Source organism: Barbus barbus (genome assembly GCF_936440315.1).
Source record: "Barbus barbus genome assembly, chromosome: 14".
Classification (NCBI taxonomy): Eukaryota; Metazoa; Chordata; class Actinopteri; order Cypriniformes; family Cyprinidae; genus Barbus; species Barbus barbus.
The window spans coordinates 9,000,781-9,072,869 of record NC_136742.1 but is presented as its reverse complement, the minus strand read 5'-3'; the positions used below and the strand labels follow the sequence as shown (position 1 = coordinate 9,072,869).

General features: G+C 37.6%; 2 protein-coding genes and 1 pseudogene across 3 annotated transcripts; 1 reads left to right on the top strand and 2 right to left on the bottom strand.

Moving 5' to 3' along the window:
* Positions 1-29,868: 29,868 nt before the first annotated feature.
* Positions 29,869-31,887, bottom strand: LOC306879812 (alpha-1-antitrypsin homolog). The gene is made up of 5 exons (XM_079433011.1): positions 31,767-31,887; positions 30,961-31,641; positions 30,589-30,859; positions 30,284-30,431; positions 29,869-30,175 (listed from the first exon to the last, which is right to left on the bottom strand). Exons 2-5 carry the CDS (start codon positions 31,631-31,633, stop codon positions 29,987-29,989), a joined length of 1,281 nt encoding a protein of 426 aa, XP_079289137.1. The 5' UTR covers positions 31,634-31,641; positions 31,767-31,887; the 3' UTR covers positions 29,869-29,986.
* Positions 31,888-47,101: 15,214 nt separating this feature from the next.
* On the bottom strand, positions 47,102-55,670 carry LOC306879949 (annotated as a pseudogene). Its single transcript has 10 exons — positions 55,632-55,670; positions 55,147-55,157; positions 54,798-54,887; positions 54,618-54,701; positions 53,052-53,144; positions 52,722-52,942; positions 50,503-50,696; positions 50,058-50,140; positions 48,010-49,016; positions 47,102-47,120 (listed from the first exon to the last, which is right to left on the bottom strand). The product of its transcript is annotated as an uncharacterized misc_RNA (transcript).
* Positions 55,671-57,031: 1,361 nt separating this feature from the next.
* On the top strand, positions 57,032-60,573 carry LOC306879761 (glutaredoxin-related protein 5, mitochondrial). Its single transcript, XM_079432941.1, has 2 exons — positions 57,032-58,274; positions 60,091-60,573. Exons 1-2 carry the CDS (start codon positions 57,977-57,979, stop codon positions 60,261-60,263), a joined length of 471 nt encoding a protein of 156 aa, XP_079289067.1. The 5' UTR covers positions 57,032-57,976; the 3' UTR covers positions 60,264-60,573.
* Positions 60,574-72,089: the final 11,516 nt, after the last annotated feature.

The window sequence follows — 72,089 nt, the reverse complement described above, 5'->3', positions numbered from 1 at the left end:
TTCACACCAGATGAAAAATCTTTCAGATGTTCAAATATGCAAGGACAAGTGTTTATACACTTCTTAGAGATTCAGAGAGGTTAAAATCAACATTAGGATGAGGATCCATGCCTTTCTCATGCAATGCTTACTTCATTGACAGCATTTTGGATGGGCAAGTGTAAATATAAATAGAGTTTGAGATTCATTTTGTGTATCTATTGCTGTATATTCTCCTTATGCACATATATTTAATGTCCTTCCAAACCTGTATTACTTTTCTGTGAAAGAACTACATTTTATGAATATATGGTTGATAAATGCAATATAATACAATATACATGATGGCATTACACTGTGATTCCAAAAAGTGCTGCAATCCAGTTTGGCGAAAAACAACTTGTTTAAGTGATCGTAAAACAAACAAGCAAACAAACAAAATTACTCTTTTGTGTGCCATCCAGCACTTCACACTCTCCAATCCAGTAGATGGTGGAAAATGGCAAAAAAATGAAGAAGAATTTCCATTTCATTAAGTCATGCTACAATTAGTCTTACTTGCTTATGCCGTTTCTTCTCAAATAAATAGGAACATCTGTATGCAATTATTAGTGAATGAGACCCACTGATAAGGGGAAGCAAAACTCAATTGCATCCAGTGATGACATCTCTATCATGTTCAATGATCCTCACAATCAAAATAATTTAAAAAGACATTAACTTTATTTAACCTTTATAACTTTATAGGCAAGTACTGACTGCAAACTATAGATTTGTGTGTGTGTGTGTGTGGGGGGGGGGGGGGGGGGGGGGGTGTACCCTTGTATCTGGCCAAAAAACATCAATTGACCTGAACTGAGAACCAATTCCAAAAAGATGGATCAAGAAAATGAATCATGGAAAAACATTTTTCAGTTTTTTTCAAGAAAGAAAAAATGCCCTCACAGGTTTTAAACAGATTTGACATTCTCCTCTGTGGAGACCACTGAAGAGAAACAAAGCATCTGATTTAGTTGTCACAACTGTCACAACATGTGTGGTTGTAAACACAAGGGAATTACTTTAGATAAAATTCACAGCTGTACACTTTCTCTCACGTGTGTTATATAACACATGTCTGCACAAAACTCCAAAACCAGGTTATCACCTCTCACAGATAACTACAGGAAAGAAGTGTAATCACACATTTGGATACATTCCATTGGTCATTTCAAGTCACAAGTCTTTCTGTTGTACATTGGGTATATATTTATTTCCGGATCAGTAATGAATAAATGAGCTCTAAAGTTGTTGAAAGTTTACTCCCTCAGGCCAACCAAGATGTAGATGAGTTTGTTTCTTCTTCAGAACTGATTTGGAGAAATTTAGCATTACATCACTTGCTCACTAATGGATCCTCTGCAGTGAATGGGTGCCATCAGAATGAGAGTCCAAACAGCTGATGAAAACATCACAATAATCCACAAGTAGTCAACACCACTCCAGTCCATCAATGAAAGTATGGTGAAGTGAAAAGATGTGTGTTTATAAAAAACAAATCCATAATTAAGTTTTTTCTTTTTTAAAATTCAAACCTTCATTTACCAACATATTTCTATAGTACTACTGTATTTTCATGCAAATATAAGCAGGTTCAGCTATTCAGTTAGATGAATACCTGCATGTTAGACAATGAAAACAAGTTAAGAATTTAAATAGTGTTGGGAGTTTATAATATATAGTTGAAGTCAAAACTTTACATACACCTTTCGGAATCTGCAAAATGTTAATTATTTTACCAAAATAAGAGGGATAGTACAAAATGCATGTTATTGTTTATTTACATATAGTCCACAAGAGAAAATAGTAGTTGAATTTATAAAAATGACCCCGTTCAAAAGTTTACATACACTTGATTCTTAATACTGTGTTGTAACGATCCAAAGCTGTTTTTTTGTTGTTGTTGTTGTTTAGTGATAGTTATTCATGAGTCTCTTGTTTGTCCTGAACAGTTAAACTGCCTGCTGTTCTTCAGAAAAATCCTTCAGGTCCCACAAATTCTTTGGTTTTCCAGCATTTTTGTGTATTTGAACCCTTTCCAACAATGACTGTATGATTTTGAGATCCATTTTTCCACACTGAGGACAACCGAGGGACTCATATGCAGCTATTACAGAAGGTTCAAATGCTCACTGATGCTCCAGAAGGAAAAACCATGCATTAAGAGCCGGGGCGTGAAAACTTTTTGAATTTGAAAATCAAGGTAAATGTAACTTTATTTGTCTTCTGGAAAACATGTAAGCATCTTCTGTAGATTCTGAAGGGCAGTACTAAATGAAAAAAAATATATATATATTTAGGCAAAACAAGAAAAATGTACTCATCTTCATTCTGTTCAAATGTTTTCTGTTCAGAGTGCCAATTTTCCCCCCTCGTGCACGACCCCGCTCGTGCCTGATCGGCTGCCAACCTATCTTCTGCGAGCCGTTTCCCCGCCAGTGCTTCTAGTCTCGCTGGGGCGGGGCTCCAGTCTAAACACATCGCCAAGGGCAACGGTAGCCGTAGAACTAACGCGACCGTTGTGTCATTTTCTAGATGCGTGGAGGGCTGTTCCGGGTGTTTCACCGTGGCTACTGGGAATAATTAAACACGAATATTCTCTTCAGTTCAGATGCAGACCACCCCACTTCAATGGTGTGGTTCCATCGCTGACATTGCCCCAAAACGCCCCCATTCTGAGACAGGAAGTTCTCAGTCTGCTGGAAAAAGGAGCGATAGAGCATGTCCCTCTGAGCGAGCAGGAGAGCGGATTTTACAGTCGCTATTTCGTGGTGCCAAAGAAGGATGGAGGTCTCTGTCCGATTCTGGACCTGAGACCCATCAACCGAGCACTTCACAAGCGCGCATTCAGGATGACTACGCTGGAGCAGATCCTGGCTCAGATCCGCCCCGGGGACTGGTTCGCTTCAGTGGATTTGAAGGACGCGTACTTACATATTCAAGTAGCAATGCGCCACAGGCGCTTCCTGAGATTTTCTTTCGAAAGCATGGTGTACCAGTATTCAGTGCTTCCGTTCGGGCTGGCTTTAGCTCCTCGCACTTTTTCCTAGTGTGTGGGCGTAGGGCTTTCTCCCCTCAGAATGAGCAGAATGCGCATTTGGAATTATCTGGACAATTGGCTGATTTTAGCTCACTCAAAGGATGTGCTAATCAGTCACGTGGAAATGCTGCTTCGCCATCTGGATACGCTGGGACTGCGTGTGAACGTGCAGAAGAGCGTGTTTATCCCGAGTCAGACTATAACATATCTGGGCGTGTGTTTCGACTCGGTGGCGATGCGACCTCACCTTTCTCATGAGCGCATGAAGACCATTTTATCGTGTCTGCGCCGTTTCAGACTTGGCAGGTCTGTTTCACTGAGGGAATTTCAGAGGCTTCTGGGGCTGATGGCGGCGGCTTCTTCAGTGTGCCATCTGGGCCTTATGCATATGCAGCCGCTGCAGTTTTGTCTGAAAACTCGAGTCCCGCCGAGGGCGTGGTCTTCAGGTCACACGCGCATTCCAGTCACTCACAGTTGCGTCAGCGCTCTGAGACCATGGCGCAACCCGGATATGTTCAGCCCAGGAGTGCCTTTGGGACTGGTGACACAACGCACCGTGGTCTCGACGGATGCGTCGACCTCAGGCTGGGTAGCAGTGTGCCCGGGCATGCCAGCCTCAGGTCTGTGGTCGGAGTTACATAGAGAGTGGCACATAAACCGTTTGGAATTGAAGGCGGTGACCTTAGCCCTGGAAGCTTTTCGGTCGAGATTGAAGCAGCAACATGTGCTAATTCGAACCGACAACATGTCTGTAATGTCGTACATAAATCACCAGGGCAGTGTGCATCGACACCGGATCGGTGAGAATGATTTTGGATCGATTCGGGAGGGTGGACGTGGATCTGTTTGCCACAAGTGAGAACACGCACTGTCAGACGTTTTTCTCGCTATCTAAATCCCCATTGGCAGGGGATGCTCTGACATCGCGTTGGCCAAAAGCCAGACTTTACGCGTTCCCTCCGATAAAGATTCTGCCTATGGTGTTATGCAAAATCAGGAAGGAGAGAGCGTCATTGATCCTCGTGGCCCCGAACTGGCCAGACCAGCCCTGGTTTGCGGACCTGAGAGAGTTAATGGTGGCTCCCCCATGGCAAATCCCCCTCAGGAGGGACCTGCTGTCTCAAGCAAACGGCACGATATGGCATCCCAGCCCGGAGCTGTGGAACCTTCACGCGTGGCCTCTTCAGGGACCTTAAATGAGCGAGAAACTCATCATAAACATACCACCCTGCAGCCCCAAGACTGGTTGCCCACTGAAGCTAAGCAGGGTTGAGCCTGGTCAGTACCTGGATGGGAGACCTCCTGGGAAAACTAGGTTGCTGTTGGAAGAGGTGTTAGTGAGGCCAGCAGGGGGTGCTCACCCTGCAGTCTGTGTGGGTCCTAACGCCCCAGTGTAGTGAGGGGGACACTATGTGGGTCCTAACGCCCCAGTGCAGTGAGGGGGACACTATACTGTAAAAAGCAGATGAGACGTTAAACCGAGGTCCTGACTCTCTGTGGTCATTAAAAATCCCAAGATGTCCTTCGAAAAAGAGTAGGGGTGTAACCCCGGCATCCTGGCCAAATCCATGGCCTCTGACCATCATGGCCTCCTAATCATCCCCCTACACTAATTGGCTTCATCACTCTGTCTCCTCTCCACCAGTAAGCTGGTGTTTGGTGGGTGTTCTGGCGCAATATGGCTGCCGTCGCATCATCCAGGTGGATGCTGCACATTGGTGGTGGTTGAGGAGATTCCCCCCCCTTCTATGTAAAGTGCTTTGAGTACCTAGAAAAGCGCTATATAAATGTAACTAATTAATTAATTAAAAAAAATTAAACAACTAAGTGGAGATGTACGTGCAATGCAAGTATAAGAGATTTATTCATACATCATAACGGGAATGATTTTTAATCACTGATTGAGTCTGTGATGATGTTCTTTGATAATGTAAATGTTCTTTGCTAATTTTCTGTAGCTGCTTTTTGAATAACTGAGGAAATGTAAGCCTTAAGGCCCCGATATACTTCAAACGAAATCGAAGAACAAACGGATATGACGTCATTTCAAACAAAATCAGGCCAAAACAAAGTTCGTTTTGAGTTCGTTTCGGCAGTTCGATACAGCTCACCAAAGCGAACTTTCTGGGGGAGTTCGTTTTGGCTCCTAAACACCTTTAAGCTACTATTGGTCCGTGGCGATTACGCAATCGGTGGGTGTGTTCTGGAGCTCCACCTTCTTTGATGCAGGATTTTTTTTTTCCCGGTTCGTTTCTCATTCAAAAAAGGTCAGGCATGAGAACAACATCTCCAAGTCACTAGCAACATAAATATACTGTGTGGAATAGCTGAGCTGCCACAAATATATACACACATGTACAATCACTCACGGGGAGAATTTAAAGATTCAGAGAAAGCATTTAATTCCTAGAAAGACATCGCAATGAGGCTTGGTGTCGACGACCCGGAGTTATGCAAAAAGCCACGTAGAGAAACATCAGATGCAAGTTTTCCAAAGCCATGAAAAGAATGAAACGAAAGAGTAAAGATATAAGGTAGCAAGTACCAAATACATGTGTTTCAAATAAATGTTACACCCTGCTGCTGCTGTTGTTCTTTCAATAAGCGAATTAAAAAGGCATACAGTAAATGCCATAACATACAATAGTAAACCTTTGTTTTTATCAAATTATGACAACACATAAAATAAACGTGTAATTTATCCAGTTTAGGGCAGATATGCAAACGTCGCGACTCGCTACACATGTTTACATTAATCTACACCCCATCTCCAGCAGCGTGTGTGTGTGTGTGTTACAACTAACATCTACAGATATTAAAAATTACTTTAAAAAGTAGAAGTACACAAAAAAGCTACTCAATTACAGTAACGCGAGTAAATGTAATTCATTACTTTCCACCTCTATAGGTTACCTGCACAAAATGCCCCAAATGCGAAGGTGTCTGTGAGGCTCTGAATGAACTACTTTTGTGGACTCGTTCGTCATGCCACAACGTGCAGAAACATGGCAACTAAACTCAAAAAATTGCACAGCGTTTTATTATACTAGTGTTCTCATTATAATGGTATGTAGCTATATGACAGTACTTTTATTTATTTATTTTTTTCGAATAAAGTTTGTTTATATTCATATAATTTATATTATATATAAATATATTTAAAATATAAACATATTTTTCTTAAATATACACATGCATGGGTGTGTATTTATATATACATAATAAATGTACACACTACACACACATGCATGTATATATTTAAGAAAAATATGTTACGTTTATATTTTAAATATATTTATATATAATGTAAATTATATGAATACAAATATATACATGTAAATATTTTCAAAATATACACTGGATGTGTGTGTATTTATATATGCATAATAAATATACACAGAACACACAGACATATGTAAACAAAAACTTTTATTTTGGATGCGATTAATCATTTGACAGCACTAATATATATATATATATATTAAATCAACTTATGGTATTGCATTCATTCATTCATGAATATTATCATCATTTCATCAACACAAAAAAAAAAAAAATGTTGGCCTGTCATGTGTATTTAATGGTCTCGAGTTTAACTTGATTTGAACCTTTAACATTCATTTAATTTGTAATGACACGTGAGCATTTTCATGACAATTTTTGTTAATAACTCCATAAAAGTTACACTCACCTGCACTCAGCAATGATCACCTTTAGATTTGCTGTACCTCTGTGGTTACAAAGGCCTGATGAAAGGCAGAAATGATCATTCAGACTGTAAAATGGGTGTATAATGTGACAGCAACCTCCTCTATGGTCACCCTACACAACTGCATTATAAATCAGTGCTGCACCCACTTTGCAATCAGTCATTACACTCACACATGCAACCACATGAGGGAGGACAGGGGGAGGTTGATTGAAAGCTTGTGGGACAACGTAGGCTTATGGTGCTGTCTTTTGTGTCTCTGGTCACACACACCTCGGCTGTCCTCTGAGGCTCGCATGGAGAGACTTCTCTGCGCAGCCAGATTCAAACTGACGGGAATTGATTTTTGCTCTGATTGAAATGCCGTCTTCATGATGTGCTTGACTCAGCTTATTACTCAAAGCAGACACCAGTTATAGATCCACACAAAGCTGTCTTCATCTTGGCCACGTAAGCATTCAACCTCTTCCCCTTAGCAGCCCTCATAGCAGAATAAGAAAATTGTGTGTATTTTTCAATTATATTAAAATATATGTATAAATTATAATATATTATATTATTAACCTATTCTATCAATGTATGAAACTGACACAGGAATGCATTTTAAATACATTTTAAAATGCGACTCCAACGGGCTTGGACACCTGCAAAGGATATAAGTATCACTTATTATTTCTCTTCTTTCCTACTACTTGTTTCACTTCTGTTTCAGTTTTTTTTTAATGACAATTTACTAAGTTGTGGTTTTTTAGCATGTGTGTTTGGCAGTGTTATTTTTAAGGATTACTGATAAACTAATGTCATTTGATTTGCATTTGTTATTTATTTTAATTTTAGTTAAATTATGTCTGAATTTATTATGTCTGTTTTATTAAGTTTTAGTTTTATTTAATTTGAGTTATTTTAATACTTCAACAAACTAAATGGAAATGAAATTATATTGAATTTATAAATGTGTATGTATATATGTATGTATGTGTGTGTGGTTGCCCATTAGGGTTGCCAACCTTCCCGTATTAGCCGTGACGTCCCGTATGTTGGGCCTAATTGATTTGTCTGATACGTGACTTCCCTTGTCCCGTTTTTTGACTGCTACGCTGATCTAACCACTGACTGATACAACAGCAGCAGTGCTGATCACGACACTTGAGAATGATCACCGACATGACACCTGTCATCATCCGGTCACAGCCCTACTCACGCAGTATACATTAAGTAAATTAGAAAGCGTGCACATAACTGTTTGAGGAAGGCTGCCGGCTGGGCACTCACAAAAAACGCCAATTCCGTCCGTGTTTTGACTTCAGTAAATCAATTTTGGTGAATACAAACAACGTAATTATTTTTCATGAGTCCAACATCCCGTCGTGCAAGAGAGGTGGTCAGTAAGGGAAGTCGTCTTTCACTATTGTAATGTTGTTAAATAGAGAAAAACATTTTATGTTTAAGTAGCATAATTCTTAACCTTGGACCTTATTCTTGAAACACAAAATGACCAATAAAAAGCAGCCCATATGAAATCTATAAGCTGTCTTTAATTGAAAAATATGCCTTTTCATGCATACTATGTGTGTGTGTGTGTGTGTGTATTTTCATGAAAAAATGTAGGGGATGGGACCTGATTTTGTCCATCGAGCATTGATTGGACCATTAGTTTGTTGTTGTTTGTTAAATGCAGCAATAGTGTGGGTTAAAAAGACATTATGATGTGCATGGATAAATCATAAACATTGCAGTATTCAGTTTAAACAAAAGAAAATATTGTATCGTGACTTTAATATTCTTACACTGCATTCTAAATTAATTTGGAGGTAAGAATACTCAAGTTGAAATTTCTCAGTTCTAACCTTAAAATGCCCCAGTCATATTTTCCAGACCGCTTGAAATTCTCACACCCCACACCATTTGAAGATAACCAATGGAATGTCGTTTTAGACACTGCTACCATTGAAATTACATCAAGTGACACTTCTCACTAAATTCAAGCTTAATCAAGTTGTCTGTCCGACCGACTGTGCTGTTACAGTGGTTATTTTCAAGTAGGAGGTGAGAGAATTTCTTCTGAGCTCTTCTGGAAAGCACAATCAAATTTTACAAAAACATACTTTGTCAAGTGTTTTTGAAAAGCTCTGTATTATGAGACAGTGTCTGGGGTATGTAGGATGCAACACTGAAATAAATATTAATTATTGGATGACAAATAAAAAGAAATAAATAGTAATATCAAAACCAAAGAAAACTGCCAGAGAGATGTATTGCTATGGAGCTCTGACAGAGTTGATCAAATATTAAAAAATGATCAAATATCATTTGGTTTGGCTGTTATTTAACATGATTGACATGCATTGCTAAAATGATGATTGACTCGTATCTAAAATTACTAGCATAACACTAGGTCAACTGCACAGAAAATTTCACCAGGTCATAAATGAACAGGAAAAATAACTGAAAATATATTGTAATTTCACATGCCGGCTGCTCTCTAACCTTTGCTCTAAGCTGTCACAGCAGTGAAGACTCCCAAACCCCTCACTAAAGACTGTCATGAGCCATCTTGCTAATCAGCCAAAACTTGACCCCTTGCAAAAGACAGTTTGGTCCTTATTAGTCCAGTTTGATTAGTGCTGCTTTGGTGCCGGTCTACTTGGTGGTCTATCATAGCCGTGTTGTTTATCAGCAAAATTAGCTGAAGATGAGGGAAGTCAAAGGCCTGAATGTCACATATTAATTTTGAAATTTACTATTTTTGCCGTGCGCCACACACTGTGCTCAGCAGAAAAATGTGTTGAAAATGCATTGCCTTATGAACACAAGCGCGCTCACACACACAGGTGTACACTCAAGCATTCACATTGGTGTAAAAACGGGTGCTCACAGACACACATTGTTCTGATCTGCTGTTGCTTCAAAACTTATTTTGTAATATTAGTTATGCGTGTTGCTCAATAACATTTAACATTTAGAATTTATTGTGATTCATACAGATGTTGGTTGTTGCTGCAGTTTCTCTGATGTTGTGTCTTCTGTTGTGTCTTCTGTTGTTTTCTCTTTTTGTCAGCAGGTATCGAAGCAAATTGTCTTTTTTTTTTGTTTTGTTTTTTCCTCTCTCTCTCTATCCCCCATTCTCTTTTTTTTCCTCTCTCTCTCTCCCCCTTCTCTGTTGACTTTATTCACAATTTTTTTTTATTTTTTTTTATTTATTTTTTTTTCTAATTCCTTTTTTTTTATTTTTTTATTTTTTTTTTTTTTTTATTATTATTCTTTTTATTATTATCATTATAATTATAATTATTATTTTTTTATTATTATTATTATTATTATTTTTTTTTTTTTCTCTCTCTTGTTTTCTCTGTCCCCTGGTCTTGTCGGTCATAGTATGGTTAAATAAAAGGGTATATAAAATTTAATTAATTAATTAATAAAAAAAAAATAATATAAAAAGAAATAAAAAAAAAAAAAGGCTGTGAATGATGATAGCATAACTACACATACGTACTGTCATGTGTTATCTGTGTTACTGACAGGCCAAAAAAAAAAAAAAAAAAAAAAAAAAAAAAAAAGAAAATGCATTGTCAACTAGTTTATGAACAGTCTTTTGCAGTAAAGACTTTTATGAAGCGACATAAAATAATGAAATGTACTGCTCGCTCATTGTTTGAGAAAAAGATCTCTGCAAGTTTCACACAACTTCCCATTCAGAAGATCACTGCCCATTTGGTAAATATGACCGAATCCATATTATTTAAAGCTTAATTTTGACATTTCATGTAGATTAATTAAAAGTAGTCGTAAAAATATCAGTAAAAAGCTAATTTGAATCATTTCAAGGGCACTGTAATAGCATTTCAGGCATTTAACTGACTTTGAGAGGATAGAATCAGAAGTGCAAGAATTCTAACTCATTTCTAGGTTTAGGACTCATTCCTGCAGCCATTTATTTAAAGGTACACTATACTGAACTCTGGCCTCTATATTGTCATCTGTGGTTGAACCATGAAGATGCAAGTTAAGCTTGTAGGGGTAAAGCAAGAAAGCTGAACACTGACTTTTTCTTTCTTCATTTAGCCACTCAATAATTTGCTTTTGTTCATTTCTACAAAAATGGAAACAAATGTAAAAAGTTGACAAATGTGCAATTTTTACCTTAGCTTCTGTTTATGAATGTATGATTATGATCTACTGTTTGATATTGGACTACATTCATTATCCTCTTCCAAAAGCGCACTGCTGCTTGTTTCTGATTTGTGAACTAGATTATAGAATAAACCACCAGATTCAGATCCTACGCTCTGGTTGCTTGTGACATGAGCCCTATAATCCTCAGCAGACAAGCTGGGCTGTGTGTTTTATCCAGGGCTCATCACCACGTGATGGCATGAGACCATGGGATGTGTCCTGCTGACCTCAGCCTTGCAGAGTTGATTGAGACTGCCATCCTGTTATCAGAGTTTCAGTTCCAGTGCCTTCATGTAGAGACAGTAGTGACAGGAATCAGGGCATCTCATCTGATCCATTCTGTGAGAGTTACTAAACCTGACCGGAACAACTAAATCAGTCCTTTCTCCCGTTCTACTATATATATTATCCCTCTGGTGCTCCTCATTTGGAAGTCACACTTGTGATCTTCACGGTCAAAAGTGACACCTAAAATAGCTGTACATACAATTGTCAATTTGTATATTGATATTGCTTATTTAATTGATCTATTTTTTATTCTTTTATTATCTGTGTTTTTGTTCTGTCACTGTAATTATGTTGCACTGTGGAAGCTTCTGTCATGAAAACAAATTCCTTGTATGTGTAAACATACCTGGTAATAAAGCTCATCCTGAATCTGATTCTGAAAATTTTACTTTTTTCCTCCCAGTAAACCTCCACTGTAACATATTTTGTTCTATAATATATATATATATATATATATATATATATATATATATATATATATTTTTTTTTTTTTTTTTTTTTTTTTTTTATTTTGTATTTTGAGATGACTTCATGGTACTAATTAAAATGTATGCAATAATTATGATGAATTTCTTCCCATTGAAAATAATAATAAAAAAAAAAAAAAAAATATATATATATATATATATATATATATATATATATATATATAAAACTGTTCAATTAATGCAATATTTCATGTTAAATAGTCAATAGTCAAAGTCAATGCCTTTCAAATAAAATTTTTGAAGCCAGATTTGTGCTATGATTTTTTCATACTTTTCAACCTCCTTATAGGTGTCAAAATCACTGTTTTCTCCTTGTCGCACACCCAGACTTTTAACGAAGGAATACAAAAGGAGTTCTTTTAATTAATCACTGACTGAGAAGGGCACAACCAAACGTAAATCCAAAATAATAGCAGACAAAGGAACATGGGAGAACACAGGCTTTAAATACTAAACGTAATCACGGGGAAACAGAAACAGGTGAGGAGCTAATTAACTAATCAGGGCAACTAAGGAAAACTAGGTCAACGTAAGACATGGCAAAACACAACTAAAACAGAACAACATGTAACAAAATGAAGAAAAATCAAGACAAATATTACTTGATTAGTTAACATTCTACGTTATTCCCAAACATGCTGTACCTTCAAGGGTGTTTTTAAAATACTAAAAATGTTAAGTTAAATAAGAGTATTTTGCATGCATGAAATGCTAAGTATTAATTCAAAGCTAATCAGTGAAGCTATCTTCCATTTTTTGACAAAAAACTACAGAAATGTATTTTCCACCACAGTCATTTCCCCACACGGCCCTCTGTGGTGGAAATGGCATTTATGTTTACAAAGTACAATTGATATTTCCACCACCATGCCATTTCCATCACCACCATCACCATTTTTTAATATATATATTTAAAAAGTTCTCATCACACATTAAAAATATATCCACAATTTATGAGCTCACGCTCTACTTAATATAAAAATTAAAGTTATTTCAGTGTTTCAGACAGGTGTACAGTTCAGCATTTGGTCCTTAGGGCAGTTCATTTATCTCATTGACAAATGTATATTATTGTACATTGTGGAAAAACTGGTAAAACCAGTTACAAAAATGATCTTAGACAATTCTTGAGTGGCATAAGTTATTCTATTTTAAATAACAGCTGTATATTGAGATGTGGTGGAAATGACATTTGTTCATTGCAGGTCAGATTTTTTTTTAAATATTAACAATTTCTCTTGCAATCTAAGTTTGTCCTCTTACAGACCCTAAAACTAGGCAAATTATATAAACTTATGAGACTGTTACGTGACTTTTTAACAAGTGTTTTTTTTTTTTCAACTTCACAAGGTTAAAGGTGCCCCTAGTTGAAGAAACGTCCTTATAAGGCCAATTCACACTGCACAGACAAATGCTTATCAAACACCAACAAACTAGTCTGTTGAGTTTGCTGGATCAGTGTGTTACTCCTATTGGCGTTGGAGTTTGTTTTCACCCGACTGAACATGCTGTGTGAAAGGGTTTTCCAACAAACTACAACAAACTCTGACGTGGACACGAACTGTTTCCATGACGATGCGCATATTTCACTTAAAGCGTGCTTCACCTATGACCTCTTTCGTTTTATTTGCCGTCTTTTCAGGTGAAGAATGACACACAAAGACATTAATAACAGTACAATTTTGATTGTGGTTACAGGATCATCAGTTTCGTCCCTATTCAGACTTACACCATATACTCCAGATGCGAGCAGCATGGTGCGACACAACAAGATACAAGAGAGGTTCTATTGATTATAATCAGCGACGCTGTCTACACTGGATGTGGCGCGATGCGACAACTGTCGCGTCCGGTGTAGACACGGTGTTACTTGACTCTCTGTGACTCGAAGTTTGTTGGTGTTTGTTGGGGCAGTGTGAACATGACAGTTACTTTGAATAAAATTCTAAATCCAACAGCCAACTGGAGCCAACTTGTTTGTTGGTGTTTGTTGGCATTTGTCTATGCGGTGTGAATTGGCCTATACAGAATATAATTTCTATTAGTGATAAGGGGTGTTGCCCCTTAAATCAAAATTTAAGGGGCAAAATTTTATCAAAATTTAATCAATTTAAGGGGCAGTCGTGGCCTAATGAATAGAGTCGGACTTGTAACCCGAAGGTCGCGGGTTTGAGTCTCAGGTCCGGCGGGGATTGTAGGTGGGGGGAATGAATAACCAGCGCTTTCTTCCACCTTCAGTACCACGACTGAGATAAGTACCTTGAGCAAGGCACCGAAACTGGGTGCCGCAGCAATGTGGCTTCCCACTGCTCTGTGTGTGTGTTCATTCATTACTGTGTGTGTGCACTTGGATGGGTTAAATGCAGAGCACAAATTCCGAGTTGGCCACACTTCACTTTCACACTTAATTCACCACTGAATGTGATCTGAAGAGCACTGTCTGTTTTCTTCCATTTGTGCGAGTGTTATGAGTCAGAGCACATTCACTCAAGATGTGTCAATCATGAGATAATATACAGGAAATATGAAGGCACGTGATACAATATACATATGATTGTGATGATACATTTTCTGTATTTGTTTTAAGCAGCTCATTATATTTTTAAAACAACAAAGGATGTGTATCACAAATGAAGCTGGTGTTGTGTTCAATCCATTACAAAACAGTGCATGTCTGCCTATTATAGAATAAAATCCACTTTAGATCTCAGTCGGAAGTTAATACAAGCACTCGAACATATACAAGAAGATACATATTTGAGGAAAAATGCATTGCTAGTCGGCACCACCTAGCACGCAGGCATGAATTAGCAGAAAACGATAAATTCGGTGTGAAGGCACCGTTCGTCGCGATTTGTCTTGCTTTTTTGCATTGCTCTCAGTGTGAAACAGCCTTACAAGGTGAGTATAATAGAGCCAAGCTATGAGGAGATGTGCAGGTAAACCTCAATCCCCTGAGTGAGGTACTCTAGCGACTGATGTTAGAAGATGTGATCTTGTTAGCGGGCCCTCCTCCCTTGATGGTTGACGCTGGTTTGAATCCCAGAGCCGTGCAAGTGGAACTTGTTACATTTGCAAGGAAAGCAAAACTGTCAGTGTTTTTTACTGAAATACATAGAAAGTCATAGCACCATGGAGTCAAAGTCATCAGCAGTCATTCTAAAGCAAGTTAGCACTCTTTCTTCACAGTCAGAGTAGCTGTGTATTCCTATATTCTCAGAAACCTCTATAAACTCCTTTATATATAGGCCATGGCATCAATTTCATTTCTGAATTCAAGTTATGTCCTCCAGGGCATCTTTCATGTGCCATATTCACTCAGATTTCTCTGAACCAATTTCACATAGATGTACAGAAAAGCACAATATACAGCTTTTTCATTCTGTTCTGAACCCTACCCCCCACCCTCTATTATTGTTTTTCTCCAGGAACATGGTTGGGAAGCACTGAGTTTTGCTAGTAAATCTTTTCTTACAGGAATGTGGCTTTTCGGGAATTAACATGAAGACTTTTTTTTGTTGTTGTTGTTAACAACTGTTTATTAAGGTTTATTTTGTGGAACAGTAGTACAAAACAAAAACCAGCAGTACAAATTTAAAACCCACCGCAACCCATTCCACCCTTAGGTAGACTCAAAAAATAAATAAATAAATAAAATTAAATAATAACAATAGATTAGATTGGATTAGATTAGATTCAACTTTATTGTCATTATGCAGAGTACAAGTACAGAGCTAATGAAATGCAGTTAGCATCTAACCAGAAGTGCAAGAATATAGTGTTTTATATACATATAAGTGCAGAGTAAGTGAAGATATGATTTACAGAATGTACAGTGTAATTGCTATATACAGTATTGAGCAGAGTATATACAGAATATAAATAGGAATGCAATGTAGGGATTGTATGTACATTATGAACAGAGCAATGTGGGATTATATATACACATTATGAACAGCAGAGACGTGAGAACAGTGGTAATAAATAAATAAATACAGCTGGATGAGTGTGTGCAAGTATTGATAGAACAATGTATTCTATGCAAAATAACAGTAGTGCAATATTTTATAGAAATAGTTTACTGTGCTTTGTACAGTAACAACTTTAGACAGTTTATAGTGTAATAACTTTAACAATGTGCAGTCTGTGCAAAATATGAGTAGTGCAAATGCATGTGTGTAAAGTACTGTGACCAGTGCAGGAATAAGCAGGTGCAGGAGTTAGATTTGTGGTGTAGCGTTCAGAAGTGCCACAGCCTCGGGGAAGAAGCTCTTCCTGAGCCTACTAGTGCGAGAGTGTAGGCACCTGTAACGCCTGCCGGATGGAAGGAGGGTGAAAAGTCCATGGTTAGGGTGAGAGGCATCCTTGATGATGTGTCTTGCCCTGCCCAGACAGCGCTTATGATAAATGTTCTCAATGGAAGTTAACTGGGTGCCGGTGATCCGTTGAGCAGTTTTCGCCACCCGCTGGAGTGCTTTGCGGTCAGATGCGGAGCAATTGCTGTACCATACTGAGATGCAGTTCGTGAGTATGCTCTCAATGGTACAGCGGTAGAATTCCACAAGGATCCTGGGATTCAGGTGAAATTTCTTAAGGATCCTTAAGAAGTAAAGGCGCTGCTGTGCCTTTTTGACCAGGTGTTATGGGACCAGGTGAGGTCATCAGAGATGTGGATGCCAAGGAACTTGAAACTCGACACACGCTCCACTACAGCTCCGTTGATGTAGATGGGTGTGTGTGCATGACTCCTAGTCCGCCTGAAGTCCACAATGATCTCCTTTGTCTTCTGGGTGTTTAGTTCTAGATTGTTGGTGGCACACCACACAGCCAGGTGCTGCACCTCATCCCTGTAGGCTGATTCATCGTCATCCTTGATCAGACCTACCACCGTGGTGTCATCTGCAAATTTGATTATGGTGTTGGAGCCATAAACAGGAACACAGTCATGGCTGAAGAGGGAGTACAGGAGAGGGCTCAGTACGCAGCCCTGTGGCACGCCGGTGTTCAGGGTGATGATGGAGGAGGAGAGGTTATCTAACTTAACGGACTGAGGTCTGTTAGTCAGAAAATCTAGAATCCAATTGCAGATGGGTGTGCTGATTCCAAGCTGGCTGAGCTTGGAGATCAGCTTGGAGGGGATTACAGTATTAAATGCAGAACTGAAATCTATGAACAGCATTCTCACATGTGTGTTTTGACTGTCCAGGTGGGTGAGGGCAGAGTGAAGTGCTGTTGAGATGGCGTCCTCTGTTGACCTATTGTGGCGATAGGCAAATTGGAATGGGTCTTGTGTAGCAGGGAGACAGGATTTTAAGTGGGATGTAACCAGTTTCTCAAAACACTTGGCAATGATGGGGGTGAGTGCAAAAGGACGGAAGTCGTTGGGGACCGAGGCAGTGGAGTGTTTCGTTACTGGTACGATGGTGGAGGTTTTGAAGATAGTGGGGACAGTTGTTTGGGCCAGGGACAGATTGAAAATGTCCGTGAATACCTCAGCTAGCTGCTCCGCACAGGCTTTAAGCACACGACCAGGTATTCTGTCAGGGCCAGCTGCCTTCCGTGCATTCACCTTACGCAGAGTGGAGTAAACATCTGATGTGGAGAGTGTGAGAGGCAGTTCACTGGGTTGATGCTCAGCTTTGAGTGAGATCTCCTTATTATTTTGATCAAAACGAGCATAAAAGTGATTGAGCTCGTCTGGGAGGGAGGCAGAGCTGGAGGGGGGCACAGAATTAGGTGGTTTGTAATCTGTGATAGATTGTATGCCTTGCCACATACGCCGGGGGTCTGAAGAATTGAAGTGATCTTCAATCTTCTGTTTGTGTGTGAGTTTGGCCTGGCAGATACCCTTCCTCAGGTTGGCTCTGGCTGAGCTGTAAGCCTCCTGGTCTCCAGACCTGAAGGCTGCATCTCTTGCTTTGAGCAGGAGGCGAACCTCTCTCTGTTCATCCAGGGCTTCTGATTGGGGAAAATTTTTATTTTTTTGTGTGTGGTCACTCTGCTCATACAACTGTTGATGTGCTCCCTGACAGAGTTGGTGTAAATGTCAATGTTAATCTGAGAGTTTGTGGTGGCCAGGGCAGCAAACTCACTCCAGTCTGTGTGCTGGAATTGATGTTGAAGAGTGGAGTCAGCACCTTCCAGCCAGATTTTAACAGTCCTTATTGTAGGTTTCACACATTTGATGACCGGGGTATACTTGGGGAGCAGGAACAAAGAGAGGTGATCAGACTGATCCAGGTGGGGGAGGGGTGTGACTTTGTAGGTATCACTCACATTAGTATAAACGTGGTCCAATGTTTTATGTCCCCTTGTAGTGCAGGAGACATTTTGATGAAATTTAGGGAGAACAGATCTAAAAGTGCAGTGATTGAAGTCCCCAGCAACGATAAAGGCTCCATCCGGGTGCAGGGTTTGTAATTTGCTAATAGCAGCACAAAGTTCTTTCATAGCCACGTTAGCATTAGCATCCGGAGGTACATAAACTGCAGCAGCAACAATGCAAGTAAACTCACGTGGTAGATAGAATGGCCTGCGCTTGATAATCAGGAACTCCAGCTCAGCAGAGCAGTAGGTATCAACAATGACAGAGTCTTTACACCATGAAAACTCTGCAGTTTTTCTTATGTTTTTTATGTTTTATTTGTTATTTTGTTGTTTCACGTGTTAGATGTTGTCAGTATAACTGTCTACGATAGATACACGCTTTTAAACATTGGTTCCTTCGTCGCGCAACGCAAACCGGACTTTGAGTTCCTGAACGCCGGCGCCTTGTTTACAGACACCGCATCAGAGCCCTTTGTCTGGGCTGCACGATCGCGACCGAAGAAACGCCGCCGGAAAAGGGGGAAGAGAGCCGGCGTCCTTGTCAGACTCAGACGCCGTCCCCTCCGACCTCCTCTCCCAACTATTTTGCTGGCTAACGTTCAGTCACTGGACAACAAACTCTGTGAACTGCGGGCACGCATCTCATACCAACGGGAAACAAGGGACTGCTGCATTATTTGCCTCACAGAAACCTGGATGTCGGCAGTGGTTCCAGACTCAGCCATCGAGCTCACGGGGTTCTCCGTGCACCGCTCGGACAGAACGAAAGAGCTCACAGGGAAAAGCAGAGGCGGGGGCGTCTGTTTCTTTATCAACAACTCGTGGTGTGATGAAAGGAACCTACACTCTATTAAATCCTCCTGCTCCCCTGATCTGGAATTTCATATGCTTCTGTGTCGACCATTCTGGCTACCGAGGGAATTTACAGCGATCATAATCACAGCTGTTTACATTCCCCCTCAAGCCAACACAGACCAGGCACTTAAGGAACTGTATGGGAATATAAGCGAGCAGGAAACCGCGTACCCAGATGCAGCGTTTATTGTTACGGGGGACTTCAACAAAGCCAACTTCAGAACAATAGCTCCAAAATACTTTCAACACATCGCCATCAACACGCGTGGTGATCGTGTACTGGACCACTGCTACTCTCCATTCCGGGACGCCTACAAATCGCTCCCCCGCCCACCTTTCGGCAAATCGGACCACACTTCCGTTCTGCTCCTGCCTGCTTATAGGCAGAAACTGAAACGAGAAGCACCCGCCCTCAGGACAATTCAATGCTGGTCGGACCAATCAGACGCTATACTACAGGACTGTTTTGATCACGTGGACTGGGACATGTTCCGGGCAGCGTCTGATGACGACATAGAGGCGTACTCAGATACTGTAACGTGTTTCATCAGGAAGTGTGTAGAGGATGTAGTACCGACAAAAACAATCCGCATCTACCCCAACCAAAAACCGTGGATTAACAGCGATGTTCGAGCAGCCTTGTCAGCGCGGACATCTGCCTTTAAATCCGGAAACTCTGACGATCGCAAACAAGCCAGTTACGATCTCAGGAAATCAATCAAAGCTGCCAAACGACAATATAAAAACAAAGTTGAAGAACAATTCAAAACCAACAACGCAAGAAGCATGTGGCAGGGTATCAACAACATCACAGATTTCAGAGGGAATAAACCAGCTACTGTGAACATTGCCGCCTCTGTACCGGACGAACTTAATAACTTTTATGCTCGTTTCGAGGCTCACAACACCGCCCACACAGAGCGCGCTCCCGCGGCTGTAGCAGAAGAGGCGAGCGCACTTTCCTTTTCTGTCGCAGATGTAACCCGATCCTTCCGACGGGTGAACATCCACAAGGCTGTGGGTCCCGATGGCATCCCAGGCCGTGTGCTCCGAGCATGCGCATTCCAACTGGCCGGGGTTTTCACAGACATTTTTAACCTTTCCCTCTCTCTGTCTGTGGTTCCCGCATGCTTCAAAAAATCCACCATTGTGCCCATACCAAAGAAAAATAAAATCACATGCTTGAATGACTGGAGGCCCATTGCTCTGACACCCATCTTCAGCAAGTGCTTTGAGAAACTCATCAAAGACTACATCTGCTCTGTGCTGCCTGACTCACTGGATCCCCTACAATTTGCATATCGCAGAAACCGTTCCACAGACGATGCTATTGCCTTCACCCTGCACACTGCTCTCTCCCACCTGGAAAATAAGAACACCTATGTGAGAATGCTGTTTGTGGACTACAGCTCAGCATTCAATACCATAGTGCCTGCCACACTGGTTGAGAAGCTCCAGACTCTGGGACTAAACGGATCTCTGTGCAGCTGGATCCTGGACTTCCTGACAGGCAGATGTCAGGTGGTCAGAATGGGCAACAACACTTCATCCCCGCTGACCCTCAACACTGGTGCTCCTCAGGGCTGCGTCCTCAGCCCACTCCTGTACTCCCTGTACACACACGACTGTACAGCAACACACAGCTCCAACGTCATCGTCAAATTTGCTGACGACACAACGGTGATAGGCCTGATCACTGACAACGATGAGACGGCCTACAGAGAGGAGGTGAGAACCCTGACTAAATGGTGTCAAGAGAACCACCTCTCACTCAACATCGACAAGACCAAGGAGCTGGTGGTGGATTTCAGGAGACAGAGCAGAGAACACACACCCATCACCATCGACATGACACCTGTGGAGCGAGTAAACAGCTTCAAATTCCTCGGTGTTCACATCACTGAGGATCTCACATGGTCCGCTCACACAGATGCAGTGCTGAAGAAGACACACCAACGCCTCTTCTTCCTGAGACGGCTGAGGAAGTTTGGAATGAACCCCAGCATCCTCAGATCATTCTACACCTGCACTGTGGAGAGCATCCTGACAGGCTGCATCACCGCCTGGTTTGGAAACAGCACTGCTGGCAACCGCAAAGCTCTGCAAAGGGTCGTGCGAACTGCCCGTCACATTGTTGGAGGTGAGCTTCCCTCCCTCCAGGACATCTACACCAGGCGGTGTATAAAGAAAGCCCGGAGGATCATCAGTGACTCCAGCCACCCGTCCCACAGACTGCTCTCTCTGCTGCCCTCAGGAAGACGTCTCCGCAGCATCCGATCCCGCACTAGCCGACTGAGGGATAGCTTTTTTCCTCAGGCTATCAGGCTAATGAACAGTCAAAACTAATATACCTACAGCATAATCCCACTTTACAGTATACGCACTGCACTTTAATCCCATACAGTTCAAACTGGACTACCAGTACACTACTGCACAAATACAACAATCTTTTTGCCAGCACCGGATACCATCCAATGCACATCCATGACATTTGCACATCCGGTTTATATATAATCTGCTGCATCTTCGCATATTACTGTGTGTGTATATAACGTAGAATGTGTACTACATACTGTGTATAATGTGTATCGGTAACTGTATGTCTGTCTAATAGTACACTGTGTGTACTGAGTATATGTATGTGTATATTACACATTGTCATCTGTATAAGTCTGTACGTATGTATGGTAATGTCTATATGTAAATTGTTTTTGCAGTGTCTGGAGCACGCTCTCAAGAATTTCACTCACGAAGGCACACGTGCTGTGGTGATGTGACAATAAAAGTGATTTGATTTGATTTTGATTTGATTTATTTACATAAATGCATACTCCACCACCCTTGTTTTTACCAGAGGTTGCTGCTACTCTGTCAGCCCTGAAGAGAGAGCGTCCAACCATATGCACCACGCTGTTTGGGACATCGTTGCAGAGCCATGTTTCAGTGAAGAACATAACATTACAGTCCATAAGCCGTTTCTGTGTGAGGGTCCAGATCTTTAGTTCGTCCATCTTGTTCATCAGAGACCGTACATTGGCAAGGATGATGCTGGGAAGAGCTGGTCGATGTGGGTTTAGCCTTAGCACGCAACCCTCCACACTTTCCCCATCTTTGTTTACGGTCTCGACGCCGAGCACTTCCGGACGGTACGAGTGATCCGCTTGTCCGCGGTGATCTCAGTAGCTCCGGCGGGAGTTCGCTGAAGTCGAAAGGATGATCTAAAACTATGTTGGAACACTGTTTGTTGATGTCCAAAAGTGACTGTTTAGTATAGCTGTAGTTCGCATAACTGAATCGCGCGAACACGAGTGAAATAACCAGGTAAATTAACACTATTTTCCTAAATCTGGTAAGACGCTGAGCCTCGCGATGTGTTCGCGCCGCCGCCATCACTAGATACTAACCACATTCAATTAATATTAATAGATAACCACATTCAAATTAATTAAAAAACACGAATTCATCCTGAAAACACATGATTGTCTTTATGGGTGAGTAATTTAATCAATCACTCAACTGGTTAATTCCAAAATGCTGATTCATTTAGGAATGAAACAAGTAATTGTCTCTATTAATGAGTCATTAAATCGATCATTCAACCAGTTTAAAAACAAAATTCTGATTCATTATTGAATGAAACACGACTGTCTTTATGGGTGAGTAATTGAATCATTCACTCACTCAGCTGATTCATTCAGAAATGAAACATAACTTTCTATATAAATGAGTCACTGAATTAATAACTGATTCATACAAAAATGCTAATTCATTCTGGAAAGAAACATTTGAATGTCTCTTTGGGTGAGTAATTTAATCAGTCACTCAGCTGATTCATTCCAAAATGCTGATTCATTCAGGAATGAAACAAGTAACTTTATATATTAATGAGTCATTGAATTGATCGTTCAACCAGTTTGTTAAAAAATACTGATTAATTCTGGAATGAAACACACAACTGTCTTCATGGAAAGTAAAGAGTAATTTAATCATTCACTCAACTGAGTCATTTCAAAATGCTGATTCATTCACAAATGTCCGTTAATGTGCGTTAGCATCATTATGCCAGTCGGAGGCGGCAAGTGACTCCCTATGAGTGAGTCATTGAATCATTAATTCAAAAACGTTACTAAATTCCAGAACAAAGTAACTGTCTATTTGAATGAGTCATTGAATCGATCATTCAAGTAATTATAATTAAAAAAAATGTGTTCCAAATAGTATGAATGTAACCCTGGCGTACTAGAATCGTAATGTTGTCATATAACTTAACTGCCATACACAAATCCTCCTCCATGGCCTCATGGGATAGAAAAGTGTCCATTGACAAAAAGTCAATATCACACATATTCGTAAATTAATTTTTCTTAAAAATGTCTGAAAAGCTTCTGTTTCCTTTGCTGTAACTGAGAATTTGTTGAATTGTTCTCAGTTAATCAATTCATATGTTTCTATTGATGCCTCTTCACAGAGGGGCCTACAAACAGGGGCGTAGATTACGCGGGGGACCCACTTTTAATATCACGTAAATTCGGATGTAGAATAAGGCGAGATGAACATCACGGAGCGCTAAACGCTCATTAGATGCAGTGTGTGTTCATTCATACTCGAAGACGGAGGGCGCTCTCGTGCAGAAACTTGCACCATGAAATTCCTAATATATGAAATGGATGAAAACAGCTGTTTTCACAGAAAAAAAACGACGAGTTTGGATTTGCGATTGCGACGATATATGATTTATTTGTGTTTTTCAAGTCATCTCCAGGTAATAAATAAAGTATATGAACAATGCAGTGCTAATTGACATAGCATTCATTACAGTATACAAACTATTCTGCCTCATGGGACAAAAAAAGTGTTTGTAGTATATAAACAAATCACTATTATTGGTTATTGTCCAGCAGTGTATCGGATTTCTAAGCCAATTAAAAGCTAGAAATAAGAAATAAAAATTAAAGTTGCCTATACACTACCAGTCAAAAGTTTTTGAACATTAAGATTTTTTATGTTTTTTAAAGAAGTCTCTTCTGCTCAGAAAGCCTGAATTTATTTGATCCAAAGTATGCCTATAGCAAAATATTTTCAATATTTAAAAGAACTGTTTTCTATTTGAATATATTTTAAAATGTAATTTGTGATTTCAAAGCTGAATTTTTAGCATCATTACTCCAGTCACACGATTCTTCAGAAATCATTCTAATATTCTGATTTGCTGCTAAAAAAAAACATTTATTATTATGATTATGTTGAAGACAGCTGAGTAGAATTTGTTTTCCAGGTTTCTTTGATGAATAGAAAGTTCAGAAGAAAAGCATTTATCTGAAATAGAAATATTTTGTAACATTATAAATGTGTGTATCATCACTTTTGATCAATTTAAACCATCCTTGCTAAATAAAACTGTTAATTTCTATAATTTATTTTCCAAAATAAATAAAATAAAATAATAATAATACTGGCTCTAAGCTTTTGAATGATATAGTGTATAATGTTACAAAAGCTTTTTATTTCAGATAAATGCTGATCTTTGGATCTTTCTATTCATCAAAGAATCCTGAAAAAAATTACTCAACTGTTTTAAATAATAATAATAATTAAAAAAAGGTTTCTTGAGCAGCACATCAGCATATTAGAATGATTTCTGAAGGATCATGTGACACTGAAGCCTGGAGTAATGATGCTGAAAATTCAGATTTGATCACAGAAATCAATTACATTTTCTAATATATTCAAATAGAAAGCAGTTGTTTTACATAGTAAAACTGTATTTTGGATTAAATAAATGCAGGTTTGGTGAACAGAAGAGACTTATTTAAAAAAAAAAAAAATCTTACTGTTCAAAACCTTTTGACTGGTAGGTTAAATATATATTACAGAAAGTTATATTGTAATGTTATATATATATATATATATATATATATATATATATATATATATGTATGTGTATATATATATATAACATTTCTGTCCCCCTCACTTCTGAAATGATGGCTACGCCCCTGCTTACAAACTCTTCCCAGCAGTAAGCTCAAGATGTAATTGTCCCTGTAAGTAAAATTTTTCTTCATTACAGTCTATTTGAATCCACTAAAATGAGCTTGTTGCTGTCTGTTCCTTAAGTTGCATTTGTAGAGCCCACAGTAAATCTGACTTGCTTCATTCCAGCTGATTTCATCACATCGGCTTGGACTGCGGGTTATACAACAAAAATAGATGTTTGGGCTTGAACGTTTTTTAGCAGAATAACAGCTTTTTGTCCACTATTATTATCAGTCTATGCAATGCAGGCCATGTTTACAGAAAGCAACAGTTTTGTTGGTTTAATAGGATATCTGTTCAAATGAATGCTGTCACACTTTGGAAATATTGTTGTACCTACTTCATGGTAAAGTACTTGCTTACAAAAATACATTTCATTATAAACACGGAAGACAATAACTTATCATCTGTATACAACCTCTCTTGCAAGGTCAGAGCAGTAGCTGCAGCATGAATTACCTAAAAAATACAGATTTGCTTTTATAAATAAAGCCTGGACCCTTCAGGCCAACAAGCTGTGTAGTGTTAGAAACAGTAAATTGGGCATCAACAAACAATTTAATGCGCATAAATGTGGGCTCCGAGAGTAAAATGATAATGAATCCCCTTGAGGGGATTAATAAAGTATATTTGCATGTACTGTATAATAAAAAAAATAAAAAATAAAAAAAAAGATGAATTTTAAGCAATTTTAAAATCTCCATAAAACTTTAATGTGTTGATGATTTGTCATGGCACACATTTTAAAATTACCATTAATCCACACATACAAAAACAAAAAAACAGTTTTGGATGTAATGAAACATGAGCACATGACTAATGAAGATGCTCATCATTCAGTAACCGCATGTCAAAAATAATTAAACTAAACTAAAATAAATGCTTTTCTCTTTTCTGCTTATCAGAGTCAGGCTGATCTGATGTCATTAATGTGTACCTCTGTCATGCATGTTAACTGAATCACATCCTGAATGAGATGCAGAAGCACAAATGTTGCTTCAGGCTCTGTTCTGGATCAGTCCTGTATCCAGGATTTGTTATATCTGGTGTTCATTTAAGCTGAAATTGAATTAATGCTGTAATTTCTCAAGCTGCAATAGAGTCATTCTACACAAAAAACTAAAAAGAAGAGAGAATAATTTGTGCCCATAATATTTGATGAAGTGCACATCTATTGGTAAGTGTTTGATAATTCAACATTAATTATTTGTATTATTATTATTATTATTAAAAACATTTTATGTGAGGGGACATAATAATAATAATAATAACGACTATATATATATATATATATATATATATATATATAAGAAAGCATTCATGTTTATTTTAAAAGTCATATTGGTGGCAGCCATTTTAGTAGTGAAATGTTCTTGGTCAAGTTCAGAATATTATTCAGCATATATATTTTTTTAATTATTAATATGGCTTAAAATAGTGGAATGCAATTTATTAGCATTTAAAAACATTCGTCATCTCTTTCAAATCTTACTTAAATATCACCTTTACAAAATGAGAAAGGCATGGACTGAATATAGCAGCGACCAGTAAGCATTCAGGACATATTTTATTGGTTAGAAGTGTTTGATGTACTTGACATAAATACAAGCATTTTGGGCTTAGTTTGTATGGTGTGTTGCTGGTGTCCTGCTGTGGCCATTTGACGTCTATCATCACCTCTATCACCCGTCTGTGACTCTGCCTGCTGGTAGTTCATGCCGTGCCCGCAGAATCCATTTAGTTTCAATTAACTCTGCTACCATCCACCCCAGGGACATGGCCTGTGCCTGTTCGTAGAGCTGCCAGCGCCGAGCGTTCACCTGTTTTGTCCTTAAACTCATGTCCCATTTTGTAGATTTAGTGGCGAGGGTCTGTCTCAGAATGAATGCCACAGTTTTTGTGGCCTTACTGAGCATGAAAGTCATTAGTAGTGTTAAATGGTCAGTGAATTGGGAGGCTTGGCTGCTTTGCTTGGCACTCAATAGCCAACTGAAAGAAAATTAACATCTGCTGTGCTGGGAGACCAGCGTGTTCTCTCGTTTTCTCTCTCTCGCTCTCACAGCTTTCACTTAATATTCAGACAGAGAATCAACAGTGCCACCTTGTGAATGGACAAAAATCTGATTGATGCTGAACACTTCTGTTTAATTTAGCAGCTTTTAATGGGAGGGACGCATATAACGGAGCATGCTAATGGCTAAAGGTCTTGGCTAGAGTTGTAGATGCAGTTAAACAAATATCAGTAGTGTGTGTTGGTGTTTATAGTCATGCAGGTGGAGGTGTTTGTTGTCAGTACACTTGTGCACATTGGAACACTAAATAAAGCAATGTTCATAGTCCAGCAAGTTGTGCTCAAAATAAAGCAGTACATTTTCCTATGAACATTATATATGTCTTAATATATCAGATAAAATATTCAACTTATACATTTTTATGAGCGAATGTTGTCATTTTTGCCATGCCAACTTTGAAAATGAAAAAAAAAAGAAACTGGCAATTTATTAAGAAATATTCCAGGTGTTTCTTCATCCTCAAGTTTTTCCCTCAAGTTGTTCCAAACCTATAAGAATGTAGGTAAGTGAACAGTAGATGGTCCTTATTGACTAATATAATATTATGTTTTCCTTACATTTTCAGTTCTTCAATGACAATCACACAGGAAGAGAAAACAGCACAAATGTGTGCAAGCTTTAGCAATGGATTTGATGAATTGTGATATTTTGTGATATTATTTAGTTTTGACTAACTTAAAAAACATTCATTTTTGAAGAAAAAAAAAAACAAGAAATAAGTATGATATTATTACAATTTCTAATGATGGTTAAAATATCAAAATTAATGTTGTTAACACCCTTTAGATTTTAGTCTCTCAACATTTGCTATTTCCAACTCTGTTTGGTTCCATCCTGTTAATTGTTTTGCCATTTTGTAAATAATCAAGTTATAATGAATATAATTTATTGGTCTGAGCTTAACATAAAGACTTTAATAGAAATACTTCATATGTTCTTTTGGACTATTACATCTTCATTTTGTCTAAAAATGTCACAGTCAAAAGCTTATGTTTTAAATAATAATAATCACTGCATATAATGCAGTGTTAAATGATCTTTGAGAACACAAACTATTATTTGTTGTACATTAGAGTTAGTTGAAAAGTTTTAATTAAATGATTTCCAATTTTTTCAGTTTTTCATGAGTTAGATACATATTCATGTTTCTCTGATTAGGCCTGTTTAATTGTCATTGTGAGCATGCATGAATAAAACAAATCCAGACTTATCCACACTACTGCTCATGATTCTGCCCTCGGAAGAAGTCACAAGCACATGATGACATCTGGCTTGAGCAGAAACATGTGATGAACTGCCATATGGTCAAGAGTCTTTGCCAGAGTTATCTTGGAATGAGTATTACCCTGATGTGATCTATTTACTGACTGCACACCTCCCACAATAAGGCTTTCATTTCATTTTCATTCATTTGCACTCTTAGAAGAAATAGACATACCTCAGCCTGTTGTGTTGAATTTATAGAGGGCATGGTATTGATTGAACACACTATCCTGGAGCAGGAGCTCTATCATAAGGTTAAAGGTTAAAGAGGTGAGGGGAATGAACCAGATGTTATATCATCCTTCCCTCTGTTGTGCAACCCAAAAAATAGCTGTATAGTTTTATTTTTTACTTTAATTTAGTAATGAAAAATGTATTCAATTAAAAGCAAACGTAAACTGCTGCAGCCTTCTAGTGTTTTTTTTTTTTTTTTTTTTTTTCTGGGTTTTTATATTTTTGTTTTAAATTTTTGTATTATTATCTTTATTTATGGACTTTTAATGTTTTTTTTTTTGTTTTGTTTTTTTTATTGTGTCGTTTATCTCAATGCATTTGATCAACAAAAATTTTTTAAAAAAGTTTACAACCGAGAGCCAACATATATGTACTGTGGAGTCCAAAATCTGAGACTACTTTGAAAATCTGGGTGTAAAAGTGTAAAAGTTTTAGGATTGTGTAAAAATGTGAATAAATGAAAGTCAAGTAATTTAGAACCATTCTTGCAGTAGTGGTCTTATAGTTTTGGACCCCAATCACGGCATACTGCATACTGTGCATTCTGTGTAGACCAATATCTTCCAACTGTGTTCCAGTGACTAGAGGAAGCCTAACAGGAAAAGATCAATGCTGCTAAACCAAAATGCGACCCTGGACCACAAAACCAGTCATAAGGGCAATATATATATATATATATATATATATATATATATATATATATATATATATATATATATATATATATAGTTTTTTTTATTGAGATTTATACATCTGAAAGCTGAATAAATAAGCTTTCCAGTGATGTATGGTTTGTTATGATAGGATTGGCCGAGATACAACTATTTGAATATCTGGAATCTGAGGGTGCAAAAAACCTAAATATTGAGAAAATCGCCTTTAAAAGTTGTCAAATGAAGTTCTTACCAATGCATATTACAAATCAAAAAATAAGTTTTGATATATTTACAGTAGGGAATTTACAAAATATCTTAATGGAACATGATCTTTTTTGGCATAAAAGAAAAATCAATAATTTTGACCCATGCAATGTATTTTTGGCTATTGCTACAAATATACCCCAGCAACTTAAGGTTTTGTGGTCCAGGGTCACAAATATCTGTTATTCATTTGCAGGGCTACTGAGAAATAGCACTGAGGCAACAACAGAAAGTGTTATAGAAGTTACTACGACCATTGAGACACTCAAACCTCTGTTACAAGACTTGAAGTCTACTGTAAATTAATTTACAGTAAAATCCCTGCTAAATTAGGTACATTTCTTAAAAAAAAAAAAAAAGTAATAAGCTGTTACATTTAATACGCTGAAATTTGACGTTTTTCGAGACCACATTATGTTGAAATCAGTATAAAAAAATCATATATTGTGCAGTTGTTTTTAATGACGAATCAAATCAATTTATTTTAGTATACAATGAGATCTACATAAAGATGAGCAGCCTTATGCAGACTAGCATCAAGTTCTGTTTGGAGTTTGACCTCACTCTGTAGGATTGGTGATCTTGCCCATGAAGAGTATGCTCTTGGTGGTGTCCTCCACAATCAGTACCAAGAAAGGTCGGTTGAGCATCACAGAGTCTGGCAGGGACATGGGCATGATTTCTATCGTGGTTACAGCCGCTGCCTCTGTGCCCTTCTCATCCACGCTGATGACTGCCTGATGGACAACCTGGAGATTGAGTCCAAAATGTTAACATCACTTAGCAGAGTTTTCAAAATCTTTACGTCTAGCAACCATTGGTGGTGCTACAAGAGATAAAAACTAGTCCACACGTACCTGTGACACTTTGACTTTGACCTCTTCTGTCATTCCGGAGAAATCTGCTGTGTCACTAAATGCATCAGTCATTCCCATGTCATTCAGAATGTCTTTCAGTTTGGATGTTGCAGAGATTGAGAATTTGGGCATAAACAGGTCCACAGAGCTGAAGGGCAGAAAAGTAAAATTTGGTGTATCAGATACAATGGTATATGGGTCATTTTTAAGGTTCCCGAAATTCTGTGCAACTAAACAACTATCAACCTTCAGATCAGAACTCAACTATTACATGGATTTAAATCTGAAGGTGTCACCGGTACTACCTTCTGAAGAGTTTATCATTCCAGTTCTTAAGATGATGCCTGCAGATGGATTCTTCAACCTCCTTCATCTTCCCATCATCAGGAAGAACGATCATCATGGATGTATTGCCTTTGTATGGCACCATCAAGACTGTAGTTTGGTTGACAGGATCTTGATAGATGTCATAGCGTCCGGTTCTTTTCATCATGTCAACTTGCACAGTGGTGTCCTTGTCCACTTTGAAGTCAGCTTTGTGGGTCAGTTGTGCATCAAATGGCTTATCCCACTTCCCTATCAGGACAAAATGCAAGAACTTCAAGTCAACGTCAACCAAGACTTCTCTAATTTTCATTACATGAATATCATTAAACGAAAGAAAGTTTATTTAGTACCTCTGAAGTACATATAGTTAATCAGCATCATCACCATATCGGGGGACAGGTCCTTCACCATGTTGGTAATCTTGTCATGGGTTTTCTTGGCGATGAACTTGTTAATCTCTTCAGCAGCAATTTCAGGCTTGGAGAAGTCAACGCTGAAGGCTTCGCTGTTGTAGTAGTGCTGAACATCCTTCAGGAACTGGTCAACCACTTTGAACCCTTCTCTGATGGCCACACCAGCGCCTGCCTCCAGCTGCATGGCGTCCTGACTGTGGCCAAGCATGTGGATCAAGTGCTCATAACCCTCATTTACCTGCTGAGCCTGCAGCCCGCTGTAACCCAGACTGCTGTATATCTGTGAAAGAGTGCTACCCTTGGCACCTACAGCCAGCATGCTCAAAGCCATTGAGATACCGACCGGGGAGAAGAAAATGTTCTTGCCCTGGGCATCGGGATGGAATGCAAGTTTCTTGTAGAGAGAGAAGGCGAAGTCAGCGTTGTGTGGAGCAAGCAGGTGGCAGGCATCTTTCCCATCATGGCTGGGATGGGGTTCGTCCTTCCCGTGGTGGAAATGTTGGTGGTGCTCAGCTGTGTGTCCGGCATGGTCGTGGCCTTCGTGGGGTGCAGCCCAGGCCGTTGCTACCAGAAAGGCAGCAATCGCACAGTAATGCATCTTTCCCCACATTTTTTCACCTGTGTTTTATGACAAGAGGGTACAGAATCTTGACACAAATCTTAGCTTCTACATTTCACACAATAGCTATTTCTAGGTCTAATTCAGTTACAATCACGGCACTGAAACAATTATTGTCACTTACCATCAAAGTCCTCTTGACAGGAGACTGTTTGGATGGAGTGGAGTCAATTTATAGTCCTTCAGACATCAGCTGAGTAAAATCTTTAAACATTAACCAGTTTCCACCCCCCCGTTCTGTGAGCACAATCGCTCATGATTAGCTGTTGCTCTACATTCAGTGATGCAACCTAGTTTTGGACTTCAGTGCCATGGGTTTTCAATACTTAAATTGTGTCAACGCTGGTTGATGGTATTTAGATACAAAAATCCTGTCAATCCCCAATATATTGATATGTCTACTTCTCAAACTGTTGATCAAAAATGTCTTAACATCTTAAGAGAAGTGTATTCCTTTCTTTCTTTCTTTCTTTCTTTCTTTCTTTCTTTCTTTCTTTCTTTCTTTCTTTCATGATCAAATAAATACCAACACACAAAATTAGCAGTCACATTTTTCGCATTCACATGCTAACAATAACCATTCTGCTGACTCAGTAAAGATTTATTTATTCATTTTTATTTATGTAGATGTCAAGGCATTGTGCAAGATGTCTATTTTTGTAGTATGAATAATTTTTATTTTCAAAACTACAAAACCTGTAAGTTTATAATATACAATCAAAATAAATAGATTATCAAAAATAACATAAAATTAAAATATTGGATTTCCTCTTCTTTTATATTGGGTTTCATCCACTATCTGTGAGAGACACAATCACTCAACCAGTGATATACTGTACTGTCAGAGAAGGGTGATTAAAATTAATACCCTCACATGAGACAACACCAGATCATTCTCCTTCAAGGGATGTGTACAACTGGCTGATCTGGTGAATGTATAGTGAACATCATGCCTCTCAAGCAGGTCTCTAAAGTATGTTTTCTTTTTTTCTTTTTTTTTTTAAAGCAAACTCTGGGAGTTGGATCTCTGCAAACCTGTCAAAGGGAGAACAGAAATCAATGTTTTAGACAGTGCGCAATGTCACTTTCTCCCCATTTTATTGGCATGTTTACAACAGTTGAATTCAGAATGAAGCTTCTTGAGCTTGTTGTTTACAGAGCTGCAATTGGCCACAAACAGAATGTCGATCTGGCTTAAGACAGCTCCTTCTGTACTGGATTAGATTGAAATAAACAGTGGGTTCCAAAAGTCTAAGACCATTGGTTTTAGAAAGTCTTTCTTTCTTTCTTTCTTTCTTTCTTTCTTTCTTTCTTTCTTTCTTTCTTTCTTTCTTTCTTTCTTTCTTTCTTTCCAACTTTCCAAATTATATTATCATATCCCACTGAGTGAGAATGTATGGATTTCGTAATATTTTATATAGGCTAAGAGGCAATGCTTTATCTTTTCAGTCTTGTTTTTCTTGTTTTCACAACGTTTGTCACATGAAAAACACTGTCACTCAACATTTCTCTGTTGAACAATTGCCAAACATTATTCTATAATGCAGATTTTTCTGTCCCCCAAGTCGGATGGCAGTGTAAATGTCAATGACTTGATTATGACAAAACAAACATAAGGCTTCCATACACTCATGCTGCATGGACTTCCAACCCAACTCCTCAAGTTTGTTTAAAAGCTGATGATCATGGATATTATCCAACATGATTTGAGTATTATCAAAACAGCATCTTGTGCTTCAATCGAAGCAAATAAATCTGACCTTTTACATAATTAGTGTGATCAGTTTCCTTATTTTACAAATGGCCTATGAATAGCGCTTATTTATATCATAACATTTCTTTGTGAATTTTGTCAAATCAAACGCTCTGTTTATTTTATTCTTCTTTACATAGGGTTTATTGCAGTCGGCAAACTATGGGTTGTGGAATGCATATTGATGTGGTCTGATTGAATACGTCGTGAATGCACTACATAACGTACAATATATAATAAAGTATAGATGATTCAACTAATTGACTTCTATATTTGATATCTATATGTTACTCTACCCACAATCACATTTATTTATTCATTTTTTGTAAATTGTGTAGCGTCAGACCATTTATACGAACTTCTCTTTGATACTATTTTAATTCTGTCCTTTTTGGTATACTCTACAATTTACAAGACAATGTTAGTCTCATCATGCTCACATTACATATGTTTTCCTGGATTGTATAAGTTCTCAATATGCATGTCCAATGTTCTCAGTAATGTGTATGTGGAGTAATTATATTATTTGGTTGTATGTTTATTGATTTAAGCATGTGCAAAAAATTTTTTCAAAGTTTGTGCACAAAAACTTAGGTTTTCAGGACGCGCAGACGGGGAAAGCGAGCCGGCGCGCTTGTGAAGCTTTGTCAGCGCGGATTTCGAATGCCGTTACCTAACATCCATCTGGCGAATCTCCGCTCTCTACCCAACAAAACAGACAAACTCCTTCTGCTCTCCTGGACAAACAAGGATTTTTCTAACTCTGCTGCTCTGTGTTTCATGGAAACCTGGCTGAATGGCGACATACTGGACAGCATGCTACATCTGGCTAACTTCCAGCTGATCAGAGCAGATCGGGACGTGGAATCAACAGGGAAGTCGCGAGGCGGCGGGACTTGCTTTTACATCAATGAGAGGTGGTGTACAGATGTAACTGTGTTAAAGATGTGCTGTACAGATCTAGAAACGCTCTTCATTAAATGCAAGCCGTTCTATTCGCCGCGGGCAGTGTTGGGGAAAGTTAATTTTAAAAGTAATGCATTACAATATTGCGTTACTCCCGAAAAAAGTAACTAATTACGTTACTTAGCTTCTTTTTATGGAAGGTAATGCATTGCGTTACTTTTGCGTTACTTTTTAAATATGAGCAGGGCTTAATTGTTTTTAATACAATAAGTTCTAATTATAGCAAATGTAAAAGCCCTTTCACACCAAAAAGTGTAATGAATAAACCTCAGGCTGAAGGAAAAGTAAATGTACGTCTGTAAAGTAGAACGCAGGAGAAGAGGGTTCAACACTCTTCAGCAATAAAAAAAAACAATGAAGCACAATTGTTAGTTTATCTAAAGTCATTTTTGGCTTATTAATATGGTTGAACTGAATCATCAAAGGTCAGCAGCGAAGACATTGGTTAATAAAATGGGATTAGATACATTTGTGTTGTTTAACATATTTAAGTATTGCAGGTTTGTGTCATATTCTGAGTTTGCATTTCACTGTTTTAATTCATTTTGATGAATACTAAATCTGTTTTTTGCGAGTAGGATGAATTAATGCACATTCACATTTAGTCTAGAACTACAGTAACAGCATGTTCACACAGTGCACTGTCAGTCAATAAATGGGAAAAAAGTAACTGACGTTACTTTTTTGAAAAAGTAACTAAGATATTTTCTTGTAAATTAGTAATGCGTTACTTTACTAGTTACTTGAAAAAAGTAATATTATTATGTAACTCGCGTTACTTGTAATGCGTTACCCCCAACACTGGCCACGGGAGTTCTGCTCCTTCATTCTCGCAAGTGTCTACATTCCACCGCAAGCGCGAGTGAGCACAGCTTTACAGAAACTCGCTGATTAGATCTCAGACACTGAACAAAAACACCTGGACTCTGTTTTAATCATTCTCGGGGACTTTAATAAAGCAAATCTCTCCCGTGAACTGCCAAAATACAGACAGAACATCACATGTCCCACCAGAGACAGTAATATATTGGATCACTGTTACACAACAATAAAGGACGCGTATCACTCTGTCCCACGAGCAGCTTTAGGACTCTCTAATCACTGTTTGGTTCATCTTATTCCAGCCTACAGGCAGAAACTTAAATCTGCAAAATCTGCATTAAGAACTGTTAAAAGATGGACTAATGAAACAGATCGCGATTTACAAGCCTGTTTCTCTCTCACTGATTGGACTGTTTTTGAAGCCGCTGCCATCGATCTGGACGAGCTCACAGAGACTGTAAAATCTTATATCAGTTTCTGTGATATGTGCATTCCATCCAGGACTGTTAAAAATAAATTTAATTTTACAGGTAATTGTCTGTATTTTTTTTACAGAATATTCCCATTTTGTCATTATACGATGAAATACCATTGTTTTACAGATATTTTCTGTATTTTAAAGTTCCACCAATAAATTTACAGATAATTGCTTGTATTTCGGTATTACATAAATTTTCATTTTTTTCACAGAGTAATGTGTAATTTTATTTTACATAAAATGCTATTTAATATAATTATTCCTGCAAAAATAGGGGAATTTTAACCACAAATCATTCAGTCAAATAATTTGTATTACCACTGAAGATTGTTAATCATGTGAGGGTTAAAGTGAGGTTTTTAAGGTCAAATAATAGTGATTGTACATACAGTACATGTACTGTAAATTATGCATTACTACTCTTTTAACCTTGTCTTGCAAATAAATGCTAATTTTAATCATTATTTGGTATTGTTTTCCATGATGGTAGGTTTAGTGTAGTTAGTGTGTGTGTGTGTGTGTGTGTGTGTGTGTGTGTGTGTGTGTGCGAGCGCGCGTTCGCTCGCAAGATAACGCAAATTCAAATTTGCCGCCTATTTAGCGCCGCCCACGATGATTTATCGATTTAGGTACTTTTTAGGCACTGACCGAATCAGGAACCAGAATCAAAGTCAAGGTATCGTTATTGATAGTGAAAATTTTACATTAATTTTTGGGTTAACTGGGACCATGAAAACATGTAATTTGGGCCTAGAGTTAAAAATAATGTATCCTTTGTTATTTTTTCATATAAAAACAAACATTGTACCACTAAAACACTTCAACATCAGAACAATTGTATTCATTCAATAAAAATGAATGAGTCATGTTCAACCTCTGCTTTCTCACACAGAACATCCTCCTGGACAGCAACTAGTCTTTCTCATGAACCTCGCACTACAGTAGTTCAATTCTTAACTCTCAGGCAAGTCCTTCAGGGTGTCACAACATCTTTTTTCTGGTGTGCCTCAGAGCTCAGTGCTTCTCTCCATGTACATATCATGACAATGGCTCTGTCATTCAGAAACATGGCTTTTCATATTACTGCTATCGTAATGACACACATCTCTCCCTTTCATTCCAGCTGGATATTCCGATGGATGCTGCTCGCATCTCTGCCTCCTGGACAGAAATGTCTTGCTGGATGTTGAACGACCATCAACTCAACCTGATCAAGACAGAATTTTTCAAGTTTTGCGCAAGTTTTCAGTCAACCCTACCTTAATGTTACAGTTGACACACAAACTTCACTGACCACATTGCACTGGCCCGATCCTGCAGATTTGCCCTGTACAACGTTAGGAAGATCAGACCCTTCCTTACGGGGCATGCTACAGAACTTCTTGTCCAAGCTCTTGTTCTCTCCAGACTGGACTATTGTACTGCTCTATTGGCAGATCTTCCAGCATGTGCTATCAAGCCTTTGCAACTAATCCAGCATGTGGCACTGAGAATGGTCTTTAACAAGCTGAAGAGAGTGCACGTCACTCACCTCATCACTTTGCACTGGTTGCTAGTAGCCGCTTACATCACATCCCAAAGAGGTATAAATTCACTTTCACAGACCTTTACTTAGGCAGTTTATTACAACAGCAACAAACGGTCAAACTCTTCCCATTTTCAAGAAATGGCTAAAAATGCTTCTTTTTTTCATGAACACTTGACCCATTAAAGGGATAGATCACCCAAAAATGAAAATGACCCCACGAAACCATCGTATGTGTATATGACTTTCTTCTTTCAGACAAACACAATCAGAGTTATATCAATAAACATCTGGGCTCTTCCAGGCTTTATAATGGCAGTGAATGGCTGCCATGACTTTGAAGCTCAAAAAAGTGCATCCATTCATCATAAACATACTCAACATGGCTCCAGTGGGTTTTTTAAAGGCCTTCTGAAGCGAAGCATATTTTACACTTTATAAAGTAAAATAACTAACTTTCAGGTCAAACAGATTTGACTTATGCATAATTTGCTCGATGTAGCTTTGTATGTCATCACGTAGTGTTTTGCCGAGAGCAATTTTTCTTTTACTTTATAAAGTGTAAAATATGGTTTGCCTTTTATTAATCCCTGGAGCCATATGGAGCATGTTTATGAAGGATGGATGCACTTTCTGCCATTACAAAGCCTGGAAGAGCCAGGATGTTTATTGATATAACTCGGATTGTGTTCATCTTAAAGAAGATAGTCATATACTACACACCGAGGATGGCTTGAGGGTGAGTAAATCATAGGGCAATTTTCTTTTTTTGGTGAACTATCCCTTTAATACTAACTCTTTCCGTTTATATATATAAAAAAAAAACCCTGCTATGTCTACTGTGTTAGACTAACTGGTACTTTGTATGTTGCTTTGCATAAAGTGTCATTGTACATGTATAAAGGTATACAGCAATTGCCTTTTAATGTAGGTATTTTTGTATGTTCTAAATTACTTTATGTACTAAATGTATTTCCTGTATTTATTTTTTTATTCATTTAACTTGACATACAATGCTTCTGTACAATGACTAAAACTGTGAATGTGCAGGTTCCTTTTGATAGGTACAACATACATTGTTAATTTTACAGAAATTGGCTGACAATGTTGCTATTTTTTACATTTTTTACATATTTCTTGGTAACTATGTTCACTTCTCTAATGTCCAAACATTTTAAATTGTAATATTTCTGGAAAATGAACGATTAAAATGTATATCTACAGACATCTGTCTTTGTATTACGAATTTACTACATTTTTATACAACATTTCTTGGTTATTGTAGTTAATAATATCTGTATTTTAACAAAATTATTCTAGGTAGACCTAAAATGTCTTCTAAATACCTTTTAATTTACAGAGATTGGTTGAAGTTGTGAGATTGTTTCTGTAAAAAGGATTAATCCTGTAAATATACAATGATAATATTTTTAAATACGTATTTACTGTATTTTTATCAATTATTTCTTAGTTATTGTACATGGAAAAACTGTACTTTTCCTGTAGAACGACAGAGCAGTTTTATAAAATAACTTGTTAAAACCTTAAATTTATGGTGATTTAACCTGAAAGTTGGTTGTTTTTCTATGTAATTTGACATACATTATCTGTTTTTCCATAGTTTAAAAACAACTATCAACAGTAATATACTGTCATTTAATTAATGTTTACTGTAAAATCTATTATGTATTTTTATAGTTTTTGCATGTATTTTTTTGTGAAGTGGATATTTTCTGTCATTTAATGGAATCCATCTGGAAACTCTGCTGCCAGACTCTTTGTCGGTTTTTTAACAGGATTTTTTTTACAGTGTACAACAACGACAAACCATGGTTCACTACAAAACTCAGACAGTTCTGTCAGGCCAAAGCAGATGCTTACAGAAAGGGGGATAAAGTCTTGTACAAGACCAAATACACACTGGAAAAGGAGATCAGAGTGGCAAAGAGGAATTATTCTGACAAGCTAAGGAACAAATTCTCTTCCAGTCATTCTGCTTCAGTGTGGAAAGGTATGAAAGATATCACCAGTTACAAGACACAATCCCCCAGCACTCTGGGGAATCAACAACTAGCAGATTACTTGAATGAGTTTTATTGCAGGTTTGAAAAATCAGCCCATACCTGCTCTGAACACCTCTCCACACAACCATTAACACCTGCAGCAACCCCCCTCTCCCCCACACCTACAATTCAGATCAGCGAAGACGAGGTGAGCCAGGTCTTCAGAAAGAACAAAAGAAGGGAAACACCAGGCCTAGACGGTGTGTCACCAGCCTGCCTAAAAACCTGTGCTGACCAGCTGGCCCCGATCTTCACACAGATCTTCAACAGATCACTGGAGCTGTGCGAAGTCCCCTCATGCTTCAAACGCTCCACCATCATCCCTGTCCCAAAGAAACCCAAAATTACTGGAGTTAATGACTACAGACCTGTGGCACTAACGTCTGTGGCCATGAAATCATTTGGCTTATCTGAAGGACATCACTGGACCCTTACTGGACCCCCTGCAGTTTGCCTACAGAATAATCAGGTCTGTGGATGATGCAGTCAATTTGGGACAGCACTTCATCCTCACTTCACGTTCTCTCCCCACTGCTCTTCTCCCTGTACACTAACGACTGCACATCTAAAGATGCCTCTGTCAAGCTCCTGAAGTTTGCAGACGACACCACAGCGATCGGCCTCATTCAGGATGGTGACGAGTCTGCTTACAGACAGGAGGTTAAGGAGCTGGCTGTATGGTGCAGTCTTAACAACCTGGAGCTAAACACGCTCAAAACTGTGGAGATGATTGTGGACTTCAGGAGAAAACCCCTGCACTCCCCCCACTCTGCCTACAGAATAATCAGGTCTGTGGATGATGCAGTCAATTTGGGACAGCACTTCATCCTCACTTCACGTTCTCTCCCCACTGCTCTTCTCCCTGTACACTAACGACTGCACATCTAAAGATGCCTCTGTCAAGCTCCTGAAGTTTGCAGACGACACCACAGCGATCGGCCTCATTCAGGATGGTGACGAGTCTGCTTACAGACAGGAGGTTAAGGAGCTGGCTGTATGGTGCAGTCTTAACAACCTGGAGCTAAACACGCTCAAAACTGTGGAGATGATTGTGGGCTTCAGGAGAAAACCCCTGCACTCCCCCCACTCACCATCTTGAACAGCACTGTGACTGCAGTGGAGTCATTCAGATTCCTGGGCACCACCATCTCTCAGGACCTGAAGTGGGACAATCACATTGACTCTATTGTCAAAAAGGCCCAGCAGAGGTTGTACTTCCTTTGCCAGCTAAGGAAGTTCAACCTGCCACAGGAGTTGCTGGAACAGTTCTACTCCACCGTCATTGAATCCGTCCTCTTCACTTCAATATCTGTCAGGTTCAGCTCAGCTACCAAATCTGACCTCAGAAGACTACGGAGGGTAGTCCGGACTGCTGAGCGAATCATTGGTACAACCCTCCCCACTCTTCAAGAACTGTACTCATCCAGAGTGAGCAAAAGGGCCGGCAAAATCACTCTGGACCCCTCACATCCAGCATACTCCCTCTTTGAACTGTTGCCATCTGGTTGAAGCTACAGAGCTCTGAGCACCAGAACGACCAGACACAGGAACAGTTTCTTCCCTCAGGCAATCCATCTCATGAACACTTGACAATAAAACGCAGAACATACAACTCTATTATACATTATTTATTCACCACACTTATTTTTTATTTTTTTCATTTCAAATTTGCACATATCAGACCTGTACACACATAATCGTCTATATTATATTGTGTTTTTCCTGTTTTGTACTTTGCCTATGTGGATATTTGTATATTATTCTTTTATTATCTTATTATCCTGTCCTGTTGCTGTCTTTCTGTTGCACTGTGGAGCTTCTGTCACTATAACAAATTCCTCGCATGTGTAAACATTTTTGGCCAATAAAGCTCATTCTGATTCTGATTCTGAAAAAGTGGTGTAGATGCACCTGTATTTCATGTTCTAAATAACTGAACAATTTATATTTGAACTGGAATGAATTATGAATTACTGTAATTACTGAAATACACCAACCTAGGCTAGAAACATGTGCCTCTACCTACATTTGTTTTGTTTTTTATTCCAAAAACATCCTTATACATACAATTCACTGCAGTTTCCAATTAAAATAAACACTAGAGACAGTAAAATTGCAACAAATTTTATATCTTGCACAATACCAAGGAATAAACAACACTTTTATCACAATGCATGATTTGTAAACTAATATAGTGACTTTTGCATCACATAATCTGCTCCATATGTATGACTCTTCTTAGTAAACGTGCTTGGTAGCTCACCTGGTTCAGCATTGCACTTGAGAGTGCAGAAAGAACTTGCAAAAGTGGCATGTTAGCTTAATAACACTTTTATCATAATGCATGATTTGTAAACTAATACAGTGACTTTTGCATCACATAATCTGCTCCATATGTATGACTCTTCTTATAGTAAATTTGCTTGGTAGCTCACCTGGTTCAGCATTGCACTTGAGAGTGCAGAAAGAGCTTGCAAAAGCAAGCGAAATTGGCATGTTAGCTTCATCACACTTTTATCATAATGCATGATTTGTAAACTAATACAGGGAATTTTGCATTAACAATCTCTTCCATATGTATGACTCTTCTTATAGTAAACTGGCTTGGTAGCTCAACTGGTTCAGCATTGCACTTGAGAGTGCAGAAAAAGCTTGCAAAAGCAAGAGAAAGTGGCATGTTAGCTTCATCAGAGTTGTTATCTCACAATTGCTTTTGTCAGCACTATCTGTAAGGTTTAGGGTTGGGTTTAGTGTAGATGGTATTTCTAAACTGCCACGATACATACAAAAACCATCATAAAATTTTGCCAAATTCATCTTTTTTTTTATAAAACTGAAGGTGCTTTTAATGCCACACACTGGACATTTCACTTTGAAAGTGTCAAAACATACAGGAAATACGAACGGCGGGCTTGAGGGAGCCGCGGACAGCGGACTCGTGGCTATCCCATCGAACTCCTACGCTTATTCAGCGGGCTATGGCAGGATGACGAGCGGCGACTTCCTTGCCGTGGGACAAACAGGAACAAACCAAAACTTTCAAAAAATGAACAAAACAAAACCAGGTGAGACACTCCCAGCTATAAGCAGCAAACAAACCAAAGACAATGTTATCATATAGCACTAGGGTTTCCATAGTAGCTTCCATACCATTTAGTGCTTGCCATCTCTCAGGTTTTTCCATTTCTCCTGGAGGAATGAGGATAAGCAGCTTTGCTGCTAGCAAAATAGTACTATACATAATCTTTTGATAGCTCAATGCTGCAAAAAAACTAACACAGCTAGGGGTACACATAACTGTCCAAACTCCTCTTTGGATCGTTTTCCAAGGGAAAGGTTGAAAGATACTGACATTGATTAGTGGCCCTGACCTTGATGACAAACAAATACATTCTCAGAAGCTGTTGGCTTGCTGTAGTGAGGGCACAAATCTCACCCAGCCCAGGCTTATTCGTACATATTTGAACAGTTTGGCCTGTTTTATCTCCCCCAGAGCCACACACACACTGTTTTATGGCTGGGATGAACTGAAAGGCTCATTATTGATGCATTTAAGCATTTGTTATAAATTGTGATGCTTTTACATCTGATAAATTGTTAAGTTAAACTAATGTTCTGATGGGATTAATATTAATTATCCATAATATTAAGCTTTAATAATATAGCATTCAACAGTTGAATGACAGAATGGAATTAAACAAAATGCCATTCGACTTTATGGTTAAAAAAGAGTGTCAAAATAAAACAGTATCAGTGCATAGATTCAGGCAAATTTATGTTTTCAAAAACGTTATCACGAAAAGTCCATTAACATAGTTCACTTAAAATAAAAATAAATAAAATAAACATAAATTAATTAATCTGGAGGGAGAACAAAGAGAAATGTTGATTGTTAATATAATTCATTCAGTACCAAAAACCATTGATGAAAACAAATTTAAATAATAACATCAAAACATGTTTTAATCAATTTATGTGTGTGCCATGCATTTTTATGAATATTAGAAGAAAGGTTCATGTTTTGTATTTAGCTTGGCAACATGCTAACTCTGCTGAAATAACTTTGTGTTGTGCATGGTTGCTGCTTATATAGAGTGTTAAATCTGTCAGTTATAAGGTTCCATATTTTAGGATATTACTATCTTAGAAGGCAGTTGCCTATTTAGGCAGTGGGGCAGCTCATTGATTTTGGAACAGACTCAGTGTGCACATTTTACTACAGATTGTTTAGTGAAACTTTTACAAGGTAAAGCAAGATTTTCAAGCTGTTATTGAAGGATGAGGCAGCACCAACTACTATACACTGAACTAGAGGGCTGCATTGGGTTTGGGCTCCCGCGGGACCCAACGCAAATCTTGCGGGAGCAGGCGGTTTTACCTTTGCTGCAGGCGGAAGTGGGCGGTAAAATGTTGCGGGAGACCTGCATGGAACGGCCAGATTTGGTGTGTAATAGAAAAGGAATCAAAACATTAAATTGAGAAGAAAATTAAAGCGGCTGTTTACTTGACAAAAGCAAAGCAAGGCAAGGCAAGTCAGACACCTGCAAACAATTCTCAGTTGTCACTGAAAAAAATGGGAAAGAGTTAAACTTAAGTTGCGTGCACAAGGACATAAATCTGACACCTCTGCTCTATTTTCTAAGTTCTATGTACTTAAGTTATTTAATATTTTGCTTTGGTTTATTTAGCTTACTTAAACTGTTTGTTAACAGTTGGTCATTGCACACTGTCCAAAATTTTTGCGTGCGTTTTTCCGTTTTTTTCCATATTCCTCATTCTATCAAAATGCATGCTACGGATGCGAAAACACAGAAATCGAACCTGATGCTAATTTTTTTATGATGGACGAAAGTTTTGGAGGCAGTGTGTAAACGTGATTGACAATGTGAGGTCGTATTTATTTTTTTATGTGCGAAAATTTCGGACTGGGTGTGCAATGACCTTTAAACTGTTTGTTTAGTAAATCGTTTGGTGCTTGTGTATCAAGCATTAGGCTACTTTTAAAAACGGAGGTGCTGCTATTTGTGCTTTTGTTTTAACGGTTAATGTTTTATAACGCTAATAAAAAATACCCAAAGTTTTTGTCACATGCGGTGCTGGTTTAGCATTAGTTCATCTTATTTAAACGCAATCATGTTTAAAGCCTGCTATTCTGGATGTTAAGTTGAACGAATATTTGAGTATTTGTGTAGCCAACATTTTCACAAGCTCTGAGAGAAAGTCTGCAGAAATGGGTGGGAGTGCAAACATTGCGGGCATGGGCGGGAGTGGAACACGTAGGTTGCGGGAGCGGGCGGTCCTGGTCAGAAATTCTGCGGGAGCGGGCGGGTTTAAGAAAACAGTCCCGCGCAGGGCTCCACGCTGAACCTTGTTTCTCATGTCACATGCGAGGACAGTTATGCAGGCTACATACACTGAACAAAATGATAAACGCAACACTTTTGTTTTTGCCCCCATTTTTCATGAGCTGAACTCAAACATTTTAGAGTGGCCTTTTATTGTGGCCAGCCTAAGGCACACCTGTGCAATAATCATGGTGTCTAATCAGCATCTTGATATGCCACACCTGTGAGGTGGATGGATTATCTCGGCAAAGGAGAAGTGCTCACTAACACAGATTTAGACAGATTTGTGAACAATATTTGAAATAAATAGGCCTTTTGTCTACATAGAAAAAGTCTTAGATCTTTGAGTTCAGCTCATGAAAAATGGGGGCAAAAACAAAAGTGTTGCGTTTATCATTTTGTTCAGTGTAGATATCTTAAAGATACAGCAACAAAAAAGGTAATATTGAGTGCTCCAGAAATGAGTCCTAAAACCCCAAAATGAGTTAGTGTCCCAATGACAAATGGATTTTTAGTTAAATGTCTGATAAGGTCTGAGAAGGAGATAAAGTAAGTTAGTGTGTGTGTGTGTGTTTGTGGACCCAGAGTATAGTACTTTGTACAACCTTGCAATTATATTTCATGTGTATTGCTATTTTGGGTTGAATAGACTGAAAATATCCAGGTGAGGGTACATAAGGATGCAGTAGGTGATCATCCAGAAGAACAGAAGCACATGCACCTCATAACTAGTTAGGTCAAGGCCCCTTTTCCCAAAACACACAAGAAGGCGGCAGAATGAGACATACTGGTTATTTTTTCAAAGCAAACTAGGTTTATTTGCAAAAAAAAAAAAACATGCCTGTGGGGTGAAATCTTTTGAGTGAGATAAAAACATATTTGCTAAATCAGCAATGCCATTTTAGCTTGCATCTTGAAGTCTTTGAGCTCTTTCTTAGTGACTTGCATTTTACAGGACTCACACCAGAGCGCTTCGCATCACAAATGCATTGTTGTACCGGGTGATCTGAAGAGCAAGTTTACTATATCACAAAAGCCATAAATATGGAATTGGTAATGCGATGCAAATGTTAAAAAAACATTACTTTACAAATGATGCACTATAATAAAATAGTTTTGAGTTCATAACATAGTATTGTGTAAGGAACTGCACAAAAATAAGTCTTTATTAACTGCAAATCTGCCCCCCCGTGATAATAATTTGCATAAAAAGGGTTCAATTCCTTAATCCTTAAAGCTGCAGTCTGTAAATTTTGTCTCTTTGTCACCATCTCTGTTTGAAAACCTGCAATTGCAGCTGTGTGCGGAATTATCTTCCTTGCGTGGGTTGTGCGCTGGCACGGCTCCAGCATGGATGAATCTAATGTTTTGAAGAGTATGCGTGGCAGTCAGTAACTGCACCGGTGTGGATGTTTACTGTACTTCGCAATCATATATTCTAGCCTACGTCTTGGAATATATGACCTGAATAAGAATTTCCACCGTATATTGTCATCTGAACTGAAATTAACAGTTGGATGTGCCAGAACTTCCTTCAGTTAAACAAGGAGAAAACTGAAGTCATTGCATTTGGAAACAAAGATGAAGTTCTCAAGGTGAATGCATACCTTGACTCTAGGGGTCAAACAACTAAAAATCAAGTCAGAAATCTTGGGGTGATTCTGGAGACAGACCTTAGTTTCAGTAGTCATGTCAAAGCAGTAACTAAATCAGCATACTATCATCTCAAAAATATTGCAAGAATTAGATGTTTTGTTTCCAGTCAAGACTTGGAGAAACTTGTTCATGCCTTTATCACCAGCAGGGTGGATTACTGTAATGGTCTCTCACCGGCCTTCCCAAGAAGACCATTAGACAACTGCAGCTCATCCAGAACGCTGCTGCCAGGATTCTGACTAGAACCAGAAAATCTGAGCATATCACACCAGTCCTCAGGTCCTTACACTGGCTTCCAGTTACATTTAGGATTGATTTTAAAGTACTTTTACTTGTTTATAAGTCACTCAATGGCCCAGGACCTAAATATATTGCTGATATGCTCACTGAATATAAACCGAACAGACCACTCAGATCATTAGGATCGAGTCAGTTAGAAATACCAAGGGTTCACACAAAACAAGGGGAGTCTGCTTTTAGCTATTATGCGGCCCGCAGTTGGAACCAGCTTCCAGAAGAGATCAGATGTGCTATAACATTAGCCACATTTAAATCCAGACTCAAAACTCATCTGTTTAACTGTGCATTTGTTGAATGAGCACTGTGCTATATGTCCGAACTGACTGCAATGAATTTTATGCATAATCAATCATTTTCTTTAAATTTATTTTAAATCAATTTCTATATCATTTTAAAATTCCTTGTTTTTATTATTTTTATTTCCATGTTTTTATTGATTTTTAATGTCTATTTCACTTTCTTTTATGTAAAGCACTTTGAATTACCACGGTGTATGAAATGTGCTATATAAATAAACTTAACTTGCCTTGAACAAGAAAGTAACAAGTCTGTCACGTTTGTTCTGACCAACTGCGGAAAAAAAGGCACTACAATAAATTGTGCTACCAATGGGGATTTAATCTAAAGATCGGTTAGCTTATATCACATCAAGCAGTGAGAATTAATATTATTGTTATACTTAATTCTCAAATTATTAATGTTAACAACATCAGCATTGCGTGTCTATGAATGTATTAGCGTGTAGATTTCAATTTCTGTACAGTCTAATTTTTAATTGTCATACCATTCGAAATTAATATTAAGAAATTATTTTAACCCAAAAAGCAAATTATGATCCCTTCAAACTGGTTGTCTTTAAAATACAAATCTTGAGAAATCCCATCTGTAATCGGAAGCAGATTTAAAACCGGAATATAATTTCATAAACACATAATACTTTCTGTATTTCAATCCGCCATCAAAATGATACATTTAATTATTCTAGCTGCTGTGAGAAAAGGCTTAACGATCCACAAGCTGCAGGATCCTCACATAGCCTACTAGCCGTTAAAACTTCTTTATGTTTACAGGCGTGACGTAATGACGTGACAGCATGCTCAAATTTCCCACGAAAACCAACCCGTACAACTCAAATCAAAACATTATTATAATCTAACCATTGTGAATCAGGCTAAAGTAAGGCATTAGTTTTGAACACTGGCTGGTTATGTTCTTGCTCAAATATTGATTTTGGATAATTTTTAACCAAAAAAAGTTACAGACCGCATTTAATGTTGTTGCTGTTTTACTGCCACTAGTGTTCATTTCAGCTGAAGATTGCAGTGAAATGTATCCATAATGTACAATGTATGTGTGTTTTTGGAGCTTTGCAAAAATGTATTTCCAATGAGCATAGCTTGTTTCAAAACTACTTTCAATTGAACACTGCAACAAAATATATGTGGAATATAATCCAAACCTCTGTGAAACTGCAGGTTCTCCTGTTATTCTATCCAAAACAAATCGATCCAAAACACTGTTTTGCTGATATTGGTCATTAGTTGATAGACCATCCTTCACTGCACCGGGAGAAAGGTCCTCTCTGATTTTATCCTTATCTAGACCATTTTTCACAGGTGCCACAAATGCATCATCAACACCATCACTGTGAGTCAGATTAATTGCATCTGAGTAGATACTCTCCTTCATTTTAAATGAACAGTCCAAGTCCAGTTGTTCATTGATAGATGATATTGTTATATTTTTACCAAGTTGATTCATCAGCAAAGAGTCAGAAGCAGGTGAAGATTTTTCTAAGTCCCGGATGTCTTCACGTTTGTCATCACCTGACCTAAACAATACATCGGTGGGCTTTATCTGCCTCGGTGTCTCATAAAAATCACACAATGAGTTTATTTCACTTCCTTGAGATTCAAATGTACTAGCAAACTCTATTCCCTGTGCATCCATAATTGTATTTAATTTAAGGTCGACATTTGTCTCTAGTCCAGCTTCTTTATTGTCCAGCTCTAATATATAGCTATATGCATCCTCTTCATCTGAATCCAGCATTGGCATAGCATAAACAACCTCTTTTGAAACCTCAGAACAGTTCCCATCATTATCCAGGCTTCCAATACAGCCTTTCTTCCATGCAAAAGAGTCACAACACTGCCCCCCAGTGGAGTCTGACAGGGATTGTCCATTTGACCAGCTGGAGCTCTTCATGGTGAGGAAATGTTCAGACAGAGCAGCAAAGCCCACAGGGTTGTCTGAAGGACAGGCAGGCAGTAACCCTGAGCTGAGCTCTTGATCTCCAGTATGGTAGGTTTGTTCCTCTTGGCTGGTCTCAGAAGAGTTATGAAGTCCTCTCAAAGCTTCAGCAGAGTTAGATGGTAACACACAGTTAACTGAATCATTCCAATGTCTGTCCGATCTTTCAATTAAATTTGGTGTGCCTTGAGAATAATCTGTTGATGCACTGTCCTGTGAATGAGTCAGTGTCATGGGATTAACAATATTTTACTTAGATCATTCATTCATTTATTAGACATGAAAATTTTTAAATATCTTTGTTTTATTGTTGTACATTAGGCTATTTTAGTATTAAAGTCTGTTTCCACCCCACAAATGAATACATATTTGTAACTTCATATCTTACAAAGTGGCTTCATATGGTGACATTAATTTTTCATAAATGTGACATAATATCCACTGCGTGGTTTTATCTCTTTTAATGGAATTTTTTTATTTTAAACTTTACCTCATAATTATTATTATTTATTTCTTTTTACTTAATGCAAAAAAAAAAAAAGTTGAAAGCAAAGTTGCATTATTAGAGATAAAGCCACAATGTGGATATTATGTAACTTTTATGAAAAAAAAGGTCCTTTTAAGCACATTCATGTATTGAAAATGCTTACTTTTCTGTTCGTAGATGCAATGAATTTATGAGGCCAACTCGAACTTGGAGTGAAATCTGTGGGGGCAAACCTGTCGCCCTCTCGCAAAATTAGTTTGCATAGATTCCTATTGAAATGATTTTTTTATTAAGTTTGCCAAACTATAGAAAACATGACAACACCTTTGAATTTTCACAGGCGAAATCCATTTCAATACAAATCCACACATGATTATATCTCCCCCAATTCTATCTCACGACCAATGCGTATATATTTTCGCAAATATGTGCGAACTGCCGTGATATCGGGCTGTCTCCCCATGCAGATTTCACAACAGGTCACACAATTTTGCTGCATTGCCCAAATTAAAGTGGGTAATTTTGCTGCATTGCCCAAATAAATGTTGATTGGTTTAAAGTGACTTCTGTCTGAGTAGTGCATTTTTAAACTATTTACAATAGACCTTTTTGTCCTGTGAAATTTTGTTAAAATTCCACTAATGTGAACACACCTTTGGTTTTATTGACATGTAGTCACAAAAATGCTATCATTACAGATAAAAAAAGCCTTAATGTGCTTTAAACTTCTTCTCAATCATTCAAATAAAAGATAAACATATACTCACCTCATCGTGGCCTGGACAACATTCAAGAAACTGGGCTGCATAAGTGATGACAGACTGCTCATCTGGTGAATGCACTACAAGATCTAGCGTGAAAAAAAATCAAGTCAAATAATCAAACACACCTGCTTGATGTTATAGCTGGGGTACAGTCTGCTTTGAAGATGAATCACACACACACAAAAAAAACAATTCTGCTTATATTTGCTATCAATAAGAGTTACAAAGCTAAAAAGCAACACAGCACTTTGCTATAAATCTCAGGCAATATCACTGGTAGTACAATAGTTGTGCAGTAAAATTCTGGGCCTGCTCATGCGTTTTCATTATGTGTTTATTTGTGAAGTGCAAAAGCAGGTCATAGAGCAATTAAGTACGTTCCCCTAGAAGGCACAAACAATACACAGCTATTCTTCAAAGAAAAGCTAATGGTTTGTTTGTGTGTTACCATCTGGATCCAGCAGTGGAGGAATCCCCAGCCACTCATTCGCTGCTGTGAAGGCTGTTTCCATATTTAGTCGAGGCTCAGAAGACAAAGCTTTCCTCATGTCCACAAACTGAGGACAGAAGAATTTAACCAGAGCCAGAAATGCCAATCCACTCCTCCAGCTTTTACCAAAATTGTGAATTTCTACCCCATATCTGTCACGGAATGCTAAGAGGAGCGCCGTGGAAAGACAGAGTCAGGGTCCAAGTGCAGGGAAGGTGCTCTTTAATTTCAAAAAACAAAAAGCCAACACGGCAAAAAAATTCAACAGAAAAGGTCTGGGATACCAGACGGCAACACAGTGCATGTATCCCAGACCAGAGCAAAACACAAGAAATGCAATCACTGCAACAAATTACAATTAACAAATAATGAACCCAGGCAGAGCGGTGAGAGAGTGGTGCATAAATAGTCTGTGCCAAATGGGGAACAGCTGGGAGTGTGACGTGTTTGCAGGTGTGTGTAATGTGACAGGTGTACGTGGTTACAGGAAATGAGTCCGGGAGGAAGGGAGATGGTGACCTCTGGTCGAAACGGGAAGAACTGCCGAGCCCGGACTCATGACAATATCTATAGGAAAAGATTGAAATGGTGAGGCTGAATGAATTATGTACTTGGTTGGGCCTCCTTTTGCATGAATTACCGCATCAATGTGGCGTGGCATGGAGGCAATCAGCCTGTGGCACTGCTCAAGTGTAATGGAAGCCCAGCTTGCTTTGATAGTGGCCTTCAGGTCATCTGCATTGTTGGGTCTGGTGTCTCTCGTCTTCCTATTGACAATAGAGAATCTATGGGGTTCAGGTCAGGCGAGTTTGCTGGCCAATCAAGCACAGCAACACCATGGTCATTGAACCAGCTTTTGGTACCTTTGGCAGTGTGGGCAGGTGCCAAGTCCTGCTGGAAAATGAAATCAGCATCTCCATAAAGCTTGTCAGCAGAAGGAAGCATGAAGTGCTCTAAAATGTCCTGGTAGATGGCTGCGTTGACTGTGGACTTCAGAAAACACAGTGGACCAACACCAGCAGATGACATGGCAGCCCAAATCATCACTGACTGTGGAAACTTCACACTGGGCTTCAAGCAACATGGATTCTGTGCCTCTCCACTCTTCCTCCAGACTCTGGGACCTTGATTTCCAAATGAAATGCAAAATTTACTTTCATCTGAAAAGAGGACTTTGGACCACTGAGCAACAGTCCAGTTCTTTTTCTCCACAGCCCAGGTAAGACGCTTCTGACGTTGTCTCTGGTTCAGAAGTGGCTTGGTAGCCCTTTTCCTGGAGACGTCTGAGTGTGGTGGTTTCACAGAACAAGAGATACCCGGAATTTATACTGTAGGGATGGTCAATAATTGAAACTCAAATTTAAATATTCTAATATTTTGAGATACTGATGTTTGACTTTCATGAGTTGTAAGCTCTAATCATCAAAATTAAAACAAAAAAACTTTTGAAATGTTTTACTTTACATGTAATGAATCTAAAATATATGAAAATTTCACTTTTTGAAATAAGTTACAAGAAAAACTTTTTCACGATATTCAAATTTTTTTTGCATTAAATGAAATCAAAAATTCAAAAACTATATTTTACTAAATTATAGTAAAAGTGGTCCATGCAAAGTCTTCTGATAGCTTTGTGTAGCTAGTTGCAGACCAAAATTGAAGATATATTTACTGAAGATCTCAACATCCAGCCAAGATAAAAAAAAAAAAATAGTTTGAGCTGGTTCGCAAAACCACTCTGAATGATTTGTTCATGTTGATTTGGTTCTTGATTTCAATTTATTCATGACCATAAGTTATAGTTTGCTGGAGAAGGATATTATAAGTGAAAATGGAAAGCTATTGCATGGTTATTGAAAAATATAATGAAAAAGAGTCACATCGACCACTTTTATGATGCTTTTTTTTTTTTTTTTTTTAGCTTGAAAGTTTCAGTCTCCATTGAAATTTTGTGGAAAGGAACGATCAGGACATTCATCAAACTGTCTCCTTTTGTGTTCCATAGGCACACACACACAAAAAAATTAAGTTACAGCAAGTTTATTAGGGTGAGTATATGATGTCAAATATTAATTTTGACTGAAGAAAAAAAAAAGATATTTCAAATGAAAAATGTGTTTTGCATTAAGAAACACATTTCAAGACTGTATTGTGTCTCAGTAAATGAATTCACTTACTTTGCAGTACAGTTCTGCACCCAGCTAAGAAGAGTCTTTATAGCTGTACTGCGGTACTTGAGATTTTGAGATGACCTTTTGACTTTTGAGGGTAGAGTGCCAAAACTGTCATCTCCAGGTGATGCTGGAGAACTACGACCTGAAGAATCACTGCCACAAGGTAATGACAGCAGACTGAAGGTAGATGGGAACTTCTCCAGGCTTCCTGTGACCTGTTTAATCTTAGAATGGGAAAATGATTTAGCTAACAATAACTCACAAGATCAAACACTCACTCACAAGAACAATGGATCCCTTTCATCACCATTATGCAATGATAGTGTGCTTTACCTGATAGTACACTATGATGTTCCAGATTAGCCTGAGAACAACTGAAGGATTACCATCAGCAATATCTTTAGCGTCAATGTTTATAAGGCTGACCTGTGAAATAATTAATGTAAATGGTTACATTCGAACACAAAGATACGGAGCCCTTCACATAACATCAGTAAACATAGACACTGACCATGTTTTACTAATTAAATCCCTTATTTTAGTTAAATCATTGTTATGTTGTATTAATTTGTTTCCTGGTTTTAATGCAATTTACCTAAAAAGAGGGAGATAATTTATAAGTCGTGGGGTGGGAAGAATTTTTCTTTATTTGTTAACTTATGGACAAACAAACAAACAATAAATAAATACATACATACATACAGTGTACACCCCTCACATTTTTGTAAATATTTTATTATATCTTTTCATGTGACAACACTGAAGAAATGACACTTTGCTACAATGTAAAGTAGTGAGTGTACAGCTTGTATAACAGTTTAAATTTACTGTCCCCTCAAAATAACTCAACACACAGCCATTAATGTCTAAACCGCTGGCCACAAAAGTGAGTACACCCCTAAGTGAAAATGTCCAAATTGGGCCTAATTAGCCATTTTCTCTCCCTGGTGTCATGTGACTCGTTAGTGTTACAAGGTCTCAGGAATGGGGAGCAGGTGTGTTAAATTTGGTGTTAAACAATTTGCTGAAGACAAGCAGACTAAGGATATGGATTACTGGAACCATGTCCTGTGGTCTGATGAGACCAAGATAAACTTATTTGGTTCAGATGGTGTCAAGCCTGTGTGGCGGCAACCAGGTGAGGAGTACAAAGACAAGTGTGTATTGTCTACAGTCAAGCATGGTGGTGGGAGTGTCATGGTCTGGGGCTGCATGAGTGCTGCCGGCACTGGGGAGCTACAGTTCATTGAGGGAACCATGAATGCCAACATGTACTGTGACATACTGAAGCAGAGACTGGGCCGCAGGGCAATATTTCAACATGATAACGACCCCAAACACACCTCCAAGATGACCACTGCCTTGCTAAAGAAGCTGAGGGTAAAGGTGATGGACTGGTCAAGCATGTCTCCAGACCTAAACCCTATTGAGCATCTGTGGGGCATCCTCAAATGGAAGGTGGAGGAGCGCAAGGTCTCTAACATCCACGAGCTCTGTGATGGAGTCATGGAGTGACTCCAGTGGCAAACTGTGAAGCTCTGGTGAACTTCATGCCCAAGAGGGTTAAGGCAGTGCTGGAAAATAATGGTGGCCACAAAAAAAAATTACACTTTGGGCCCAATTTGGACATTTTCACTTAGGGGTGTACTCACTTTTGTGGCCAGCGGTTTAGACATTAATGGCTGTGTATTGAGTTATTTTGAGGGGACAGAAAATTTACACGTATACAAGCTGTAAACTCACTACTTTACATTGTAGCAAAGTGTAATTTCTTCAGTGTTGTTACATGAAAACAATAAAATATTTACAAAAATGTGAGGGGTGTACTCACTTCTGTGAGATACTGTACATAAATAAATAGCACATGAAAAAAAAAAAAAAAAAAACATCAGGACTTACATTTATGTCCTCGAGGAAAATCAAGACCTTAGAAATATTGTTTAGTCTGAAGAGGCGATGTGGAAATGGCCTGAATTTATCAAGCTGAATAACATGAAAAACATTTCTAGAAAAGCCACAGCTATGATATATTTATAGTGATCAAACTTTATCTTTTCAGTATAATATGTGATGACAAACCATATTACAGCCTGACAGTTCCTCTAGAAGAGCCATGAGAATCTTTCCATCCTGAATATGAATAAGTTATGAACCTGAATGTGGGTCACGCTGCAACACAGAGAAAAACAACAACGTGGTACTTTTTCAATACTTTTGTTGTAGTAATAGGCCTATGAGGTAAATGTCATGTCAATAAAAACTAATTTATTAAATAAATAAAGTAACATTTTGAGAATCATATTGGCTTCGTCTTGAGCTGTCGTATAAAAGTTGAAAACATTGATTGGCTTTGCAGTAGAAAGAAGACAATTCTCACTCTCTTCAAATGAATGTTTATCCACTTGGTAAATGTTCTCTCTTGCATTGCCTGCTTCTCATCTGTAGAAAAAGAAAACAAAATAAAACTTTATCACAAAAGTATAAGAGCATACACAACAACAGAGGTTTGGAGTCCAAGTTTGAAGTTGCTGTCATTTCAGAACATTTTAACAGGTTTAGCACAGCTGAGAACAAGTATAAGGTTCACTTTCATTTTAAGAGATGCACGGAGTAAAATAAATGAGGAAGTTTGTCTTAATGTTTACCTTGCTTTTTTTTCATTTTTAATTTACAAATGTTGTTTTTTATGCTTACTTTTACATTTCCATTGCATTTTGTTTGTATAATAATGTATAGATAGATATAAATTTGAACTGTGCCAAGACTGCAAATAATTCATTTCCCGATATAATGTAGCAAACTTGCATTTTTAAACATGCTGAATATCAAAAATATCCATCCAAAATTGTCAGTGTATAAAAATACATTATAGGAACTGTAAATTATGCATATACACCATATGGATTCTCCTACCTTGGGTTTTTTGTGCGCACTTCTTGTCTTTACCAACATGTTAATCTCTCATACTCAGTGTTGAGGACATCCTGAGCAGGACCAAGAAAATTTCTAAAAGTCACTTATATTCATGCATAGCTACAGAGGGAGATTTGAGGAAGTCATTGGTTTGAGAAGTGTTTTTGAGCGTCAGCTCCTGTCAGCACACGCTCCATACACCTGCATTAACCTGAGACAGCTCCTCCAAACCCTTCACTGCCTCAAGCTAATATATAGTATCCATCCGTAAGACATAGCTTAGCTTTTATGTGTTGACATTTTATCCATTCACTTTTAACAAATACAACAAGTGAATACCTGAATGATGGTTTGTTCATAACATAACTATGACTGTTCAAGTTTCTTTTTTGCAAAAGCAAATCTTAATCCTCATTGTCAAAAGGATAGTTTTAACTCTGCAATGGTCTACTGCTGGTGTTTTCTGTTGCATTATATACAGTGAGCCAATGTATCAATACATTTAAAAATGTTTAGATAGAGGCATTTGTTTGGTTTTACATTATTAGGTTTCCTGCAGGTTTGATGAAGTAAATTAAAGAGTTTTTAAAAGACCTTTTCGAGACTTAATACGTTAAATGTTCTCAGAATTGTTGCATTAGACACACTTTTCCTTTACTTTTTAACCTATTAAAAAAAAAAAAAAAAAAAACTACAATATGGAAACTTTTATGTACGCTACCTTATGATCACAAAACATAAAAATTAATGTTCTTGGGATATTGGGTTGTTTTAAAGCACAAATATCTAAAAATTCTTAAATCAAGATATGTTGATTTTAAGTTTATATACACTGGAAAACAAGACAATAACACTCAGGAAGATAATTGTTTACAGTGTATGCCATATTTAAAACCCTGGTTTTATGAATTTAAAACGTTCTGCTCCAATTTAAGAACCATTTTGTGGCCTTAATTTGGGATATGAAGACTTTTTATGAGTCACAGAAACCCTAATAAACACTAGAAATAGTTTAAATATTAAGCTAAGACAGGACACTTTCTGAATGCCAAATGTTAGCTGAGGTAGTCAAAGTGATGAACAACACCTGTGTGAACCGACTACATAAGCCACCCTCAAGCAGTTGGTTCCCAGTAAAAAAAAGTGGTTAATAAAAGTATTTAGTTTTAAATCACTCCTATCTGTTTGAGCTTGTTGTAGGCCCTGCTGCACAGATTGCACAACGAGGCTTATCCTTCCTAACAAACCACAATGAAGATGACAATTACGGTTTTACTGAAGCAACAAACTATTTTGCTTGCTAATTAAATGTGCATTGGCTAAATTTAGATACCTCAGAAATGTCTGAATGATTAATTTACAGTTGCCGCAAAAGTGACGCAAATCTACAAAAAGCCTCTCAAACATTTATTAGGGGGGGAAATGGGGTAGAGAAAAAGCAATTATAAAGTTAAACACATTATTGAGCTCATGTGAGCAACGGATTAAGGCTTCCAATTGAATGACAAACCTACAGATAGAAAAACAAAACACAAATGTTAGTCAGAATTGAGTAATAGAGGGTCAGTTCAATTCAATTTACAACACAACGTTAAATTGTGGCAATGCAAAGTGTCTGAAAGTGAAAGTGTCTCTCCGTCCAAACACGAACTACAGCAACCTTCTGGTAAATGGAGCTTCGTCAATGAATCATTCATGATCAGAACACTGATTCGGTCGAACCGTTTCATTAAAGCGGTCTAAACGATTCATTTACGATTTCTATAAAATCCTTATTTTATTGATTTTAACGTGACTGTATTTTTTTATGAGCTGAATCGATGAAACATACTAAACTGAAATTATATTAAATGATGGCATGGTGTAATTAGGAGATTTGACGTTGAGGAATCACTGAGTCGTTTATTTGAACCGGATCTTTAAAATGAAATGTTTGAAAGAACCGATTCGCGGAAATAAGTACGTGCCGGAAGAGAAAGAGATGTAAACCGGATGTAAACGCCTCCACTAATTACGTCTTACAACAAAAAGAAACAGACGTTTTTTAAATTACAGTGGCGGTAAATGTAACAGTAGATACATTTAATAAAATACTTTACGCTGCTAAAATAAAAGCTGTCAGAGCTCAGGATGAAAAGCAAATTGTGTAACATTCATGACTGACGCAGTATTCGACCAATCAGAGAGGAGAAGACAAATCCGAGACCCAATAGCGTTCATCCTTTGAGTGTTTATATTCGAGGGGGCGGAGCTCGCGTCCAGTGAGTTACTTCGGCGTTTCTTAGGTGAAGTGTCAAACATATTTAAGTCTCTTTAAATCTTTAGCAAACCCTCAGACTTGAACGATGAACAGCATTATTAGATCCACAGCTCGGTGTCTTCGAGCGGGCGCGTGGCAGTACAGAACAGCGCAGAATAATGGAGAGCTGCTGTCTGGTTGGGCCCGCCTCATGTGCTCCTCCTCAGCGGTCCAGAAGACTCTGGAGGAGATGTTGAAGAAGGACAAAGTGGTGGTCTTCATGAAAGGCACCCCCGCACAGCCCATGTGCGGCTTCAGCAACGCCGTCGTCCAGATCCTGAGAATGCACGGGGTCGACAGCTATGCTGCTTATAATGTGCTCGACGATCAGGATCTCAGACAAGGTCAGAAGGTGATAGTGGTGTGAAGAGCTTTTGGAGTTTAAACCTAACTCGAGTTTGATATCTTCAGGGTTTGGTGATTTTTAATTTCACATTTACAGTATTTTTTCATTTTTTAAATATTTTCAAATGTCAGTATTCAACATTTCATGTTTAAAATATCAAAACATTGTTTATGCATTTGTAACTACAGGTTAAAGCATTCCATGTGTAAATGCATCTAAATGCCACTTCATATGCATCTTCTGTAAAGATTAATTTTATTGATGCTGATTTCATTTTAGTAACAGCCTAAATGTATTCTTATAATTGAGTGATTAAATGTAAGAATTTGACTCAAAAGATGATGCGCACTTTTAGAAAAAAAAAGGGTTTTTAAAATGCCCATAACAGGTAAAATCAATTTAAACTTATTGGAAAATATAAATTTCTATCACTGCTGTGAACTGACCACACAGAATATGAAGAATATCAAAAACTTCAGGAGCCAGCTGTTCACAACAGTCCTTAAGATACCAGCACAATAACACGCTCAGCAAAATATCGTCTAATTATCTTTATCGATAAAATCCCAGAAAATGTTGAGATTATTTTGTTAGTATTGCACACCCCTAGTACTGACACAAAATGATTTGCAACGGTTGCTTTGTCACTTCCAGTGTAGACAGCCTCGGGCTGTTGGTTTATTTCTGTTGTAACCGCGAGTAACTTTGCAACTAAATGTCGACTAGCAGTCATTGGAGCATTAGAGGACTGTCTGCTTAATATCTTCTAACACTTTATTGTGATGGGTCCACAACATACTGATTATGAGAAACTTTGCAAGTATATGTCAACTTATTCTACTAACCCTAAACCTAACCTAACAGTCTACTCTGAGAGTTAGTACACATGTAGTTACAAAGTTACTTACAGTTAGTAGAATGTCTAAAGTGGCCTATCAAAATAAAGTGTAACCAAAACTTCTTGTAACAATGAGAAACGATCTTATAATAATAATAATAATGAAAAAGTTATGATTTAAAAATGTTCTCATTATTATGAGATGAGTCATTATTTTAAGAAAGTTTCACATTTGGTTTCTGATATTTTAAGTTTCTGCTTTACAGAATTCATACTCAACTGTGACTAAAAATGGACTTCTGGAGTTTTTATACATGCTATGAAAGTCCATTTGGGTCTGAAACCTATTATTTGTGGTCTGTACAGCACAAGTAGGTTAACGGCAGCAGCGGTCCTGTTGGCTCTGATTGCCTTTATCAGTCCTGTGCAGCAGGAAGAGAGGGCTGTTAACCGTACATGACTGAGGTTAGTTCCCAAACAGTAAAGCGTAGACTCTGAGGTGCTTAAGTGGAACTTAAAAGAGAAGTGAATAGTTATGTTACATAAAATGAATTCCAGAGATTTAGTTCACTCAAAAATGAAAATTCTGTCCTCATGTTGTTCATCTCCTCCGCATCACCCTTATAGCGCCACTTTTGAAGAGTATCACGTACGTATGCAACGCATGTACGTGGATACGTTGTTTACGTTCAGATCAAAGCGTGAATCTGTGTACATGCGTTGTTTACGCATGCGATACTCTCCAAAAAGTATTCTCGTAGCTTCATAAAATTACAGTTGAACCACTGATGATACATGGATTATTTAAAAAATGTCCTTGCTACGTTTCTGAGTCTTGATCATGTTAGGATCCTTGCTGTCTATGGAGGGTCAGAGAGCTCTCGGAATGCATCAAAAATATCTTAATTTGTGTCTCGAAGATGAACGACATTTGAAATTGTTAAATACTGACATGTGACTTTGTTTCCCCTGAAAGGAATAAAGACTTTCTCCAACTGGCCGACGATTCCACAGGTGTTCTTCAACGGTGAGTTTGTTGGCGGCTGCGATATTCTTCTTCAGATGCATCAGAGTGGAGATCTGGTAGAGGAACTTCAGAAGCTGGGAATCAGATCGGCTCTCCTGGATCAAGAAAAAGAGTCCAAGTAGGAGTCCAGTCAGCAAAGACGAGTCTTTGGGATGATCACCCATTGTAAACCTCCCAAAGCTTGACTTGTGAAGAGTGACTTGACATGCTGAAGTCCAAACTGTCCTCAGATGACTGAAGGAAGTGGTCAAACCTCCTAAATTCTGAAAAAATCACCTGTAAAACACTTGACTTAGATTTACCGTATTACTCCTGATGAATGCAGTTCTATTGCAGTATGCTTGTCTTTATTTCAGATACTCTAATGTTAGACCACTGCATATTTAAAATGTTGTATTTTCAAATATATAATTAAATGTATTTTAGATTGTATTTTTTTTTTTGTCAATACAATAATTTAAAACACCCATTGTTTGAAGCTAAAGCTGCTGGGTGTGTCACAAGAGCAAGAATTCTGCGTCTCTGATGTCATTACAAAGAACATGCTCGTTTATTCGTTAGAGATTTCCCTCTTCCTCATTCTTTTGTGTGTCTGTCATGTTATTTCTTGTCTAAGATATGTTTAGAAGTTGTCCTACCAGAGAGAGAGGGTGATACTCGACACCTTTGCGTCAGGGACTCATGTAAGATTAGATATTCCCTGCAGTTATTAAAAAGTAGTGTCACTGACAAATTTTTGAATTTGATAATCATAAAGGGCATTAACTTATAGATAGTGATACGATATTTAAGTATATTCTGTGTTTGGAGTGTAGTTTTACACGTGTCCACTAGAGTACGCTATAGTATTTTAAAAGTACTTTGTCTAATATTTACTGTGTATTGCCCTCATAGCTTCAAGATTACTGGCGTTATTTACAGGTGGTATTGACATATTCTGACGTGTTCGTTAATTATAGAAATGCAAAACTGAACAGATTCAGATCATGACTGATAGGAAACTTGGATTTTTGTTTTAAGAAAATTACTCCATTTTATTATTTTAATTATTATATTTTTAAATATGAAGTTTTTGTGGACTTGCATCACACAGCAACTAACTTTGCTTGTCATAAAAAGGTAGAAATATGTAAATCAGTGTTTTTTTTTTTTTTTTTTTATTAGGCGTCTAGGCTTAGACACCAAGTCTGCTGGGAACTTTCTAAAGTCATGGATTATTTATTTGTTTATTTTATTCTTCCTATATGACACCAAACTATTTACATTTATAATTTCAATATTTTATTTCTTACACAAGTCACTGTATATGAATTGTTTTTACGTCTCCATTTATTTTTTTATGAATCTTTGGTAACACTTTATTTTAGGGTCTCTTAACTGTTGCTTATTAGCATGCATATTACTAGAATATATCAGCCATTTGTTAGTAGTACTTAAGCACATATTAATGCCTTATTCTACATCTCTAATCCTACCCAACTACTAAAATTAACAGCTACCTTACTATTAATAAGCAGCAAATTGGGAATTTATTGTTTATTGAATATATTTATTAGTTAATTGTGAATAATGTTCCCTATTCTAAAGTGTTACCAACGATTTAATACATTGAGATGTGGAAAGGTATTAGGATTTTTTTTTATTATTATTGTTTATTTTTTTTAATGCCTGATTTGCCAGCTGCTACAATTTGCCTGCATGGTTTCCATGTTCACTGTCCTCTCAAAAGCCTTCATATCTCAGCACTCCTGCGCATCACTCTAAGCTGGTTGCTAGGCAACACCAGCTTTTCTAATACAGGAGGCAGAGGAAGCAGGGAATGCCACTCTCCTCCATGTGGATTTGGTTTGCCAACAGAATCAGGTCATTGGTGCCAGTGCCTGAAGAGTGCCTGACACCTCTGCTCTGAACGAACATGTAGACAGCTGAGACTCGAGCAGGACGTACTAGAGCAGCTGTCAGAGCTACATCTTCAAGAACACCCAGGACTGGAAATCTAAAAGTGTCAGTTAACTACGAGTTTCCATTGCGTTAATAAAAACACTGGTGCCAGAACCTCTGAGACTTTGTGGCACACAGTAGACTGTGCTCATCTGGTTTTTGAAAGATGATTTTATGGAAGGAATTAAAAACTGGAAAGAAATGGTGTAAGCACCTAAATTAAAGCCGTAGTCAAAACATACCGTGTCAAGATAGATTTAAATAATCCATCAGATGGGCTGAGAAGAAGGACCAAACCTTGGAGTCCTGGAACATGGTAAGATGGAACTTTCCACAATCTTTCCCAGATAAGACTATTTAAGGCAAGGAACTTTTCCAGATGCTGTGTCAGGTAAGCACCCTGCATGAACATGATCATAGAAAGTTAAAGTAGTTGAGATCAAATGGAATGAAACAGCCACTGGGGGTCACCATTCTACCTCGCATTAAGGTGTTATGTAGAATCAATCAAGCCTTGTAAACGAGACACTCTGAAGTACTGTATGCACCTAATTGTCCAAGAAAAAAAAGGTCTTGCTGAACTTTCTGAAGAATCTTTAGCTGGCATTCTTAACCCTCTATTGCATGAAATATTACTTAGACATGGTAAAAAATGTTTTGCATGTTTTTATTACTTAAAATGAGCTAAATAACAGATATATAAAAAAAAAATAAAAAAAAAGTTTAAAGGGGGGTCGTTGGTAAATTGTTGCCATATGGCAACAATATGCAATTGTGGAAAGTACCATAAAATCACTTTTTTTTTCAAAAAACTCATTTTATTTCAACAAATCCATCTCATACTTAGTGAAATGTTTAAACAAACATTTATACAGTAAAACATTATATAATTTCAACAGTTATCTGAAATATCTGGTAATAATAACCAGGAACCTGGAACTTGTCTCACTGAAATGCACTATTCATTCGTTTCATTTCATTCAGTCATTTTTTGCTGTTTCATTTCATTTCATTCTCTTCATGCCTTGTGAAAGTCAACAAAGCAGTTCCTCTCTGCAGTGAAGCAGAGGAAAACTGCACACTTGGAGCACTTGCTTCTCACAATGCCCTTGCATCCTGGCATTTTGCATCTGCCCTTCTCAGATGCATGCAAGGGCCAGTGGTCTGTGTGGTCTCTGCGGACAGGATCTGGCGGGACAAAGCTTTGGGGCCCTCTTTTATTTTTCCTCACCACAACAGCTTGTGAAGGTCTCCCCTTCCTCTTGTTGCTCACCTTGCTCTCCATGCACAAGCATGAGGCCACTTGGATTTTGAAGTCCAACAGTGGAAGATGGGCAATCTCTGGCATATGGGACTGGCAGTCTCTTCTGTAAAGCAGCCACGCATTTACCAGGGTCATGTCAAGCATGTGGAATACAATGCGGTGGTACCATTTCTTGGACCGGATCTTGATGCGATAAATGCACAAATTAGCATTTTAGATAACAACAATTGACAACTCCTACACACATTCAAACAACCATGCACATGCTCCTGAGGATGAACTATCTAGTACTTCTACCTGCTTCCTCTGGCTCTGTGTCTGACTCTGATTCTGAGCTACCCCTGCTCTCATCCAGGTTTACATCAACCTCGTTGTCTTCATCACTGTCCACCAGCTCATCCTCACTCTGCTCTAGCGGAACAGCTATTTCTGCCCTATTCTCTTTCCCTCTCCCATAGAAGTAGCTTGGATGCATCTTTTATGGAGAAAATGGGATAATATGTTACAGATAACCTACAAAATGGCTTAAATCACAAAATATAAAAGTTATAATGTTTTTACCTTTAAAATATAAGCAAAAGTTGTAAACATAGTCTCAGAGTAGTTTCATGCTATGTAAGTCAATGGGACTCCATTAGGTTGAATGCACCAGGGCGTTTCCATATTTGCATATAGTTGCCATATGGCAACAAATGTATTTTAGCATATTACAAAAAATATATTAAATCAAAACTGAATTTAATGTTAAAAAAATAAAGTTTACTTACCCCAGATAGTGATTTCAATTTTTTATTTGATGAAATTTGTCCAAACTTCTGAATAAAAGGCAATTTTCGGGGGCCTCAAACAGTGATGTTTGCATGTCAATGTCCATGAGCAAAAAGGACTGGCAAACAGGATATCCTGGTCATGTGACCTCATAAATTGTATTTCCTTCTAAGTAAAAGCCCCCTTTTCACAACTAACTGTAAAAACATAGATTTTTATATCACAGCTTTTTAGAAAATTAAGATAAAGTAATTGTTGCCATATGGCAACGCTATGCAATAGAGGGTTAAAAATAAAGGTTCCAAAATGGAATTTTGGCAGCAATGCTATAGAAGAACCATTCTTAGTGTGAAGAACCTTTAACAATCTAAAGAACATTTTTCCACTTTAAAGAACATTTTGTGCAGTTGGAAATTACCATGGATGTTCAAGGTTCTTCATGGAACCAGAGCTGCAATAGCTTTTATTTTTGAGAGTGTAGGAACCCTCTTCAGGGATTTTCAAATTACTGTACTCAAAAAAAACTTCAAATATATTTCAAGTACTTGGAGAAAAAAAAAAAAACATTTCTCTTATTATGGGGTTGTTGGAGGAACATTTGACCTTTGATTTTTTTCTTGAAGAAACATTTTCAGAATTGTCCTCCTTGAAACGGTTCCCCAGTCATGCACAGTGGCTCAGTGGGTGCCAGTGTTGTCTCACAGCAATTTTGAGTCCAGGCGTGGGTTTCCTTCAAGTTTTCTTCAGTTTCCCATGCAATCAAAAGACATTTTGCCATCTGATGCTGGGACTACTTCCAGCACCACAATGACCCAACACAGAACAAGTGGTTTTGGTTCAGCCAATGTGGATCTGATGAAACCCACAAAAACAAAATCTATATTAAAACAAATGTGTCAACTTCTTATGATGTACTTTTTGTATTATTGTTGATATCATGTGTGTTTGAAAAGTAAAAATTGAATTACTTAAAAATATCATGTGGTGTAACCATTAAGTAAAAAAATATTATTATTATAATTTTTTTTTTCATACACAGGAGTACAAATATATATATATATATATATATATATATATATATATATATATATATATATATATATATATATATATATATATATATATATATAGTTACCCTAATTAAAATGCAATATCTATTGTAACTATTTCAAATAATATAATTTATAAAAGTAATGTAACTGATTACATTTGAGTAGTTTTTGATTACATTTCTAAGTTTATAACAAATGTTGTTAACATTACAGTAGTACTCAACACTGATTACTGTCAGACTTTCAAAAATCCTCCATCATTTGAAATAAGATTATAATAATTTAATTTTAAAGCACAGCACCACAAAATCAGGTTTAGCACCTCTTTTTACTTTGAGATCGTTCTGTGGTTAAATACAGATTTAAAAACATAACAATAAATAGTAAATATTAATACAAGAAGTATTAAGATGTAACCCTCTTTGTAATCTATATCATTAACTAACTGTAACTAGTTTAATTACACATTTTTCTGTTAAACTATAACGTATTACAGTTAAATTTATCTTGTAATTAAATTATGTTAAGTTACTCTCCAATACTGTGCGTGTGTGTATATATTATAACTCTTACTCTGAATGTACGCACTCATCGACGAGGTGCATTCAAGTCATTGTGTAATTGCAATTTTTAATTATTTATTTGTTTCTTTGTTTGACAAATTAATGGATATGATGAAATATGAGTTGTCACAAGATTTCATGAAATCGTAATTATCACATTTAGTATGTGCTATATTTGTCGTCTTCATTAGTTATGGCATAATTTATGAAAGTTGTGTTTTTCATCTGCTGTTCTCCTCTCGGTGTAAAAGGGATCTGTCATTCTCATGCAGACCGACTTCAAAAAGACTGACCCACCAGGCGAAAATGCTGAACTATGCAATCATGCATCAAACCCCAAAACCTCAGAAGAGGGAGAGCAGGGAAGAGTCCATCCTGGCCTTTCTGGGGATTGTTGGAACCATCCTCAACCTACTTGTCAATATTTTTGTCTACATTTCTACTTCTATCTGACACTAGACAGAGGGAAGATGTACTTCCCAGACACTGGATCAAAGATGACATGTAGCACGTGTTTTATCTCACCAATATTTGAACATTACAGAATTATGTGGGTAATCAAACAGTCCAGATATGCCTTTTGGATATGATAAACAGTTATTAGTATAAATTCATACATTTTCCTCATGTTTAGAATTTAAACATTATGGTGCGCAGTTACTTATGATCAAATTATGTCCATCATGTTCTCTATCAAAACAAAACTTCTGTTTGCTAAAAGGCTTTTTTTCAGAACTGTTGAACATATGTTGTGAATGAAATACTTAGCATAGACCTTAGTCCATAAACCATATTAGACAGGAATAAAAACAAGGAGGTGATAGATAAATACAATGCGTTTAACAACATATCGAGTGTTTGGCTGATGAAGAAAAAAGAAAAATACTTAAAACAGTTTTGAAATGTTGTGAGTTGGTGAAAATTACATGATATAAACGACAATTTATTCATATATGATTAATTCATTCATTCACTCACTCATGCATTTAGGGTTAAGATTAGGTCTTTAAAAGTTTGTGGATTTGAGATGAGTTTTGGGTATATAGTATATAATAGGCTCTTTGCTCTACTTTTGCCATGCTACATTGCCATGCTACATCCAAGATACATTGCAATAAAAAAATAATAAAAAATATATAATTGTAATCATGCAATCATGCTTTTTACAGCACACACACATAACTAATGTGATTTTATCAGATAAAGTATCTTTCACAGGAGCAAAACTGTCTTCACTGTTTTTCACCCCATTTCTATCCCACTGAATAAAATACATGACAGTAATAGTTCAAGATATTGGGTACATTTGTTACATACTAGACATTTACTGTATTTGGAGGACATTTTGTGATTTGTAATACTAATTAATTTGTACATTCTAAGTGTTCTGATATTTGCGTTTTATAGCACACAGCCTCTCAGTGTATAGAAATACAAATGTGACCCTGGACCACAAAACCAAGTAGCACGGGTATATTTGTAGAAATAGCCAACAATACATTGGTTAACATTATCAATTTCTTTTATGCCAAAAATCATTAGGATATTAAGTAAAGATCATGTTCCATGAATAAATTTCCTACCGTGAACATATCAAAACATAATTCTGATTAGTAATATGCATTGCTAAGAACTTTTTGACAATTATCTTTTGACAATTTGAACAACTTTAAAGGCAATTTTCTCACTGTTTTTTAATAGATTTGTTTACCCTCAGATTTTTTTGCACTTCCAGATTTACAAATTGTTGTATCTCAGTCAAATATTGTCCTATCCTAACAAACCATACATCAATGGGAAGCTTATTTATTCATTTATTCTTAATTAAAAAAATAAAAATAAATAAAGACCGGTATTGTGGTCTTGGGTCACAAATATCCAGTTTGGAACAAAGCGGTCTATGAAGTGTAAATGTGGGTATAAATCATTCAATATATGCAAGAAAGACACAGCAATTCACAATTCAATTTGTAAATACAAACTTTCACATTTTAGTTTACACGATTTAGTAAGATTTTAGTGTACATTATTAGGGGTTGTGTGATTGTTAAAGTAAGAGTGTGTGTGATTGTTAATGTATGGAGTAGCCATCTGTAAAACTTTCTTGAGTGTGATATTCATTTGAGCATCTGTTATCTCAAATATACAAAAGCAATATGAGAGAAGACGTCTGCTACTTCCTCTCCTGAGGGAATCAGGCAGCTGGGCATCAGCGCACACTGGGTTAATTAAAAGAGATGTGACATCATATTTGCATTAACGTATTCCTACTGCTCTCTTATCATTGTGATGTATCAAGCTGAACGATGGAAACGCATGGAGGCCTGGTGACAAGCCTGAGAAATCCAGACAGAAAGAGAAGGAGGTGGCGGAGGAAAGAGTACATGAGTGGGAGAGAGAGAGAGAGAACGAACATTCAGTTATCTAATCTGCCTTCTCCATGTTACATCTCATTTTACTTCCAACATTTGTGATGATATCTGATGTTACAAATGTTACTGTAAAATGACATGTCATAGATGTGTGTTGTACTGTACAGGAAAAATACAAAGGAAAAACTATTACATGATAAACTGGATTAATATGCATGGCTGTGTTATAATTAAGCATGCATTTAACAGGACTGCGAACTAGACATGGGGATTTTAATAAAATCTGGTTCTGGTTCTCATTCCTCTTAACAAATCCAATTCCTTAACAGTCCCATTCATTTTTCATTTTCTTTTCAGGGAACAAATAGTCTATTTGAAGAAGAAAAATGCTATTCCATAAATGATGAGATAATTCATAAAAAAGTACAAATGTAATTAGTACAATCCGATATCTGGCTTGTATTGCATTAAATAAATAATTAATACATTTAAAAAACATTCTGATGGTATAATAATGCAAATGGCTTCTGTTCCTTAGTTTGTAAGTTTGACTGGGTATACGCAAAAAGGACATGTTGCTTTATGGCAGCAATAAATACAGGTGTGCAGCTATTTTGCAACAGCTATCTTTCGTTCTTTCTTTGACTCACTAAAATGTACTGTATAAATTTTAAATGTTCTGGTTACTTTGTTTCATACTGTATGTGTAGTTTTTTTTTTGTTTAAAGTGTGTTCACCTGCCATCATTGGTTGAACTATAAATCTCAAATGGCATATGTGGTACACAGAAAGAATGAAGAAACTAAGTGTGTCCCTTATTATCCCCTACTGAGTTGGCAACTCTATTTTTAGTGTCTGACCTTTTCACAACATTAAAGGTGCAAAAAAAAGTTTCTTTGAAAACAGTATTATTATTATTTTTTTATCAAATGACCAATCAAATACTGCTTGTTACATCTGCCAGTGCAACTTTGGCACGTTCTAGCATTACTAAACACATTTGGTCTCACACTGTCTTTGTTTAACCTCAAAGTTAATATTAATATTTAGGCTAGGGAAGCTAGTCATGCATAACCATATTAAGGCAGATCTGCCCTGAGCCAATGCACATAACATGTAATGAGTTATTACCTCAGATCAAAAGGAAGGTGCTGATTAATAGTGTGAAGTCATCCATCAAAACCTCCCGCTGAGGGAATCCCTCAGTGTTGCAATATCGTCTGCACTCCTCCGATTACTCATGTTTTAAAGGATTCACCCAAAAATGAAAGTTCTGTCATTATTTAAATATGGTGATTCCAAGCCCACATTTCTCTTTCCATGCAACACAAAATCCAATAATCTTTATCCAATTTATTCATTATGTTTTGTTAATTAACAATATATATTTAAATTACACATTACATTGTGTTGTGTTTTTAACACATCGTACTAGAACATGTGAGCAATGTCAGCCATGGTCTCTATTCACGGTGTGGAAAAACAGCAGCTTGAACATTCTTCAAAATATCTTCTTTTGTTTTCCATTGATAATATTTAACACTTCAAATTCTCCACAAAGTATGAACATGCTCAATTTCCTTCCACACAAAGTTTTTTAATCTCCCGTCTTCATCATTTTCAATTACAACCGACCTCCCCAGCCCCAAAGGGCTCTGTATGTGAATAGTGTCCATTATCTTCCACTCAAATGATCATTTCCATGTGAAAAATACACAGTTCATTTTTTATGACGCAGAATAAATGAATATCCAAAGTCAAATGCCTCCAAAAATTTGCATTCAAATTATATCACGCCCCCACACGCACCATGTGAGCAACGGTTCTGCTCTGTGCCCTGTCCTGTCCTACTTCCCCGGTACTGTCATCATCGTAGACTCCATCTGTTCATCTGCCGGCGAGAGAGATTTGGCATTAAGATTCATCTGTGAGCCCAAGTTATAAATCACATCTTGACTGGATGATAGCAAGCAATTAGCAGCCAACAATGTGTGTATGTGTGCATGCCAGCGCTTGGTTATGAAAGAAAAAAAAAAGGTATAAATGGCTGTCATTTGGATCTTTGGCACAGTGGCTTAAAGGTGAAGTGTGTCATTTTTCAAAGCTAAAACACATTCTTGTATTCAGGTTAATTATTCAGAGACTATAAGATGTTTGAGCAATCATGTAATTATTTGAGTATCCTAATCAGGCCAAACAGCAACACTGATTCAACCGATGGGGTGAGTTTAGGGCGGGACTATTTGTATATCTGACCAATAACAGACAAGGGGAGTGTTCAACATGTTTGCAACTCATATTTAGTACCACTAGTGATGCAAAACACATTCCAGCTTTAAATTGAAAGGTTTCTGATGTGACTTTGGAGTTTTATGAAGTGTTTTGACTTTTAGTTTGGAAAAACTTTTGAGAACTTGTGAAGGAGGATGGTTCATCTAATCCACAGAAAATCTTGTCCTTTAGAGAAAGAACAACAATCAATAGAAACCCATTTGATCTTAAAGCAAATTTACAAAAAAACAAATAAATAAAATAAAGCCTTTTTAAAGCCTCTCCAACCATTTGGATCTACGAAAACAAAATCTGATGTGGAATGACTTTCACAGAACAAATAAACCACTACAATTTTACTTTAGATGAGTGCTTGATTATAAATGCCTTATACAGTATATAGAACTTGAATGACACAGTTTTTATTTATTTATTTATTTAAGAGACAAAGTTGTTACATTTCTCTGTGCATCAGAACTTGGTTCTTCATTTTGTGACAGACTAAACATCTTTCACAAACTGGAAAACTTAAATTTGCATTATGTTTTAACATAAGAGCGGATGGCATTTGTAACATGAATGTGTGAGGTTTCTGGTGGCTTCCAGTTATTTTTCCTGTACAAAAACAGTCAGTTATGTTCTTGATATTGCAAACTGGTATTTGTTGTCATATAGTTTTAAGTTACTATCATAATCATGAACATACTGGTTTGAATTGCAAATAGTAAACCCGAGGCTTGGCTTGAGGCAAACCCCATTGCGGTTCTAAGAGAGAGAATAAAAGAAATAGAGGAGGAGATTTGGGAGGTGGAGGGATGCCGGAAGAATTGTTGCTTGGATGGCACAACGGCTGCTGCTTCAACCCAGTCTCACTCCCAACTCGTCACATATTGAAGCTTGGTCTGGACCGTTTTGGCGTTTTGACGCACAAGGTACCCCTTTAGCGTCACTTTTCGACGTGAAGGGTCCTCCATTGTTTTCAGTTGTTTTTTGTTTGCATGCATTTGTAAAAAATAGAAATAATTGTATATAAATTGTTACTTTCATTGGCACCTAACCCCCACCTCTGAGCAATATAAACACACACAGGCAAATATAAGTGCAGTCACAGGTATTTATTGCAAAAACTGACCATAAACAAGCAGTATAAAAACATTACAAACAAGTCGTGTTGCAGTCCAAGACTTCTGAAGCCATACAAAGTCTTTATGCGAAGAAGAGAATAAAACACAAGGTTCTAATCACTGAAAATGATCCCGTTCAGTTAACGCTCTCACATCTCATTCAAAAAAGATACTCCCGTCCCGTCCCGTAGCATGACGCAATTGGTCACGAGACACACAAGAGCCAATAGCCTTTCACAACAGCATGACGCAATCGATTACGAGACACGCAAATCAATTGTTTTGCCTCGGAAGACTTGGAATATTCATACTTTTTAAATAAATTATGACGGTAGTTGTATCTGCCTGCTATAGCTTGTGTTTTATTGACAGATGGCAGGTTTAGGGCAGGGGTTGGGTTATGTGCTCATAAATGTGTAAATAATGTAATATAAATAAATACTGTTTACATTGAAAAATCACACCACTGCATATATGCAATAATGTTAATGTTATTACCCAATATATCATTTAATTATGACGATAAAATTCCCAGTATCGCGTCGGCATATTGACGCTAAGGGTTTCCTATTTAAAACAACGGAGGACCCTTC

Excerpts from the sequence above, each read along its gene's own strand:
- LOC306879812 (XM_079433011.1), bottom strand. The coding sequence starts at position 31,633 with ATGTGGGGAAAGATGCATTACTGTGCGATTGCTGCCTTTCTGGTAGCA. Across the intron at positions 30,432-30,588 it reads AATGATAAACTCTTCAGAAG|CTCTGTGGACCTGTTTATGC; the intron begins GTAGTACCGGTG and ends TCTGCCCTTCAG. Across the intron at positions 30,176-30,283 it reads TCAAAGTCAAAGTGTCACAG|GTTGTCCATCAGGCAGTCAT; the intron begins GTACGTGTGGAC and ends CTCAATCTCCAG.
- LOC306879761 (XM_079432941.1), top strand. The coding sequence starts at position 57,977 with ATGAACAGCATTATTAGATCCACAGCTCGGTGTCTTCGAGCGGGCGCG. Across the intron at positions 58,275-60,090 it reads CGATCAGGATCTCAGACAAG|GAATAAAGACTTTCTCCAAC; the intron begins GTCAGAAGGTGA and ends TTCCCCTGAAAG.